This window comes from Elephas maximus, chromosome 11 (genome assembly GCF_024166365.1).
Source record: "Elephas maximus indicus isolate mEleMax1 chromosome 11, mEleMax1 primary haplotype, whole genome shotgun sequence".
NCBI lineage: Eukaryota > Metazoa > Chordata > Mammalia > Proboscidea > Elephantidae > Elephas > Elephas maximus.
In genome coordinates this window covers 46,059,531-46,131,619 of record NC_064829.1, presented here as the reverse complement: position 1 = coordinate 46,131,619, position 72,089 = coordinate 46,059,531, and positions in this window count along the sequence as shown.

The following is a 72,089-nucleotide window of genomic DNA, read 5'->3' as shown; positions in this document are numbered from 1 at the left end:
AGAATGTTTGTCTGTTTTATTCACTGATATTTTCTTCGCTGATATTTCCTTAAAGTCCAGAAGGGTGCCTAGCACATAGAAAACCAAAACCAAACCCATTGCCATTGAGTCAATTCCGACTCATAAAGACCCGATAGGACAGAGTAGAGCTACCTCACAGAGTTTCCGAGGAGCGCCTGGTGTATTCAAACTGCCGACCTTTTGGTTAGCAGCTGTAGCTCTTAACCATTATGCCTCCAGGGTTTCCAGCACATAGAAAGTACCCAATAATTATATGTTAAGTGAATAAAAAAAGTGACTCAAGAGGAAAAGAGCAAGCACCTCTCTCAATTTTGATCTGCTTGCACTGGGGCTAGGAAAGGTATGTTATGTACAATTGCATCGATGTAAGTATTTGTGTACACATGTACATGACCCCACACACATAGTCAACCAGCATCAGCAAATTAGAGAAGCCTACAGCTTCAAGGTTCTAAACCCTTTCCCCCTTCTCTGTGGCATTCTCCCATCTTCCTTTCTCTTCCTCCTTCTATTCTGTGCCCTTCACTGTTTCTTCTACCCTCTTGAAAATGTAATAGACACCTTCTGAGTTCCTCCACCCTAATGGAAGCTTATAACAATCCAATCATGTAGGTTGTGAGAGACTGACTGATGAGACCTAAATATTAACCCTCTGAGAGTCAAAATAAACAAAGCAAAGGGGAATTTTCAAATTCGTAGGAACGTTGGGCATTAATAGATACAATGCTTTTGGTAGAAAAATAACATTCCCAAAGCCAAAATCAAACCTGTTGCAATCCAGTGCCCCTAAAATTATACCACATACAAAAATTTTTTTTTTTTTTTATACATCCAACTATTTCGTATATGCATATATAGATGCTTTACCTAGGCTAAAATGCCAGTATAACTACAGTAAGCAAAAACAATATATAAATATCAATTTATGTATGAGGTAAAGAAACAAACAGAAATTTAAAAATAAAATAATGTTAGATAATTAGCAGTATTTTTGGCAGAGTTTTATACTTAAAACACTAAGATTCTCTGTATTACAATTTTATTTCCATAACATCTCCATAATGCAGACTTGTTTTTGTTGTTGTTAGTTGCTGTCAAATAGGCTCCAATCAATGTACAACAGAACAAAATGTTGCTTGGTCCTGTAGCATCTTTTATGACCAAGTCCATTGTTGTGACCACTGGGTATTTTGAGTGCCTTCCAACCTAGGGGGCTCATCTTCCCCCACTATATTGAACAATAGTCTGTTGTGATCCCTAGGGTTGCTAATTTTCAGAAGTAGGTCTCCAGACCTTTCTTCCTAGTCTGTCTTAGTCTGGAAGGTCTGCTAAAACCTGTCCATCATGTGTGACCCTGCTGGTATTTGAAATACCAATGGCATAGCTTCTGTTATCATAGCAACGTGCAAACCACCATCGGATGACAAACCGATAGACTGGTGCTGGACAGGGCAGAGAGGTGGAGTATAATTTATTATTCCTACGTATGCCAGGCTTACAACCTAGGTCCATGGCCAGGTTCTGGGGAGTCTTTCACTTAAAATTAAAAAAATTGATAATTGGTTTCTAGTCTAGGGTAATGAAGGGAGAAATCCTAAGGCTAATACTTAAAAGATGTTATCTTCAAAATTTTTTCTCCTCAGATGTCTTTGATTCATCTAATCAGTGTCCATTAATGAGGAGACATATATAAAGGACAGTTTATCTTTTTTTTTTTTTTTTACTAAAAAATCTCATCCATATGTTTTTTGAAAGTCTGTGATACTTCTGACCACTTTGTTTCAGAATCCGTAGGGTTCTTTATACGCACATATCTCTTCTTCTTAGAACAACTAAGAAATCAAAATCCACAAGTACCTTTATGCATATTGTATTCTTTGTCCAATGACCTTGAATAACAGAAAGCCAAGATTAGTGAAAACATTTTTAAAACCTGACTTAACAATAGATCATGATAATGCCTTTGCTTTAGTCTTATTTAAGGTCTAGATTGCTGGAGATGAAAGGTTCCCCAGAGTTCACCTAGGCCAATATCCTCATTTTACAGATGAGGAACCTGCACCTGGGAGAAATGAAGTGAATTACTCAAGGTCATACAAAAAGTCACTCTCCTAGTTGAGCTAACATTTGTGTCTTTTGACATCAATTCACTTTCCAATATACCAAGCTGTCTAATAATTAATAAAACAGGGTAGTACTTGCCAATATTTAACCAATGAATTTTACTTTCTCCCTTAATTTCTCCAAGACTTAGTCTCAAGGTTAATAGAGCTAGGAAAAAGTGGGTGTGGTAGCCCATAAGACAGAGGCCCGTGAATCAAGATTTTTTCAAAGATGATTTTCTTAACTTCTTTTGCAAAAGAAGTCTTGAAAGCACAGCTTTATGAAAGACTAAAGAATTATCTAAATTCATTTTTTTCCTTCTTTAACACACCAAGAAGAAGGCCTGGACTACTAGGTTATAGAGATCCCTAGGAGGAATGATGCTAGATGGGGTGAGGAGAATGCTCAGGACAGATGGTCTTCTGTTCCAGGTCACCTGGAGGGCAACTAAACCATACCCATTGCCATGGAGTTGATTCCAGAGTAGAATTGCCCTATAGGGTTTCCAAGAAGCAGCTGGTGAATTTGAACTGCCGACCTTTTGGTTAGCAGCCAAGCTCTTAATCGCTGTGCCACTAAGGCTCCAGAGCACAGCCAACCTTGGTAAAGGCATCATGGCCTGGTGTTTATGCAGAGAAGTGATTTAGATGATTGGCACAATGGAAGATCCCAAAGAATATTTAGATAAGATTTAGAAATTCTTGCACACTGATCCCAGAGTCAGCCTAGGGTTTAGGAAGCATGCCAACAGACATCACCAGCAGAGGCAAAGAGGTTATACAGCTGGTAGCCAAGGCCAGAGTGTGCTTCACAGCCAAGCCTCAGAAGTCCAAAATGCCAGAATAACAAAGGGGGTTTGATCAGAAAGAGAAAATTTGATTAAAGTAGTCCAGTGACAGGCTAACCTGTGAGAATAGGCTGTGAGCTGCATTAGCCACAAACTTGAAGAGTATGTGGAGAACGGGACACATCTCAGTAGCGGCCAGTTCAGAAAGCAGCCAGATAAGCCATTCCATAGAACAGACTTGCTTCTCTTAGGATCCTTTTTCTTCTACATTCCCTTTCTCTTTAACAAAATTCCCATTGGTACACAGACATGTATCTTCCATCTTCCTAGGCCACAGGCCCTCCTCCCGCTGTTAGTTTCTGTGTTCCTCTTTATTAGTGAAAACCTTGAAAGAGTTTCTGTGAAAATTGGCGTTGTACCTGACTTCATGACCCTCACAGTAGTTGTTTTTTTTTTTTTTTTTGGCAAGGGGTGGGGAGTGGAGGGGAGTAGGAGGTAGAAGTTTAGCACATAGACAAATTAGTAACTCTGTACAAATTACATTGGGTGTAGAAAGGAGCTCTGGTGGTGCAATGTTTAAGTCCTTGGCTGCTAACAGAAAGGTTGGTGGTTTAAACCCGCCCATTGAATCCATGGAAGAAAGATCTGGAGATCTGTTCCCATAAAGATTACAGCATAGAAAACCCTATGGGGAAGTTCTACTCTGTCACGTGGGACTCAGTAGCACCTAACAACAACCACACTGTGTGTAAGTAAGATAGATAGAAAGATAGATGGATAGATAGATAGTATCTCAGTCATCTAGTGTTGCTGTAATAGAAATACCACAAGTGGACGGCTTCAACAAACAGAAGTTTATTCACTCAGAGTCTAGTAGCCTAGAAGTTCAAATTCAGGTGTCAGCTCCAGGGGAAGGCTTTCTCTATCGGCTCTGGAGGAAGGCCCTTCTTATCAATCTTCCCCTAAACCTGGAGCTTCTCTGCACAGTAACCCTGGATACAAAGGATGCGCTCTGCTCCCCATGCTTCTTTCTTGGTGGTATAAAGTACCCCGCTCTCTGCTTCCTTCTATTTCCTTGTATCTCTTATAAGATAAAAGATGGTGCAGGCCACACCCCAGATAAACTCCCTTTACATTGGACAGGGATGTGGCCTGAGCAAGGGTATTACATTCCACCCTAATTCTCCTTAACCACAGGCAGAGATTATGATTTATAACACATAGGAAAATCACAAAATGGAGGATAGCCAAACATGACCTAACCAAAAAAAAAAAAAAAAAACCTAGCTGATACATATTTTGGGGGGACACAGTTAAATCCATGACAGATAGATGATGATAGAGAGATAGATAGATGATAGACAGACAGACAGATAGGTAGATACCAAAAAAAACAAAAAACCTATAGCCATCAAATTGATGCCAACTCACAGTGACCCTACAGGACAGAGTAGAACTGTCCCATAGGGTTTCCAAGGAGCAGCTGGTGGATTTGACCTTCCAACCTTTTGATTAGCAGCAGAGTTCTTAACCACTGTGCCACCAGTACTACAGGTAGATAGATGGATGGGTGGATGGATGGATGGATGGATGGATGGATGGATGGATGGATGGATGGATGGATGGATGGGTGGGTGGGTGGGTGGGTGGGTGGGTGGGTGGGTGGATGGATGGATGGATGGATGGATGGATGGATGGATGGATGATAGATAAGAAATACAAACTCCGCAACATTTTTTAAAAATTTTAATGTGAAAGCAATAGACAGGTTTAGAAATGTAAAGTATCTGGAAGCATGTCATAATGCACGTTTTTTAAACAAACCCCCACTTCCTTCTCCTTACCTCCTCTCCTCCAAAAAGTTGCACAGGTTCTAGTCACAGGAAATAAGTCAACAAGAAGAACTAGCAATTGGAGAGGTTTTTTTGTGAAGAAACAGAGATGGACATTAAGCACTGAAACAAGCTAGTCAGGAATTTAAGTCTAAGCAACTGTACTGAAATTCAAATTTTGTAACTTTAGTGTAAATAAAACAAAAAACATTAATTTTGATACAACAACTGGTGACAGAAAATGCAGTCCAAGTGAACTGTAATATGGGAAAGTGGGGGAACAACGAGAAGAAGAGCAAAGGTGCCAACTAATATATCTTGCCTAAATAAGAGCAATAGATAGCTTTTCATTTCTGATTATGCTAATGAGATAAATAAATATAAACCCTTTTTTCTTTTTTCCTTAAAAAGAGAAGGGAACTTGAGGGATTAGAAAATAAATTAAAAAAACATAGACTTATGATGTAATTGGGATAGAAATACACTTTTTTAAAATTATATAACAAAATTTTATTTCATTTTAATTAATGCAGCAAAAAAATACACATTATTTGGATTAGATGCTCTTTGAAAAAATATGTATAGGTAACAACCTGCTATGGATCTTTTGTTGTGTTACTTTTATATATTTATCTGTACTTCTCATTTCATGCCTTCAAAAGTAAATGTGAAATTTTCATTTGTACTCCTTGTTTGAAACATACCCCAACTCTTCCACAGACTCATTCTCCCATGACTGGTAATGGCATTCAAATTAAACAGATTCATAGAGTCCTCACACTTCAACGGGGCTCTTGAAGACACAGATTGTTGGGACATGCCTCCAGAGTTCCTAGCAAGATTCTAGGCACTGCTGATGTTGCTGGTCTGGGGATTACTCTTTGAGAACCAGTATTCTGGAAAACACAGTTGCAAGTTTCTCTTTCCAGGTATAGACTAGGTCTGGAGTCTTGACTCTGCAGGTACGTCTCTTATCCCACCAGCTGGAAAAAAAAAAAAAAAAAGTGTTGGTGGTGATGTGGCATGAAGAATAGAAAGACTTTTATATCCTTGGCCTTATCTTTGCCGCCGTTCCTTTCATGGGGAAAAAATAAAATGGAAAAGAAGATAGGCCTGGTTTTCTCGGAGAGGTACAACAAGCTATGTTCTCCCATCAGAAAGTAATCTTAGAGTTTTTCTCAGGGCACCTGGGAAGAAAATTAAGATACACCCAGCCCTTCTCTTCCTGTATCCCTTAGTGTGGATGGTTGGATGTTTCTGCATAATGAAATTTAATTACAATGGTTCTCTTAGCAATGGCTCTAAACACATACACTTGGGTCAAATCCAGAATGATTTGTTTACCAATCCCAGATTATGCTAAAAGATACAATTTTATGGGGGAATTTAAACAGGATTTTGTAAGATTTCATTGCAGGCCCTTACATTGTAAATTAAATATTGCTGGTAATACGGAGGATAAAGACACAACCTGGCTTTAAGTCTTGGTAGTAAGACTACCTGAATCAGAGTCCTTTGTTAAAAATGTAGATTCTGACCTACAGAATGAGCTCCTTGGGAGTGAGACCTGGGGAATTGTTTGCTAACCAGCCTCCCCTATATTGTGGAGTGGAACACAGTTTGGAGCATGAGTATTAAAAATTCCGCTCTCCTTGCCCTGTATCCCTCCCATAACTACGTCCAAAAGTGAGAAAGTCGGTTACTGGGAGCTGAAGTTCTATGAAATTCTCTGACATCTGAGCCAGATATGAAATTATTATTTCTTATTATGGTATAATTTACATGCAGTTAACTGCAAAAAAAAAAATTAAGCATAGCTGGAAGAATTTCATAGCCCCGTAACTACCACCCAGATTAAGATATAGAACACAGCCAGCACCCCAGAAAGGTCCTTCATGCCCCTTCTGCATCAATACCCACTCTCAGGTTGCCACAGCTCTACTTTATCTTGGTACTGAAGTTTTGCTGGTTCTTGAGGATTAAATAAGTTAAACAGTATGTTGTCTTCTGTATCTGGGTGCTTTTGGTCAACATATGTATATTTTTTAATTAATCCATGTTATGTATATTGGTAATTTGTTCATTCTTGCTACTGGATAATATCCCTTTGTATTGATATACCATATTTTGTCTATCCTATTCCCTCATGGTGGACATTTGGGTTGTTTGTGTTTTGAGACTATTATGAAGAATGCTGCTGTGAACATTTTTATACGAATTTTTTTGCGCACACATATACACAATTCTCTAGGATAAATACCTAGTAGAGAAGTGCCAGATCATTGAATAAGTGTGTGTTTAACTCTGTTAGACATTGACCAAATGTTTTCCAAAGGGGTTGTGCCTGTTTGCATTCCAGCCAGCTGTGTAGGAGGGCTCCTGTTGGCTGCATCCTTACCTGTCCACACTTGGTATTGTCACTCACATGATTTTATACTATTGTTATAGCCCAGATTCCTGCAGTAGAGTTTTGTATGAACAAAGGTATATTATGCTCATCATGAGTAATGTTCAAGGTGAGCCTGAGCTTTTCAGATAAACATAAGCCATAGTGTGTCCATATACCTGCTGTCTTCCTCTTAAAGAAGTTAACTCACATGGGAAACTCAGAAAGTAGAGTGTTGTTATTTATTTATTTACTTTTTAATTCCCTCAGACAAATCACTTATGTAGATTTTAAAAGGTAACATTGACCAAACACCTATGAAAGTTGAGGGAAGTCTCCTACAGGAAAGCAGATTCTGTGGTTGTGTCAGTCCTCCCGGGAGTGTGGAGGGAGCAAAGCTTTCCCCTCCAGCTCAGGTGCCCAGAGTTTCCATGGCACCCCTCGGTGGCCTGGATTCCACATAGTCTATCTTTTTCAGTCAGTGGCCATGCGTTTGACACATACACCTTTAGGGCTTGCATTCCAATACCCTTTCTTTGTAAATCTCATCCCAGGCTCTGCTTGTGACATCATCATTGAAGGACATCTATGTAGAGATCCCTGGGATGCTATTCATAACCTCCTTGGCAGTCACATTGTGACAGTAGTAATCCCCATTCTGGGAGCTTTAGCGGATGGCACTGAGTGGCTTAGAACTTGAGGAGATAGAATTAAATAATGAGGTTTATTTTTTTTTCAGCAAATACAGACCAATGATGGACTATTTATATATAAAATATGACTATATAAATTCTAACTATTTGCCTTCTCTAACATAAATTTAAACAGAATTAGAACATGCATAATACATGAATGGATAAATATATGATCTGGTTAAGAAGAAACACATAATAGAAATACGAGGCGATCAAACACCCAATAAAATGATAAAATCTCATCCTAACAGCAGTTTTATCAACGTGTGCTGAAGCCTGTCACATCTCACCATGCTGTCAGGTCCACCTTTCTCTGAGAGGATTCTGTCAGCATTGATGCCATTTAGACCTTAATATCTAATTAATAGTGTTTTATTTTCTTCACAGCCCATTTTTCTTTGACATTCTTCAGCAGCTTTTCGCAGATGCTTCCCTGGTCCGCTCACCATAGAATAGTGGACCACGCCCTCTTCACCTACATACATATGTATGTACAAAAAATATCGGGCATGGTGTATAGTCAGTATATTTAGCCCACATAGTTAAAACATATATTTACCACACCATTTTTTTTTTTTTTTTTGCAGTCTAATCTCCCTCAAAATGTATAATTACAGCTACTTTTTTATTCAGCTTCTCTCAGGTAATGTTCTGTAGGTTAAGTAACTTATTTACATTGCTTGAAAATGGGTGCGGATAAGGGAAGTCTGGATGGATAGGGGAAAAGATAAGCATTCTTCGAGCTCCAGAACCAAATTTCTTTCCACACTTTTAGGGTTTCCCAGAAATCACAACCAATCAGAATCCTGGATTACCTGTGCCTGGACAACGAGAACTTAATGTAGAAGCAAGTGGGTCTGAGGGATACAAGAGGTGGACATTAATGTTTACTGGTTGTACCTGGTTGGTACAAAGGGTTAATGTGTTCTGCTGCTAACCAAAAGGTTGGAGCGTCAAGTCCACCAAGAGGTGCATCTAAAGAAAGGTATGACCATCTACTTCTAAAAAACATCCACTGAAAACCTGATGGAGCACAGCTCTACTGTGACACACTGGAGTTGCCATGAGTCAGAATCTACTCCACATCAACCAGTTTTTTTTTTTTTTTTTTAAACCTTTCAGTGCTTCCATACACCAGGTATTGTAGCACCACCTGATAAGTGTTCATCAAAAAAAATAAAATAACCAACTGGGGTCTAGGTGACTTCAACTCATGGTGACCCCATGCCAGTGTAGAACTGTGCTCTAAAGGGTTTTCAATGGCTGATTTTCTGGAAGTAGATCTCCAGGCCTTTCTTCAATGCCTCTGGGTGAACTCAAAGCTCCAACCTTTTCTCGATCACTTTACTGTTTGTGTCACCCGGGGACTCCAAAGTGCTCACAGCTGCCCCCTTTTCTTGATAATTGCTCTCTGTTGAATGGATGCTACCTCATCTGGGAGGAACAGCCCCCTCCACCCAGGCCGTAGTCAGCCAGCAATGATAGACCGATGCAGGGGTACATTAAAACAGCCCTCGTGGCCTCCAGGTTTCCCTACGGGCCAGGCTGAAGCCAATCTCCAGCCAAGAGAACATCTCTGCTTAGATTCCATCTACTCCCCCAACTTTGCCCAGTAACCCCCTTCTCCATAGGGCCCACTATCAATAAATCTCTTTCACAAGAATTCTCAACTGGGCATTGCTTCTTGTGAACCAAACTTAAGACCTACCTTTACTGAAGAAAACCCAAGGTGGGAAATTGAATGTTGACTATACTGGTCTTTCCTAGCCCAGATGGTCTTATGACACACCAAACATATAAAAATAAAGTCAACATTTTGTTAAATATGAGAGAAATGGCGATTAGATACCCATTCCTATGTCATGTGCTTTGAAGATAATATGTCCAGAGATACCTTTTTGTCCTTGAGAAATATGGTGTCTAGTTGAACAGCTAAAACATATGTCAAGATATTATTAAGATTAATGAATATAGTTGAAATAAACATTTGCTATCTACATTTTTTTGCGATCTACATATACATTCTCCAAAGATTCTAGAAAATAGGTTTTCTAGATTATAGAGAATTACGGGTTAAACACAGAGTCCTGGTAGCACAATTGTTAAGTGCTCATCTGCTAACCTAAAAGTTAGTGCTTCAAATCCATACAGCGACTCCGTAGGAGAAAGATCTGGCTATTTGCTTTTGTAAAGACTACAGTCAAGAAAAGCCTATGGGGCAGATCTACTCTGTCAGGTGGGTTTGCAGATTTGCATGCTTTCTCAGGCAGAGGATATTGAATATTATTTCAACTGTTCTTGATGACTCAAAGTTATTGTTATTGGCAGCCATTACTACTAGAATGTATTTTAACACAGTGATGCATCTGATTCAGCTTAGACGTGTTTGGCTCTGCACCAGATGAATAACAATGGCTTGGTTTTAAGTTCTTACAACTGATTTTGATCCTGTTGCCATCTCTTTCCATACTTTACAATTTTACCTACCTTTACTTGAGTGTACCTATTCCTAGCAGTCCCTCCCTGACCTTAAATTTGTTACTATTAGTATTTTATGCCATGGATATTAAATAATTATTATTATTATTAAATGTTTACTATGTTACCAAGCATTTTCTAAGTGCCTTATTTGTATTAACTCATTTAATCTCTGCAATAGCTGAACACATGCAAATGTTTTGTAAATTAACAGTAAATTGGTCCTGTGAAAGAACATAAATGGCTCTCTTTTGTACCAAGTGCACAAGCTTTAGTGCATGGACTTAATGACATTTATTTTATTTGCTTAGAAGCTTATTTATTTTTTGTCCTTCTAGGTTTTCATCTATACCATCCTTGGATAAGTAAGAGAAGTAAGATATTCAGAGACAGTTGAGTTCTAACTACGCTAATAAACATGAGAAAGTATGTGGCCAAGACTACGAATGTAAGGAAGTTGGAACAGAAATCATATTTGAGTGAGGTGTAGGAGTTTTGTTCTGTGCAATGAGAGAATAAAAGGCATTCCATGTAAGTAAAATCATTCGTCTGATGCTACATACAGAACAGGAAATTTGAAAAGTAAATCATTTAATAATTTCCAACAAAAATTTCCAAACAATTCCCATTAATTCTAAAAGGATGCCCTCTAGCATGGGTTATAATCATACTAAAGTGAACCGCTTCTGGCTTTTCACTAACTCCTACAGCTTTACTAGGAATTTATTAAATTCAACAAAAAGTCATGTTTCTTGCTAGCAAGTGGCCATCTAAGATGCATCAACCCACTTGGAGCAAAAGAGAATGAAGAACACCAAAGACATAAGGTAAAGATGAGCCCAAGAGACAGAAAGGGCCCTATAAACAGTGACTACATCAGCCTGAGACCAGAAGAACTAGATGGTACCCAGCTGCCATGGATGACTGCCCTGACAGGGAACATGACAGAGAATTCCTGATGGAGCAGGAGAATAGTGGGGTGCAGACCTCAAATTCTCATAAAAAGAGCAGACTTAACAGTCAGACTGAGACTAGAGGGACCCTGGAGGTCATGGTCCCCTGATTCTTTGTTAGCTCAAGACTGGAAACATTCTTGAAGGCAACTCTTCAGATAGGGATTGGACTGGACTATAAAACAGAAATGATACTGGTGAGGAGTGAGCTTTTTGGCTCAAGTAGATACGTGAGACTATGTGGGCAACTCCTGCCTGGAGGGGAGATGAGAAGGCAGAGGGGGACAGGAGCTGGTTGAATGGACACAGGGAATACAGGGTAGAGAGGAGGAGTGTGCTGTCTCTTTACGGGGAGAGCAACTAGGAGTACATAGCAAGGTATGTATAAGTTTTTGTATGAGAGGCTGCCTTGATTTGAAAACTTTCACTTAAAGAACAATAAAAAAAAGAAGTCGTGTTTCTGTGAATGATATATAGAAGAGTGGATGTATTTAGATGTATTCTTTAATATACATCCCAGCATTTTCTTGGGTTCCCGCTGCAACCCTTTGTGACGGCCTGACCCTCTCATATTTGCACATCTTAGGAAACAGGGAGTAGGCCAACCCACAGCCATTCACCTTTTCTCAGCTTTTATTAGTGTCCCAGCAAAAATAATATAGCACCATTTGTCTTAACCAATAAAATATATCCAAGTTTCTTCTCTGGTTGGGCTCCTACATCTTCCTCCAGGGGCTGTTGGATTACTGTCTTCTTGGCCTCCCATTAATTTCAGCCGTTCTTTTCAAACGTGTATAACACTCCCGAAAGTATTGTTGGTTTATAAATTACACTTGTTGTTTCGGGGCAATAAATAGAATGATGAATGTATGCTTTGTTCAATCACCTTTCTATTCATGAAAGGCAAAACCAAATATTCTAAAAACATTTATCTACATCAAGAATAAGCTATAAACCTTTCAAAAATGCTCCAAGTAATCTGGAAAGGAGTCACTAATTACTGTCATAATAAAAAGGATTCAACAGCTCTAAATGCTCATGGAACCATAGAATGTTCGAGAGGGAAAATCAAGTCCTGCACCCTCCTTTTATAGACGGGAAATTAAAGCTTTTGAGAGGGAAGTGATTTATACAAGCCATGTCAACAGTCAGGGACACAAATCAATTCTACATTCCACATCTCCTGACTTCACTTTAATTGCAGCTTCATGAGGTCATATAGGTGCTAGGGTAATAGCTATGACAGTAGTATAGGCCACGCTACTGCCTCCTGTTTCAGACTGCTGTTCATTCTCTGTGTGGGTGTCTACTTGTAAGAATGGATCTAAATCTGGAAGGACAAGAAGCCGACTTTTCTCAGAGCTAACACACCGTTTAAAGGTTCCAATTTTGTGAAGATGGCCTGCAAATTCCTTCATCTAATAAAACATGCAGGTTCATCCAATGTTTGACTAGGTGTTTGTGGCTCCTATCATATATGGGCTTAAAGTAGAGGAGGAGAAGGAATAAGAGACAGCTTTTTGTGCAACGTTAGGAAAGGAAAGGTCACTTTCCTCCCCAAAGCTGAAATTCCAAAATACTGGATTTAACCCACTGCCGTTGAGTCGATTCCAACTCATAGCGGCCCGATAGTGCTTTAGATCCCTGTTTATTTATCTATCTATCCATTCACCATTCATGTATCTATCATCTATATATCTATCCACACAAATACTAAAAACTCATTGTATTATGAAAAAGTAAATTATCTTTTTCAGAAAGAGTAATCCTCCGACTTTCCCACATTATAGGTTTCCCTCTTTCTGACCAGTAAGAGGACTCTGTGTCCTTCTTAGCGGATCACACCAGAAGTCACAGGAATGCTGATTTGTCTCGTTTCTGGTGATGTTAACTTTGATTACTTACCCCGGAGGTCTCTGCCAGGTTTCTCCACTGTAAAGTTACTATATTTTCCTCTTGCAATTGCTGGGTATTTTGTGGGAAAATACTTTCAGACTATGTAAATATCCTGTTCCTCAAAAACCTTTTGCCCACTAATGCAAAACTTTTTGTTCTCTTTTGTCCTCTAATGATTTTAGGAGCCTAGGTGTCCCAACTAGTTTGTGACTAGCTGCTAATGGAAAGATTGGCAGTTTGAAATCACCCAGGCTCCCTGCAGAAGAAAGGCCTGGTGACCTGCTTCCATAAAGATTACAGCTAAGAAAAGCCCTATGGAGCAACTCAATGGCAGCTAACAAAAAAAAAAAAAAAAAAAAAGTGATTTTTTTTAACCTGAATTAATAATGAAGGTTGGCAAAGGGTAAATTTATAATTCCATCATTCCTTTTATATATAATACTTTTTAGTGAACTGAAAGGAGGAGTTTTTCCTTCTCAACAAATTGCTTATTTATTCATTCATTTATTTATATCAGTCTAGACTCGCAACTCCTATTTTCTTAAATGGATAACCATCCATTATTATCCTGAATTATTTTGACGTTCTAATTGTAACTTATCACTGATTTAGCCAGAATAAGCTTGGTGAAACTGATTGCTGTGTTATTTTGACAAGTGTGCCCCTCCCCATGTCTTACATTTCTGCAGCAAAAAGAGGGTGTCATTGCTTAGGGATCACTGAGCTTCTGCTAAGGTGATGGAAAAATTTGGAAGCAGGTAGTGGTGATGGTTGCACAGCATAATGAATGTCATTAATGTCACAGCACTATACATGTGAAAAATGTTGAAATGGCAAATATTTTGTTATATATTCAGTATATACGTGTGTGTGTAGAATGCACACATACTCTTAAACACTGGGCAGGGTACACAGTGATTCTGATCAACTGGGTGGGGGGAAGGATTTAGCATGAGAACTTTGGGTATCTTGGTTCCCACAAAAGCAGACAGCAAAAGAGGACCCAAGGCAAATTTGCCATCCTTCATAGTTTCCTGAAGATGGGTTTTAGCTAGCGTAACTCCGTGTACTGACTGAGGCTCCATAAAGGCCCTTTGATGCTGATAATAACGAAAAATGATTTAACTTTTCCATGTACCTTTAAAGGTGAAAACACATTAATAAGTTGAAAAGTTTCATGAATAAAACTGTCTTTGAAATTACCTACCTTATTTGTGTGAATACACTCAGTGAATTTACGATGATTAATGGTAATACAATGAACACCAAAGCGCATAATAATGATTTGCTACTTATTATAAAGCATTGCCAATATTTTGTACACCCAAGCAGCACAACACGCCAGAAATCCAATGAAACCTTTTTAAACCAGCCACGGGGAAAGGGAAGAGCAGATCAAGCCACACACACTATCTCTGGGGACAGAGGCCTCTCTTCCATCATAAATTGATTGCTCTGGCACCCATGAAAGGCAACAGGGGCAGTTAGAGGACTGCATAAAGAGATATGACTGTCACAAAGGAAGTAGAGACAGAAGACTGTCTCAAAGGAATGTAGTGTTTCTGAACCCCTGAGGACACAATGACAAAACTTCCTTCAAAATTAATAACCTTAAATCCTGGTTAGTGGAAAACAATTAAAACAAAAGAAAAACACTGTGTGTTAAAAAAAAGACAACCCACACCTGCAGCATAATTTGAAGACACAGAATATCCTGACTTCGAAATAACTGCAAATAATTAAAAAAGCAAACAAACAAACAAAACACCAAATCTCAGTAAACCCTGGCATTTGCTTCCCACAGCCGGGCTTTCTGGCACGCAAGGGCAGACCAAGAAAAACAATGGAGAAAGGAGGATGGGAGAGCTAGTTCTGAGATTAATGCCCATGTAAAACCACTGTCAGAAAGCTTAGGTCTACCCTAAGTAGAGAAATGCTAAAAACAAAACAAAACAACAACAACAAAAGAAGTGTCCTGGTAGATCAGAGTACAGTCTATAGGCAAGGACTTAAAAATAGGTAAGGTTTAAAGTTGCAGCCGTCAAAGTGCAAAATTTCTGGGAGATCATAAAAACCAAAAAGGAAGGAAGAGGTGCCCTTTGGAATTTGGCTGGTGATGGCTAAAATGTGCAAAAGGGAGAGATTTAGGGTTCTGCAAGAATAAGAAAACCTAAAAATCAAAGGACATAAAAATCTTCCCCCAGAATACACGTAGAAAATCTATTAAGATTATGGACTTTGAGAGGCGGAGCCAAGATGGCGGACTAGGCAGACGCTACCTCGGATCCCTCTTACAACAAAGACACGGAAAAACAAGTGAATCGATCACATACATAACAATCTACGAACCCTGAACAACAAACACAGATTTAGAGACGGAGAACGAACTAATACGGGGAAGCAGCGATTGTTTCCAGAGCCTGGAGCCAGCATACCAGTCAGGTACGGCACGAGCACAGAGACCTGCTCCACCCCCCTGAACTAACCCCGGGAGGGGTACTAGCCGGTTCCACGGGCGGCGTGGGACGCAGCCGTTAGGAGAAGTCCCCGGGAGGCAGTGACTGATCTTGGAGCAGAAAGAGCAGCACCCGAGCCGGGGAACCGTCCCACAGGGATTTGGACTGCACGCAGGTACGCCATAAACACGGAGAGTTGCTCCACCCCCTGAACTAACCCCGGAAGGTGACCATCCGGGTCGCGCGGGCGGCGTGGGACGCAGCCGGTAGGAGAAGTCCCCGGGAGGCAGCGACTGGTATTGGAGCGGGGAGAACAGCGTTCCAGCCGGGACACTCGGTCGCGGCACAAGCACGGGGAGCTACTCCACCCATCTGAACTAACCCCGGGAGGGGGCCCACCTGGTTCACGGGGGCGGCACGGCCACGCGGCTGGAGGGACGAGAAGTCCCCGGGAGGCAGCGACTGATTTTGGAGTCGAGAGTGCACCGTCCCAGTAGGGGAGCCTTGACGCTGGGCGTGGGGCTGGAAGCGGAGGATCTGACCGTGACTCCAGCGGGCCAGACCCCCCGGGGGCAATCTCCACACAGACAGCACACATAGGCGACGCGCCCGCGGGAATCTCAGATATAATAGTCTTTCCAAGCAAGACAAGCAACTCTGGCTATATTCTGAGGTGCTACTCTCCTATCTCTCTGTTCCCTCCCCCACCCTCCCCAGGCGGCTTCATTAACATCTGAATAGCCTGAGCCAGAGGGAGAACTCTGATAGGGATCTGACTGCAGTTTTTTTTTAGCGGATTTTCTGGAAAAACTAGTTTCCCAGTGATGGCTCGGAGACAACAATCCATATCAAACCACTTAAAGAAGCAGACCGTGACAGCTTCTCCAACTCCCCAAACAAAAGAATCAAAATCTTTCCCAAATGAAGATACAATCCTGGAATTATCAGATACAGAATATAAAAAACTAATTTACAGAATGCTTAATGATATCACAAATGAAATTAGGATATCTGCAGAAAAAGCCAAGGAACACACTGATAAAACTGTTGAAGAACTCAAAAAGATTATTCAAGAACATACTGGAAAAATTAATAAGTTGCAAGAATCCATAGAGAGACAACATGTAGAAATCCAAAAGATTAACAATAAAATAACAGAATTAGACAACACACTAGGAAGTCAGAGGAGCAGACTCGAGCAATTAGAATGCAGACTGGGACATCTGGAGGACCAGGGAATCAACACCAACATAGCTGAAAAAAAATCAGATAAAAGAATTAAAAAAAATGAAGAAACCCTAAGAATTATGTGGGACTCTATCAAGAAGGATAACCTGCGGGTGATTGGAGTCCCAGAACAGGGAGGGGGGACAGAAAACACAGAGAAAATAGTTGAAGAACTTCTGACAGAAAACTTCCCTGACATCATGAAAGACGAAAGGATATCTATCCAAGATGCTCATCGAACCCCATTTAAGATTGATCCAAAAAGAAAAACACCAAGACATATTATCATCAAACTCACCAAAACCAAAGATAAACAGAAAATTTTAAAAGCAGCCAGGGAGAAAAGAAAGGTTTCCTTCAAGGGAGAATCAATAAGAATATGTTCTGACTACTCAGCAGAAACCATGCAGGCAAGAAGGGAATGGGACGACATATACAGAACACTGAAGGAGAAGAACTGCCAACCAAGGATCATATATCCAGCAAAACTCTCTCTGAAATATGAAGGCGAAATTAAGATATTTACAGACAAACACAAGTTTAGAGAATTTGCAAAAACCAAACCAAAGCTACAAGAAATACTAAAGGATATTGTTTGGTCAGAGAACCAATAATATCAGATATCAGCACAACACAAGGTCACAAAACAGAACGTCCTGATATCAACTCAAATAGGGAAATCACAAAAACAAACAAATTAAGATTAATTAAAAAAAAATACACATAACAGGGAATCATGGAAGTCAATAGGTAAAAGATCACAATAATCAAAAAGAGGGACTAAATACAGGAGGCATTGAACTGCCATATGGAGAGTGATACAAGGCGATATAGAACAATACAAGTTAGGTTTTTACTTAGAAAAATAGGGGTATATAATGAGGTAACCACAAAAAGGTATAACAACTCTATAACTCAAGACAAAAACCAAGAAAAACGTAACGACTCAACTAACATAAAGTCAAACACTATGAAAGTGAGGATCTCACAATTTACTAAGAAAAACGCCTCAGCACAAAAAAGTATGTGGAAAAATGAAATTGTCAACAACACACATAAAAAGGCATCAAAATGACAGCACTAAAAACTTATTTATCTATAATTACCCTGAATGTAAATGGACTAAATGCACCAATAAAGAGACAGAGAGTCACAGACTGGATAAAGAAACACGATCCATCTATATGCTGCCTACAAGAGACACACCTTAGACTTAGAGACACAAACAAACTAAAACTCAAAGGATGGAAAAAAGTATATCAAGCAAACAATAAGCAAAAAAGAAGAGGAGTAGCAATATTAATTTCTGACAAAATAGACTTTAGACTTAAATCCACCACAAAGGATAAAGAAGGACACTATATAATGATAAAAGGGACAATTGATCAGGAAGACATAACCGTATTAAATATTTACGCACCCAATGACAGGGCTGCAAGATATATAAATCAAATTTTAACAGAACTGAAAAGCGAGATAGATACCTCCACAATTATAGTAGGAGACTTCAACACACCCCTTTCGGAGAAGGACAGGACATCCAGTAAGAAGCTCAACAGAGACACGGAAGATCTAATTACAACAATCAACCAACTTGACCTCATTGACTTATACAGAACTCTCCACCCAACTGCTGCAAAATATACTTTTTTTTCTAGCGCACATGGAACATTCTCTAGAATAGACCACATATTAGGTCATAAAACAAACCTTTGCAGAGTCCAAAACATCGAAATATTACAAAGCATCTTCTCAGACCACAAGGCAATAAAACTAGAGATCAATAACAGAAGAACGAGGGAAAAGAAATCAAATACTTGGAAAATGAACAATACCCTCCTGAAAAAAGACTGGGTTATAGAAGACATCAAGGAGGGAATAAGGAAATTCATAGACAGCAACGAGAATGAAAATACTTCCTATCAAAACCTCTGGGACACAGCAAAAGCAGTGCTCAGAGGTCAATTTATATCAATAAATGCACACATACAAAAAGAAGAAAGAGCCAAAATCAGAGAACTGTCCCTACAACTTGAACAAATAGAAAGTGAGCAACAAAAGAAGCCATCAGGCACCAGAAGAAAACAAATAATAAAAATTAGAGCTGAACTAAATGAATTAGAGAACAGAAAAACAATTGAAAGAATTAACAAAGCCAAAAGCTGGTTCTTTGAAAAAATTAACAAAATTGATAAACCATTGGCTAGACTGACTAAAGAAATACAGGAAAGGAAACAAATAACCCGAATAAGAAATGAGAAGGACCACATCACAACAGAACCAAATGAAATTAAAAGAATCATTTCAGATTATTATGAAAAATTGTACTCTAACAAATTTGAAAACCTAGAAGAAATGGATGAATTCCTTGAAAAACACTACCTACCTAAACTAACACATTCAGAAGCAGAACAACTAAATAGACCCATAACAAAAAAAGAGATTGAAACGGTAATCAAAAAACTCCCAACAAAAAAAAGTCCTGGCCCGGACGGCTTCACTGCAGAGTTCTACCAAATTTTCAGAGAAGAGTTAACACCACTACTACTAAAGGTATTCCAAAGCATAGAAAAAGACGGAATACTACCCAACTCATTCTATGAAGCCACCATCTCCCTGATACCAAAACCAGGTAAAGACATTACAAAAAAAGAAAATTATAGACCTATATCCCTCATGAACATTGATGCAAAAATCCTCAACAAAATTCTAGCCAATAGAATCCAACAACACATCAAAAAAATAATTCACCCTGATCAAGTGGGATTTATACCAGGTATGCAAGGCTGGTTTAATATCAGAAAAACCATTAATGTAATCCATCACATAAATAAAACAAAAGACAAAAACCACATGATCTTATCAATTGATGCAGAAAAGGCATTTGACAAAGTCCAACACCCATTTATGATAAAAACTCTTACCAAAATAGGAATTGAAGGAAAATTCCTCAACATAATAAAGGGCATCTATGCAAAGCCAACAGCCAATATCACTCTAAATGGAGAGAACCTGAAAGCATTTCCCTTGAGAACGGGAACCAGACAAGGATGCCCTTTATCACCGCTCTTATTCAACATCGTGTTGGAAGTCTTAGCCAGGGCAATCAGGCTAGACAAAGAAATAAAAGGTATCCGGATTGGCAAGGAAGAAGTAAAGTTATCACTATTTGCAGATGACATGATTATATACACAGAAAACCCTAAGGAATCCTCCAGAAAACTACTGAAACTAATAGAAGAGTTTGGCAGAGTCTCAGGTTATAAAATAAACATACAAAAATCACTTGGATTCCTCTACATCAACAAAAAGAACACCGAAGAGGAAATAACCAAATCAATACCATTCACGGTAGCCCCCAAGAAGATAAGATACTTAGGAATAAATCTTACCAAGGATGTAAAAGACCTATACAAAGAAAACTACAAAGCTCTACTACAAGAAATTCAAAAGGACATACTTAAGTGGAAAAACATACCTTGCTCATGGATAGGAAGACTTAACATAGTAAAAATGTCTATTCTACCAAAAGCCATCTATACATTTAACGCACTTCCGATCCAAATTCCAATGTCATATTTTAAGGGGATAGAGAAACAAATCACCAATTTCATATGGAAGGGAAAAAAGCCCCGGATAAGCAAAGCACTACTGAAAAAGAAGAAGAAAGTGGGAGGCCTCACCTTACCTGACTTCAGAACCTATTATACAGCCACAGTAGTCAAAACAGCCTGGTATTGGTACAACAACAGACACATAGACCAATGGAACAGAATTGAGAACCCAGACATAGATCCATCCACGTATGAGCAGCTGATATTTGACAAAGGACCAGTGTCAATTAACTGGGGAAAAGACAGCCTTTTTAACAAATGGTGCTGGCATAACTGGATATCCATTTGCAAAAAAATGAAACAGGACCCATACCTCACACCATGCACAAAAACTAACTCCAAGTGGATCAAAGACCTAAACATAAAGACTAAAACGATAAAGATCATGGAAGAAAAAATTGGGACAACCCTAGGAGCCCTAATACAAGGTATAAACAGAATACAAAACATTATCAAAAATGATGAAGAGAAACCCGATAACTGGGAGCTCCTAAAAATCAAACACCTATGCTCATCTAAAGACTTCACCAAAAGAGTAAAAAGACCACCTACAGATTGGGAAAGAATTTTCAGCTATGACATCTCCGACCAGCGCCTGATCTCTAAAATCTACATGATTCTGTCAAAACTCAACCACAAAAAGACAAACAACCCAATCAAGAAGTGGGCAAAGGATATGAACACACATTTCTCTAAAGAAGATATTCAGGCAGCCAACAGATACATGAGAAAATGCTCTCGATCATTAGCCATTAGAGAAATGCAAATTAAAACTACGATGAGATTCCATCTCACACCAGCAAGGCTGGCATTAATCCAAAAAACACAAAATAATAAATGTTGGAGAGGCTGCGGAGAGATTGGAACTCTCATACACTGCTGGTGGGAATGTAAAATGGTACAACCACTTTGGAAATCTATCTGGCGTTATCTTAAACAGTTAGAAATAGAACTACCATACAACCCAGAAATCCCACTCCTCGGAATATACCCTAGAGATACAAGAGCCTTCATACAAACAGATATATGCACACCCATGTTTATTGCAGCTCTGTTTACAATAGCAAAAAGTTGGAAGCAACCAAGGTGTCCATCAACGGATGAATGGGTAAATAAATTGTGGTATATTCACACAATGGAATACTACGCATCGATAAAGAACAGTGACGAATCTCTGAAACATTTCATAACATGGAGGAACCTGGAAGGCATTATGCTGAGCGAAATGAGTCAGAGGCAAAAGGACAAATACTGTATAAGACCACTATTATAAGATCTTGAGAAATAGTAAACCTGAGAAGAACACATACTTTTGTGGTTACGAGGGGGGGAGGGAGGGAGGGTGGGAGAGGGTTTTTTTATTGATTAATCAGTAGATAAGAACTGCTTTAGGTGAAGGGAAAGACAACACTCAATACATGGAAGGTCAGCTCAATTGGACTGGACCAAAAGCAAAGAAGTTTCCGGGATAAAATGAATGCTTCAAAGCTCAGCAGAGCAAGCGCGGGGGTCTGGGGAACATGGTTTGCGGGGACTTCTAAGTCAATTGGCAAAATAATTCTATTATGAAATCATTCTGCATCCCACTTTGAAATGTGGCGTCTGGGGTCTTAAATGCTAACAAGCAGCCATCTAAGATGCAGCAATTGGTCTCAACCCACCTGGAGCAAAGGAAAATGAAGAACACCAAGCCCACATGACAACTAAGAGCCCAAGAGACAGAAAGGGCCACATGAACCAGAGACCTACATCATCCTGAGACCAGAAGAACTAGTTGGTGCCCGGCCACAATCGATGACTGCCCTGACAGGGAGCTCAGCAGAGGACCCCTGAGGGAGCAGGAGAGCAGTGGGATGCAGACCCCAAATTCTCATAAGAAGACCAAACTTAATGGTCTGACTGAGACTGGAGGAATCCCGGCGGTCATGCTCTCCAGACCTTCTGTTGACACAGGACAGGAACCATCCCTGAAGACAACTCATCAGACATGAAAGGGACTGGTCAGCGGGTGGGAGAGAGACGCTGATGAAGAGTGAGCTAATTATATCAGGTGTACACTTGAGATTGTGTTGGCAACTCTTGTCTGGAGGGGGGATGGGAGGATAGAGAGAGAGGGAAGCCGGCAAAATTGTCAAGAAAGGAGAGACTGAAAGGGCTGACTCAAGACGGGGAGAGTAAGTGGGAGTAGGGAGTGAGATGTATGTAAACTTATATGTGACAGACTGATTGGATTTGTAAACGTTCACTTGAAGCTTAATAAAAGTTATTATAAAAAAAAAAAAAAGTGAAAAAAAAAAAAAAAAAAAAAAAGATTATGGACTTTGATTCAGTAGGAAAAAAGGGCACTATTTCTTGGTAGGAATCCTCTAAAGTACTCTGATACCCAAAATGAATGGGGAGGAGGAGGGAATGAATAAATCCATGCAGAGTTATTACCAAAAAAAAAAAAAAAAATCAGACAGTGAGATCTAACATACCTCAACTGATGAAAACGTCCCCTGAACAGACAACCGTAATACACCACTTCAAACTGAATTAAATGTTCTGAAACATTTGAGAACAGGAAAAACCACTATGAGTCAGAAATTTATATGGAAGACCAGAAATTTGAAGGAAAAAAAAGAATGAAGAAGGAGGGAAGAAAGAAGATGAAAAAGAAGCAGCAGAAAAAGTAGGAGGAGGAGAAATGAAAAGATAGTTTGAACTTAGAAAATAAATGAAAGAAAAAAAAACGGAAAGAAATATTAACTTAATAAATGTCCAAAGGATAATAGAATCAAATTAATATTTAATATGGATTATTGAAGAAAGCCAGGGAAACACCCAGAAGAATGAAACAGAGGTAAGAAACAAGTAAAGTTCAGAAGAAATATGGTAAAAACAAAAGACAGGCAGAGAAGGAATAACATTCACATATCTGTAGTCCCTGAAAAATAATAAATAAAACAAAACAACATCACATAACTAATATTTAAATGTATAAATCATGAATATCTTCCACAAATAAAGGAAGGTCTGACTCTATATACTGAAAGGGCCCAAATGTATGTGGAAAAATTAACCCTGAAGAATAAACTATGGGACGTGAATGCTGTGGAGCAAAGTCCCTTGGTGATGCAAATGGTTAACATACCCACTGCTAATTGAAAGGTTTGATGTTTGAGCTCACCCAGAGGCACCTCAGAAGAAAGGCCTGGTGATCTATTTCTGAAAACTCAGCCACTGAAAACCCTGTGGAAACACAAGCCTCCTCTGGTACACAGGGTTCATCATGAGTCAGAGTCAACTGCGTGCAACTTTTTGTTTTTCATATGCTATACATCTGTTAAAAAATGAAGTCAATCTCTATGACTTGATTTGGAGTTACATCCAAGCTATATTTTCAAGTTAAAAAAAAAAAAAAGCAAAGTGGAAAAGAGTATCTATGGCCTGCTATATTTCATGTAAAAAAAAAAAAAATGGATGTAATATGCATGTATTTCATCCTTTCTGCAAAAAACAAAAAAAAAAAAAAATGAAATATAGGAAAGACAAGCCAGAAATTAAAGAGATTGATTACCTATAAAGCAGGGAACTGGGTTGCATAAAAAAGCAATGGGAATGGCATAGAAGAGAGGAGGGGACAGTGGTATACTTCTCTGAGAATATCATTCTGACTTTTAGAACAGTGTTAATGTTTCACATAGTCATAAAGATAAATAATTAATCATCAACCAGGATTTTGGAGAATTTAAAATGGAATGCAAACTCTAACAAATTAACTTTATTACAAATAACAGGACCACACTGAAGAGGGTGGAGGAAGAAATGAACTAACCTAAATAACTCTGGAAACAGTATTTTGCTATATACAGCAAGGCCTAAAAGTACTATTTATTACTCATTGTCATTGAGTCAATTCTGACTCATGGAGACCCCAAGTGTGCAGAGTAGAGAACTGCACACGATAAGGTTTTCAAGATGTAGCTTTTCAGAAGTAGATAATTGAGGCTTCCTTTCGAGGCACCTCTGGGTAGATTTGAACTGCCAACCTCTTGGTTAGTAGTCAAGTGTTTAACTGTTTGTGCCACCCATTAAAAAAAAAAAAAAACCTTGTTGCTGTCAAGTTAATTCTGACTCATAGCAACCCTATAGAACAGAGTGGAACTACCCCATAGAGTTTCCAAGGAGAATCTGGTGGACTCGAACTGCTGACCTTTTGGGTTAGCAGCCATAGTACTTAACCACTATACCACTCTACCACCAGGGTTTCCAACCAGGCACTCCAAAAGAACTGTACACAAATATTATTCTGTGGCAATGCTTTAGCAGCCTTTTCTAGCTATAAAATTTGTTACTTTCTGTGTGTTTTCCTTGTTTGGGTTTACTTTCTTGTCTTTTTTGTGTATAATTGTCATGAATTTCAATTACCAAAACCGTCTAAATTACAGACACTAGAATGTATGCACTCGTTGGTCATCATATTGCAGTCTTGCTCTACCATGGATAAAAAAAAAAGTGACAGAAAAATGAAGAATAATGTTGGCCCAATTTGTGGTGTTGGCTTGGAACCCAAGATTAAGAAGAGGGAACAAAAGCAAGCACAATCTGCATGATTTTCGTGCATTTAGAGTTGAATGAATTCATTAAAAAAAAAAATTTGCTGACATCCTACCACATATGTTGCAACACAGTAGCCATTTACTTCTAAGAAACAAACTGACAGTTTTCTCTTACAGAGCTTACGTGTTTTCCATGAAACAAACAATGATTCAATGATTGCCAATGCATGTAAACATTCTGAAGGTGGTATATGCTGTTAAAAATATTCCGTTGCATCATGAAAGAGTAATAGTTGGATCTGAACTTATCTGGGGTCCATGTAAGGTTTCCTTTGGAAAGTAACATTTGTACAGAAATCTACATAGCCAGTAGAAATGTGGCAAATGATATGACTTGCCTATTCAAAATCCATTCTCTGCTTCATAACTAATACAACTCTGATTGTGTTTAGAGAATTAATGTCCCCAGGTGACTACGACATTTCCCTGAGTCTCTTGCAGCTAGATGTGGCTACGTGGAACAGGTTTGCCTGGGAAGTTATAGGTAGAAGTCAACTGCACATCTCAGGTAAGTTTTACTTTCTAGAAATATATGCAGCTCTTTCCTCATTTTAGCTTTCTCATTTCTTCTTGAAATGTAGACGTGAGTTTGTGGTGAACCATGAGACAAATATGCAGTTGAAAAACATTTTTAGGATGGCAGAGTAAGAATGAAAGCGGAACCCAGATCCTGGATGATAAGGAGCCACTGGACTATCCCTGGATTTCTAGCTCTAGGCCGTCTCTTAAGCAATAAAAGAAAAAAAAATCATTATGTAATTGTAACTTTATTTTTGTTGAAGGCAATTTACTGCAGTCCTATCTGATACAAACCTTACTAATTGGAAACATGGTGATATTGTATGAATGGAGGAGGTAGGGCTATAGTCAGTATGGAAGCAGATATCACAAGCTTGAAAAATGATAATTCTTCTTACACTGAAAATATCAGATCAACCTCTACCCACATTGCCTGAGTAATCAAACATGCTGAATGAGGCTGTATGTTAGGAAAATGATAGAAGTATTTCAGAATTATAACATGTGATAATATGTTCTTGTTCATTTTAAAACATCCTCAAAGAATGGATGAAATTATATTAGACCTAGTAAGTTTGAGGATAGAAGGAAAGATAGATGTTCTCTGCCTCTGACCAGAAGTCAAAATTAACTGAGAGTCCCAAGATTCAGAGACTTGGAAGCAGAAAGGCATTGTTCCTTCCCTACCTCCCACCAGGGGAGGGGGACATGTTCTAATTCTTATTCTAATGTAACAAACTACCCCAAAATTTAGGGGCTTAGAAGAAATACTTATCATTGTTAAACCTCCTGCATCTTTGAGTCAGGAGTTTGAACAGGGAATAGCTGGATCATGGTACCTCTGCCCCGTATGTGGGCCTCAGCTCAAACTTCAGGGGTTAGGACAGGCTCTCCATATGGTTAGCCTGGGCTTTCTCATGTTATTGAGGTATAAGGGTGGTCATTTTTCTTACATGGAAACAGAAACTGCAGGACCTCCTAAAGGCTGAGCCCAGAGCTATCATAGCATCCCATTATATTCTTTTGATCAAAACAGTTGAATACCAGCCCATATTTAAAGGGAGGGGGCAGTGTCTCCAATTTTGAGCAACGACAATGTCGTAGAAAGTGTGGACATTTTTCATTGGCACAGTTTGTCCTCTAACCACAAATAATATGCATTCCTCCCACATGAAAAATACGCTCATCCTCTCCCAAGATCCCTCTCCTCAAATTTTCATCCCATTATGGCATTGGTCTCAAGCTGAAGTTCCAGACCCCATCATATATAAATTAGGGCCAGGTGCAGATGAGTTGCCAAAGTGTGGTTTTTTGGTTGCATCTCCTCCACCATGGTTTAAATTAATCTCAAGTAAAGACACAATTATCTGTCCCTCACCCCCTACACACATGATAATTGCAATAGATGCTTCTATTCAAGAATAGGCAGGGGCAGAAAATACATACCAAGTCTGAAATCCAGCTGGGTACATAGCCACAATTCCTTGATAAGGCCTCAGTCCTATTTCCTGGAGTGAGTTTCCATGGCTTTTGGATCTACCCTTTGGTTTCTTGCTACTACCCTCTGTGGCATCCTTTCTTTTATATATGATATGACTCATATTTACAGCTGAGTTGCCTTCTTAGCAGCTGTTTCCCTATAGAACATGCAAAAGCTTCTTTTTATTTTTTTACTGTTTAAGTCTTTTTCAAGGGGCCCTGATGTGCAGTGGTTAAGGACTCAACTGCTAACCAAAATGTTGGTGGTTCAAACCCACCAGCCACTCTGCGGGAGAAAGATGTGGCAGTCTGCTTTCATAAAGATTTACAGATTTGGAAACCCAATGGGACAGTTCTATTCTGATACAATTCCTTTAAAAAATATGTGGCTTCTTATATATCAAATTATAAATTCACTCTGTTAAGCACAAGCAAAACCTCTTTCTCTACCTTGAAATTTGATCTCCGTTAGAGACATCTAAAAAAAAACCAAACCCACCACCATCAAGTCAATTTGGACTCATAGTGACTCTACAAGACAGAGTAGAACTGTCTCTGTAAATCTTTATGAAAGCAGACTGTGCATCTTTCTTTTGAGGAGCAGCTGGCGGATTAGAACCACTGACCTCTAGTTTAGCAGCTGAGTGCTTAACCACTGCACCATCAGGGCTCCTGAGGGAGAGATTGTTAGAAGCTGTATTGCAGAGCTCTGGATTTCATTTTTTCACTTAGTACATTTCTTACTTTGAAAGCCTTTCTTGTTTGTGGAGGGATTGGAAGGAGCTCCGGTGGTGCAGTGGTTAAGCGTTTGGCTGCTAACCAAGAGGTGGACAGTTTAAATTCAGCAGCTATTCCATGGGAGAAAGATGTGTCAGTCTGCTTTTGTAAAGGTTTACAGCCTTGGAAATCCTCTGGAGCAGTTCTGCTCTGCCCTGTAGGATCACTACGAGTAGGAGTCAACTCTACAGCAGTGGGCTTTTAATGGAAGGAACTGGGGATGAAATCCAGTCTTATTTTCAGATCTAGCGTTGCCATCAACCTCCAGTAAATTTTAATTAGAAGTATTTCCTTTAAATTCTGCCTGTGAATTAAACATTTGCTTCTTTAATTCACCTCTTTGTTCTTAAATTTTACGATAGGCAGGTTAAAGAATTCAAATGGAACTTTCTGTATCCTACCTGGAAATACCCCCAGCAGATCTACAAGCTTTTATATACTCTATTTTCGACATTACCACGGGCAAGAGTTTCACCAACTGTTCTGCAGCGCATGGCTAGGCTGCCACTTTGTCCAGCATCACGTAAGTTTTTTCTCTGTTCTTCAAGCTCTCTGCAATGCTTTCTTCAAGGCCCTTCCAATGTTTATCACCAGTATCCTTGATCCGTGTGCTGCTTTCACTTTGTCTCCTTTTCACTTTGTAGACCTTTTCAGCTTCTACCTGCTACCTGGTCACAAAATCAATGCCACACAGTTCAGAGGTTTTGTTACAGCAGTACCCTACCTGCAACACTGCATTGTGTTAGTTTTCTATTGCTGCACAACAAGCTACCCAGGAAAATCTAGCGGCTTACAACAATAAATTTTATTATATATTAAAATTTTTGAGTCAAAAATTTATATAGAACTCAGTCATACGATTCATTGGTTATGTTCTACTTGGCCTCAACTAACATCTATGGGTGGTATTCAGTTGGCAGCTAGGCTGATCGTAATGCTTAGTCTAAGGTGACTTGTTTCCGCCAGTAGAATTCTCACACTCCATTGGTCAGAGCAGTCACAGGCCAGCCCAGATTCAGGAAGAGGGGAAGTAAACCCCATCTCTTGATGGGAGGAGTACCAACGAATTTGTGGCAATCTTTAATCTTCCACAGGCATTCTCCACAACGCTCACCCCGGATGAATCCGTTAATGTTAATGGCCAAGGAAAGCTCACCCAGAGGGCAGAACCAGGGGCCACGGAGGAAAATAGACAAAACGGAGATGCTGTAAGAGAACAGACTTTCTAACCACGGTACTCACTGCACCACCAAGAGAATCCACACAATTCCTGACAAATCCTAACAAAATGGGCTATGTGTGCTCCCTCCCCGCCCCCCGCCCCGCCCACCCCATGATGCTACTGAGGTGACTCTGACTCATGGCGAACCCAGAGTAGAACTGGGGTCAGAGTAGAACTGTGTTTCATAGGGTTTTTAATGGCTGATTTTTCAGAATTAGGTCACCAGGCCTGTCTTCCAAGGCCTCTTTGGTTGGGCTCTAACCTCTAGCCTCTGGTTAGCAGCCAAGGGCATTAAGCATCTGCACCACCCAGGGACAAGTGTTTCCTATTCTTCTCATTTTCAATTAAGAATTTTGTTTCTTCTTTCCTTTCTCCCTCCCTTCTTCCCTCCTTTCCTCCGTTTCTTCCTTCCCCCCCCAGCTTCCTTCCTCCTTCCTTCTGTTTTTTCTCTTTGTTATATTTTAAAACAAGAACTATTTAGAGTTAATGTGTTTGATCCACAAAAGAGAAGATTCATAATGTAAATGTAAGTTTTTTATTTGATGAAATTTAAATACTGCAAGTTGCAAGAAGGGTCCAAAGAATATGTTTATAATTTTCAACCTTTCTCTCTCTTTCTCCTTATATGTGCACACACACACTTATATACACATAGCATTAAGTAATGTATAGCTTACCTTTTTTGAAGTTTTTAGAGATAGTATCTCCAAATGTATAATTTTTATGACTCACTTTGTAGTCTCAACTGGATACTTTTGCAGCTGAGCAAAGTCAATGTACATAGATATAACTCACTTTTTTCATCGCTGTGCAGCATCCAATGTAAAACTTTACCACAAGTTATTTACTTTCTGTTGATGAATATTTGAGTCAGTTCCTCTTTTCTTCTCTTACAAATATTGGGGAATATATATATATATATATTTTTACTCACGTAAAATATGGTCTTTAGGCCATTTATCTATGGATAAAATCGATGGGGTAAAGATGTGTGCAACACCAATTTTACTAGATAATGCACAATTGTAAACCAAAATTGTTTTATTGCTCCTCCACGTTTTAGCCAATACTTGGTGCTGTCAAACTTTTTAATCTTCACAAATTATGTTGATATAAAATGACATCTCCTTTTGATTAAATATACATTTCCCCGGGTACTAATGGCGTTGACCATGTTTCAATAAGTTGTCCATTTGTATTTCCTCTTCTACAAAAACCTATTCAAGCGTCCCACTTAATTTCCATTGTCTTATGTTTCTTTCCTATTGTTTTATAAGACTTATTTATATATTCTAAATTTGATTCATTTATCAATCATATGTGTTGCAAATCTCTTTCTATTTTGTCTTCCTTTTTTAAATATCTCTACAGTGTTTGTTACTGATTGAACATTTTTTAATTTAATTTAGACAAATTTATCAATGACGTTCTTTATATTCAGTACTCTGTTTTTTGTCCACTACCATTTATCCTACCCTACCTCTTTTTTACCTCATAGAGATATTAGTCTATGTTTTCTTCTGAATAATTTAAATTTCACATTTCCTGCTTAAGGATTTAGTCCATCTAGAATTAATTTGAATATAATCTGTGATACGTTGTTACAGTTAGGCACCATCAGGTCAGTTCCAACTCATAGTGACCCTATGCACAACAGAACGAAATGCTGCCCCTTCCTATGCCATCCTTACAATCCTTGTTATGCTTGAGCTCATTGTTGCAGCCACTGTGTCAATTCACCTCGTTAAGGGTCCTCCTCTTTTCTGCTGACCCTGTACTTTGCCAAGTGTGATGTCCTTCTCCAAGGACTGATCCCTCCTGACAACATGTCCACAGTATGCAAGACACAGTCTCACCATCCTTACGTCTAAGGAGCATTCTGGTTGTACTTTTTCTGAGACAAATTTGTTCATTCTTTTCGCAGTCCATGGTATATTCAATATTCTTCGCAGACACCACAGTTCAAAGACATTAATTCTTCTTCGGTCTTCCTTATACATTGTCCAGCTTTCACATGCATATGATGCAATTGAAAGTACCATGGCTTAGGTCAGGCGCACCTTAGTCTTCAAGGTGATATGTTTGCTTTTCAACACTTTAAAGAGGTCCTTTGCAGCAGATTTACCCAATGTAATACGTCACACGATTTCTTGACTGCTGCTTGATTGTGGATCCAAGTAAAATGAAATCCTTGACAACTTTGATCTTTTCTCCATTTATCATGATGTTGCTCATTGGTCCAGTTGTGAGGATTTTTGTTTTCTTTATGTTGAGGTGCAATCCATACTGAAGGCTGTGGTCTTTGACCTTCATTAGTAAGTGCTTCAAGTCCTCTAATATTTTCCCCATAGAATCCTTCACTATTGCAACTCAAGGCTTGAATTTTTCTTCAGTTCTTTCAGCTTCAGAAACACCAAGCATGTTCTTCCCTTTTGGTTTTCTATCTCCAGCTTTTTGCACATGTCATTATAATACTTTACTTTGTCTTCTTGAGCCGTGCTTTGAAATCTTCTGTTCAGTTCTTTTACTTCACCATTTCTTCCTTTGCTTTAGCTGCTCAACATTCATGAACAAGTTTCAGAGTCTCCTCTGACATCCATCATAGTCTTTTCTTTCTTTCCTACCTTTTCAATGACCTCTTACTTTCTTCACATATGATGTCTTTGAAATCATTCCACAGCTCACCTGGTCTTTGGTCACTAGTGTTCAATGCGTCAAATCTATTCTTGAGATGGTCTCTAAATTCAGGTGGGATATACTCAAGGTCATATTTTGGCTTTCATGGGCTTGCTCTGACTTTCTTCAGTTTCAGCTTGAACTTGTACATGAGCAATTGATGGTCTGTTCCACAGTCAGCCCCTGGCCTTGTTCTGACTGATGATATTGAGCTTTTCCATCGTCTCTTTCCACAGATGTAGTTAATTTGATTCCTGTGTGTTCCATCTGGCAAGGTTCATGTGTATAGTCACCGTTTATGTTGGTGAAAGAAAGTATCTGCAATGAAGAAGTTGTTGGTCTTGCAAAATTCTGTCATTCGATCTCTGGCATTGTTTCTGTCACCAAGGCGATATTTTCCAACTACCGATCCTTCTTTGTTTCCAATTTTTGCATGCCAATCACCAGTAATTATCAATGCATCCTGATTGCATGTTCGATCAATTTCAGACTGCAGAAACTGATAAAAATCTTCAATTCCTTCATCTTTGGCCTTAGTAGGTGGTGCTTAAATTTGAATAATAGTCATATTAACTGGTCTTCCTTGTAGGTATGTGGATATTAACCTGTCACTGACAGCATTATACTTAGGATGGATCTTAAAATTTTCTTTTTGATGATGACTACGACACCACTCCTCTTCAAGTTGTCATTCCTGGCATAGTAGACTATATGATTGTTCAATTCAAAACTGGCAATACCAGTCCATTTCAGCTCACTAATGCCTTGGATATTGATATTTATGCGTTGCTTTTCATTTCTGATGATTTCCAATTTTCCTAGGTTCATACTGCCTACATTTCATATTCCAATTATGAATGGATGTTTGCAGCTGTTTCTTCTCATTTTGAGTCATGCCACAACAGCAAATGAAGGTCCCGAAAGCTTTGCTCCATTCATGTCATTAAGGTCAACTCTGCTTTGAGTAGGGAGCTCTTCCCCAGTCATCTTTTGAGTGCCTTCCAACCTGGGGGCTCATCTTCTGGCACTGTATCAGACAATGTTCCACTGCTATTCATAAGGTTTTCACTGGCTAATGCTTTTCAGAGGTAGACTGCCAGGTCCTTCTTCCTAGTCTGTTTTAGTCTGGAAGCTCAGCTGAAACCTGTCCTCCACAGGTGACCCTACTGGTATCTGAATACTGGTGGTATAGCTTCCAGCATCACAGCAATATACAAGACCCCACAGTACACAAACTAACAGACACGTGGGAGAATCTGTGATATAGGTATTATATTAAATAAGATTATATATTATCTACAATGTATATCCAAACCACTGCTGTCGAGTCAATTCCAACTCATAGAAACCCTGGTGGCGTAGTGGTTAAGTGCTACGGCTGCTATCCAAGAGGTCGGCAGTTTGAATCCACCAGGCGTTCCTTGGAAACTCTTTAGGGCAGTTGTACTCTGTCCTATAGGGTCGCTATGAGTCGGAATCGACTCGACGGCAGTGGGTTTGGTAGCGGGTTAGGTAGCGGGTTACAATGTATGTCATATCCATTATTCCTTACATAAATATTTCACGTGGAAGACTAATCATTCTAGACCTTTTATTAAACAACATATTATTGAATCCAATACTACAAAGTTCTGGTTAGTTTAATTATATACTATCTCCAATATCTAGAAAGTATAGTTTCTTCAACTTGTTCTTCAAGAAAGTCTTAATATGTTTGCCATTTGTTTTTCTATACAATTTTGGAATTAGCTTGTGAATTGTGCTGCAATTTTTATTAGGGTTTTGATTGGAATTTCATTGATGCATAGATCAATAAAAACAGAATGGTCACATTTTTGTAATGACATATATAATCATATAACTCTCCTTTGATTTTCACCTTCTTTTACAATTTTCTTTAGAAGTCTTCCTCATCTCTTTTTACTTTTATTCTCAAACACTTCATATTTTTGATGCTATTGTAAAGGGAAATATTTTCTGAATTATGCTGGTACATAGAAGTGCAATTGATTGTGTATATTGATCTTACAGCTCACGGCCACATTGCTAAACTATCTTATTATTACTAATAATTTATCTGTAAATGCTTTTTGGTTTTCCTTGTAAACAATCATAACATCTGAAAATAATTTGTTTTGTTTATATCTTTGCAATTCTTATGCATTTAAAGTTCTCTTTTCTTATCTTACTTTGCTGAGCTAGGACCTCTATCATGGTGTAAACTGCAAGGGGTCATAAAGGGCATCGTTGTCTCATTCTTGATTTTTAAGGAAAATGTTTTAAGACATCTGTTCATGTAATAGGGCATTTTCTCTACTTTTGTTATCCTTGTTGCTTCTCTTATCAGGTTAAGGAAGTTTCATTCTGTTTCTTATTTAATTGGACTTATTATTATATTGATATCACATTTTGTCAAATACTTTTTCTGTATCTATTGAAATAATCTTAGGGCAATTTTCCCTTTAATCTGTTTATGTTATAATTTACCTTAATAGATGGTTTACTCTTAAACATCCATTTCTGTGAGAAACCCAATTTGATAAACTGTTGAATTTATAAAAATTGAATATACTGTAGATTGCCAAAAGAATGAACACATCAATCTTAGAATAAATACAACCAGAATGCTCTTCAGAAGAGAAGATGGTACAGCTTCTGCTTGCTTACTTGGACACTTCATTAGGAAAGACCAATTGCTAGAAAAGGTCATCATGTTTGGTAAAGTAGAGGGTCAGTCAAAGTGAGGGAAATCCTCAATGAGATGGACTGATGCAACAGACTTAACAAGAGACTTAAACACACACCAATCACAAAGGTGGCGTAGGACCATGCAATGTTTCTTGTTATGCATAAGGTCGCCATGAGTCAGAGTGTACTTGACAGCAGCTAACAACAATGTTTAAATGGAGTCTCTGGGTGGTACAAATGGTTAACACACTTGGCTGCTAGCTAAAAAGTTGGAGGTTTGCGTCCACCCTGAGGCACCTCAGAAGAAAAACCTGATGATCTGCTCTTGAAAAAAAAAAAGTCATTGAAAACTCTGTGGAGCACATTTCTACTGTGACACCCATGAGGTTTCCATGAGTTGGAATCAACTCAAGGGCAACTGCAAGAAAAAAACAAAATTAAGTTAGGAATTTTGCCTCTAGTTTATAAATGTATTTGCTAGTAATTTCCCTTCTTTTTAGTACTATGGAAATGTTGGGGGTGTTGGAATTATCTACTTTGTATGTGCTTGTAGTTAATGCTGCCAGTGCCCACCATTAGTATTCACTTGTCTACAGTATTCAAATGCTTTTTCTCTGAAAACAACTGTAACTTTGTCTGAAGGCTTTCCTTTTTTGGCCTCAGAGGCCACTAAGCCTACTTCTAAGGAAGGGCAGCAATGCTAGGAATAAATACTCCTGGATACAACCCTCAGCCAATAACAGATGGGTTTTGATGTATACTTATCCCAGCTGCCTTTCTCCTAGGTCGGAGGCATTGACTACATAATTACTCAGCGGGTCTCAGTGGGATCAAACCTCAACTGTCCTCAGGTGCAAACTGCTCAACACAACATCTTCTATTGGATTCCTTCCTTTTCTGCCTCCGTATACTACATCCGTCTCAGTGTTTCCTGGAATCCCTTCCCAAATAAATGGTGCCCACTCAAATCCTTGTCTCAGGGTCTGTTTTGGGAGGAATCCTAAGACAAAAACTATCCTTTGTAAAGCCATCTGGATGTCATATTTGCCTTTTGGGAAGGATTTTTAAACTTTTCAAATGTTTAATGGTTTTTAGTAATGTTTATGTATTCTATTTTTTACCAAAAGCAGTTCGATAATTTATATTTTCAACATTTTTAATTGCGTATAACTGTTCAAAAATATTGAAATAAAGTTGCTTATAATATCCACCAACTACCTTTTAATCTCAGCTATATCTCATTCGTAAGGCCCTTTTTTTCAAACATATCGTTCACTCATTTGTGCTGTTGCCCAGTGGCATCACTAGGGGATCCTCGTGTTTTCTTGTTTTTGTTTTGTTTTTATATTTTCTCTTGCTTCTCTAATCTAAACATAGCAAATTGAAAAGTAACTAAACAAAAAACAATGTATATCAAGTTCTTCCTCTGCTCAAATTCCTCCAATGGTTTTCCATCTCCTTCACAGTCAAGAAGAAAATCTTCCTTAGACTTGATGTTGTTGTTGTTGTTAGGTGCATGGGCTGGCTCCGACACGTAGCGACCCTAGGAACAACAGAAGGAAATACTGCCTGGTCCTGCACCACCCTCACAATTAATATGTTTGAGCCCATTGTTGCAGTCACTGTGTCAATCCATCCAGTCAAGGGTCTTTCTCTTTTTTCACTTTACTAGAGCCCTGGTGGTACACTGGTTAAGTGTTTGGCTGCTAACCAAAAGGTCAGCAGTTTGAATCCACCAGCTGCTCCTTGGAAACCCTATGGGACAGTTCTACCCTGCCTTGTAGGGTTGCTGTGAGTTGGAATTGACTTGATGGCAATGGGTTTTTTTTTTTTTTTGGTTTTCTACTTTAGGAAGGAGATGTCCTTCTCCAGAGGCTGATTCCTCCTGATAACATGTCCAAAGTATACAAGATGTAGTCTCACCATCCTTGCTTCTGAGGAGCATTCTGTCTATACTTCTTTCAAGCCAAATTTGTTCTTTCTTCTGGAATTTCATGGTATATTCAATATTCTTCGCCAACATCGTAATTCGGAGATGTCAATTCTTCTTCAGTCTTCCTTACTCATTGTTCAGCTTTCAAGTGCATATGAGGCAATCAAAAACACAATGGCTTCATTCAGGAGCACCTTAGTCTTCAAGGTGACATCTTTGCCTTTTAACACTTTAAAGGGGTCTTTTTCAGCAGATTTGCCCAATGCAATATGTCTTTTCATTTCTTGACTGCTGCTTCAGTGGGTGTTGATGGTGGATCCAAGTAAAATGAAATCGTTCACAACCTCAATCTTTTCTTTGTTTATCATGATGTTTCTTATTGGCCCAGTTGCAGGGATTTTTGTTTTCTTTATGTTGAGGTGGAATCCATATTGAAGGCTAAAGTCTTTGATCTTCATCAGTAAGTGCTTCAAGTCCTCTTCACTTTGAGCAAGCAAGGTTGTGTCATCTACATATCACAGGTTGTTAGAGTCTTTCTCCAATCCTGATGCCTGTTCTTTTTCATATAGTCCAGCTTCTCAGATTATTTGCTCAGCATACAGATTAAATAGGTATGGTGAAAGAATACAACCCTGACACACACCTTTCCTGACTTTAAACGATGGAGCATCCCCTTATTCTATTTGTATGACTGCCTCTTGATCTAAGCACAGGTTCCTCACGACCACAATAAGTGTTCGGGAATTACCTGTACTTTGCAATGTTATCCATAATTAGTCATGATCCACAAGGTCGAATGTATTTGCGTAGTCAATAAAACACAGATAAACATCTTTCTGGTATTCTCTGCTTTCAGCCAGGATCCATCTGACATCAGCAATGATATCTCTGGTTCCATTTCCTCTTCTGAATTTGGCTTGAATTTCTGGAAGTTCCCTACGGATGTACTACTGCAGCCTCTTTTGAATGATCTTCAGCAAAATTTTACTTGCGTGTGCTACTAATGGATATGCTATTAATGATACTGTTTGATAATTTCTGCATTTTGTTGGATCACCTTTCTTTGGAATGGGTACAAATATGGATCTCTTCTAGTCGGTTGGCCAGGTAGCTTTCTTTCAAATTTCTTGGCATAGATGAGACAGCACTTCCAGTGCTGCATCCATTTGTTGAAACATCTCAATTGGTATTTTATCAATTCCTGAAGCATTGTTTTTCGCCAATGCCTTTAGTGCAGCTTGGATTTCTTCCTTCAGCACCATTGGTTCCTGACAATATGCTACCTCCTGAAATGGTCAAACCACATCCAATACTTTCTGGTATGGTGACTCTGTATTCCTCCCATCTTCTTTTTATGCTTCCTGTGGCATTTACTATTTTCCCCGTAGAATCCTTCAATATTGCAACCTGAGGCTTGAATTTTTTCTTCAGTTCTTTCAGCTTGAGAAATGCTGAACTTGTTCTTCCATTTTGGTTTCCTGACTCCGGGTCTTTGCACATGTCATTACAATACTTCACTTTATCTTGTAGATTTGCTCTTTTAAATCTTCTGTTTAGCTCTTTTACTTCATCACTTCTTCCATTTGCTTCAGCTAATTGATATTCAAAAGCAAGTTTCAGAGTCTCTTCTGACATCCGTTTTGGTCTTTTCTTTCTTTCCTGTCTTCTTAGTGACCTTTTGCTTTACTCATGTGTGATGGCCCTGAAGTCATTCCGCAACTCATCTGGTCTTTGGCATTAGTGTTCAACATGTCAAATCTATTCTTGAGATGGTCTCTAAATTCAGACAAGATATACTCAAGGTCACACTTTGGCTCTTGTGATTTGTTCTAATTTTCTTCAGCCTCAACTTGAACTTGCATATGAGCAATTGATGGTTAGTTTCACAGCTGCCTCAGGCCTCATTCTGACTGGTGTTATTGAGCTTTTCCATTGTCTCTTTCCACAGATGTAGTTAACTAGATTCCTAAGTATTCCATCTGGCGAGGTCCACAAGTATAGTCATCATTTATGTTGTGGAAAAAAGGTATTTGCAATGAGGAAGTCATTGGCCTTTCAAAATTCTACCAGGAGCTCTCTGGTGTTGTTTCTATCACCAAGCCATATTTTCCAACTACCAATCCTTCTTCTTTGTTTCCAACTTGTGCATTCCAATCACCAGTAATTATCAATGCATCCTGATTGAATGTTGATCAATTTCAGACTACAGAATTTGGTAAAAATCTTCCATTTCTTCATCTTTGGCCTCAGTGGTTGATGTGTAAATTTGAATAATAGTAGTATTAACTGATCTTCCTTGTAGGATTTTATCCTATCACTGACAGAATTATATTTCAGGATAGATCTTGAAATGTTTTTTAATGGTGAAAAAATAACATTCCTCTTCGAGTTGTCATACCCAGAATAGTAGAATATATTATTGTCTGATTCAAAATGGCCAATATTGGTCCATTTCAGCCTGCTAATGCCTAGGATATTGATGTTTTTGTGTTCTATTTCATTTTTGATGATTTCCAGTTTTGCTAGATTTATATTTTCTACATTCCACATTCTGATTACTAATGGATACTTGCAGCTGTTTCTTCTCATTTCAAGTTGTGTGCCACATGGGTAAATGAAGGTCCTAAAAGCTTGACTCCACCTGTGTCAGTAAGATCAACTCTACTCTGAGGATGTAGATCTTTTGAGTGCCTTCCAACCTGAGGGGCTCATCTTCTGGTACTATATCAGACAATGTTATGAAGCTATTCATAAGGTTTTCACTAGCTAATTCTTTTTAGAAGTAGATTCCTGGGTCTTTCTTCCTAGTCTGTCTTAGCCTGGAAGCTCAGCTGAAACTTGTCCCCCATGGGTGACCCTGATGGTATTTGAACACCAATAGCATTTGTTTTTGTTGTTAGGTGCCGTTGAGTAAGTTCCAACTCATAGCAATCCTATGTACAACAGAACGAAACACTCCTGGTCCTGCACCATCCTCACAGTTGTTGCTATGCTTAAACCCATTGCTGCTGCAGTGGTATAGCTTCCAGCATCACAGCAAAATGCAAGCCCCACAGAATGACAAACTGACAGGTGAATTATGTTGTTAGTAGACTTGATAGGCCCTACTAATCTGATCCATTCACTTTTACCTCTTTGGCCTCAGCTCCTAACACCATATGGTCATTTTTTCCATATGATTCCAGCCAATTTTCTTGCTGTCTCCTAAGCACACCATACATGCTCCTGCTCCAAGGATTTACCGTGTTGTTTTCTCTATCTGGACCACACAATTTGGCTTCTAATCCCCTTCAACCTTTTCTCAATAGTTATCTTCTCACAGGGACTTTCTTGACCACTCTGTCTTAACTGCTGACCACCCACGCAACTTTCACACAGTCTGTCTCTTTCCTGTTCTGTGTTTCTCCCCAGCATTTATCTATAATAATATACTGTGTTTTTACTCGCTCATCTTGTTAATTTCTTGGCTCCAACTGTAGAATGCAAACTCTATCATAGCAGAGATTTTTGTTTTACTCACTACTATTTCTTCAGTACCCACAGCAGGGCCTAGCACAGGGTGGGCACTCAGTCGATATTCGTTGAATGAATAAATGACCTATCATGCTCATGAGTCAACTCAATTCTTATTCTATTGATTAATGAACCACTCTGTTTCTTACACCTAGCAAGATGCATATAAGCCATAAAATTAGTGTAAATGTGGTGAAATCGAGAGGGAGACTGCTAACTATGTGGTCTTAGATTTGTCAATTAGTTCCCTGGGACATCAAGGTCTTTCTCCACAAAACTATCATGCTGCATTAAGCAAGATTCTTCAAAAATACATCTCCACATCAAATGCCCTCAGATAGTGGAGGGTTGTGAGGTTTGGGTGTGCAGGTTTCTAACACTTCTTCCCATAGTTCTACCTACTGTTTTTGCTTTTATACACCAGTCTTCCAAAAAACAGTTCGTATTTTATTTGCTTAAGCTAATTTTTTTTTTTTTAAATCCTGAATGGAAAACCTATTCAGATCACTAAAAACAAATTCTGTCATTCTCTCTCAATTTGGAGACACAGTATTTGTATAGTCATTAAGAGTACAACTCGGGTCACAAGGTTCTGGGATCAAAGCTTGGACTCACTCCTGTTATAATGATATAATTAGGTCCATTCGTGCTTCAGTTTCTTCCCATGAAAAAGAGGGATTAAAACAGGATCTACACACAACATGGTGTTCTTTGTTTTGTTTTTTACCTTTTTTTGAGAATCACAGTAATCTATGTAAACACTTATCCTCATGTCTGGTACGCACTACATATCTAATATCTGATCACTATTACCTCTGTTACCTATCTCAGGACTTCTAGTAAACTTACCTATGAAATCTAAGTGTGGTTCTTCAAATAGTCCACTGATCTATGTATTATAAACAGGCAAAGATGTTTATTTTGGGGAGCCCCCGAAATACAATCAGAGATGAGTTTTAGCAAAGGATAAAATCAGTTAAAAACTTCTCCCTTGCCTTAATATAGAGGGATTTACTTCAAGGAAATGGCTCATGTAATTGTGGGGGCTGGCAAGTACTAAATCCATAGGCCAGATAGTAGGCTGGAGACCTCTGCTGGCTAACAGGATTGCAAGGACTAGCGAATCCGACATCTGCAGATCAGGAGGCAGGCTGAAGACTTCTCTAGGCTTCCGTCCCTGGAACTGGAGGACAGACGAGAAAAGAGTGCAACAACACTGAGAGAGAGAAAGCTGTGCCAGAACATTTATTTATTTGCTGGAGGCAGCCCACACCCTCAAGGAAACTTCCTTTTCAATTGATTGACTGATCCCATCAGATCACATAATGGTAAGTAATTACATTTTATTATACTATGGAAGAGCACCTAGTTCAGTGTCTGCCTAACCATTGAGAATCATAGCCTAGCCAAGCTGACACAGAGCATTAACTGTTGCACTCCAGTTGGAGCAACAAGGTAAAAGGACTATCCTGAAGGAAGCTTGCTGCTTAAACTGAGATGTGGCTGGTACTTTTTCCAGAATGAGAGTGCAAGATAGAATTCCTGGCATACTCTAGTTCAGCCCTCTCATTTTAACAAAGGAGGCAACTGAGGCTCAGAGAGAACCCAGTCACAAGGTCACATGGATACTTAGTGCCAGGGAAGAGACTAAGGACCTAAGCCTCCAGCTGAAGACATTAAATTACGTAAAATGCCTTGCATTTAGGGGATACTCCATGAATGGTGGGTCAATTTCTCTTTCCTTCAGTCATAAGCTCTTTCACTTCTGTTTTCTGCCTCCTGAGCTTAAAAAAATAAAGAGAGCACTGTAGTAGGAGTCTAAAGGCATTGGCTAGAAAGATGGCTTTCTTACAGACTGTTATGATTTTAGGCAAATTGCTGAATTTGGGCCTAGGTTTCCTCATTTACAAATTTAGATATTTGTTGTGTATCATAGCAAGATCTTTAATAGGTCTAACATTCTTAATTTGAAGCATTTTCATTTTCAAATTGACTAAGATCTGTGTGCATAATGAAAAGGGGGAGCAACACAAAGCAAAACAGTGTTGTGATATTATAATAGCATCTTGTCCCTTAGCAGCTTTGGAATAAGTGTGTTCTTGTTAAATTAGGTGGTACCATCTTAGCAAGGCAAACAGAAATGTAATGTTTGCTAATTGAACTATAAAAATAATAATTACCTCTGATGTAGAGGAATGCAAAGTCACTCAGCAGTGAGCTCTGATTGTATAAATGGAAGCAGTTATCATCAGAGCCTAAACCAGATTAGAAGGGAGCCACTTCAATTACATCTGGATGATGCAGATTGTACGCCACAAATGGAGTGCTTTCTGAACATGCACAGATAACCCCCCCACCCCGCACCCACATCCTGAAAGAGACTGAGGGGGAAAGCACAACTGACCTGCTGTGAGTGACCTATGTCTGGGAAGAAGGTTGGGATCTCTTTAACCAGCACCTCAACCTGTGGCAAAGAGAGCATAGGATGAAATATTGCTCTGGAGATGCCCTTCCCCCATTCACAGAGCCACCTGCACCATTTGATTTACTGGACTCTAGAAAGTTTTCAAGGAGCCCTTGTAGCACAATGGTTAAGAGTTCAGCTGCTAACCAAAAGGTTAGTGATTTGAACCGATCAGTGGCTCTATGGAAGAAAGACCTGCTCCCGTAAATATTACAGCCTAGAAAACCCTATGGGCTGGCAGTTGTATTCTGTCACATGGGGTCACTATGTGCAAAAATTAACTCAACAGCACCTAACAAGAGCAACAACAGGAAGTTTTTCTGCTCCTAAAAATTGCACCAGCTTTTACCCTAGGTACAGAATGCCTGGGTACTGCAAATAATTTATGTTCTCAGCTGCTAACCAAAAGATCGAAGATTCACGTCTACCCAGCAGTGCTTCAGAAGAAAGACCTGATGATCTACTTCCAAAAAGCAGTCACTGAAACCCTATGAGTCACAATTCTACTCTGACATAGTTGGGGTCACCACGAGTTGGAATCGACTCGACAGCAAGTTTAACCTTGATGAAGACATAAAATCCATGCTCTGAGATTCAGGGTGAGAAGGGTGGGGCACATGCAATACCCACAGCCCACCCAGCAGGACCTGGAGAAAGGCAAATGAATGGAAGTGAGGAGCATGTTATGGATTAAATTATGTCTGCCGAAAAGATGTGTTGGCTCAGCTATGATTCTTAGTGTTTTGGCAGTCGTATAACATAGTGATCACTTCCCCGTTGAGACTTGATATGAGATCACCCCCATAAAGGAACCTGCTGTGAGGAGCCAGTCAGATGAAAGGGAGTTTCCTTGGGCCTGTGGCCCGTAGCCAAATATAAGAAGATGTTCTGGCTTTTGCCTGTTCTGGATCCTGCAGCTGGCTCCTGTTTGTCTGGCCTCCCAGTCCTTGGGACTTGAGCTACAGCTTACCTGTTGTCTTGCCTGCCAATCTTGGGATCCGTTGATCTTCACAGCCTGTGAGCAGGAGCCCTGCTCTCCAACCTGCCAATCTTTGGTTTGCCAGCCCCTGCAGCTATGTGAGTCAGGAGAAGCCTCCATCCTGACCCATGGATTTGGGACTTTCCAGCCTCTACAACTGCATGGGTCATTTCCTTGATATAAATTCCTCTCTCTTTATATATATATTATATGCTTTAGTGGTTTTATTGTTCTAGAGAACCCAGCCTAAGACAATATCTTAACTCCTGTATCTGTAAATATGACCATGTTTGGAAATAAGGTTTTCTTTTGTTATGCTAATGAGGGAATGCCTGTGTATGGTGGGTCTTAAACCTAATCACTTTTGAGTTATAAAAACAGCAGAATAGGCACAGAAACACATGCGCAGAGGAGGGAGACAAATGGCAAGTGAGGACCTGTCTACAAGCAAAGGAATGCCAGGAATTTCAGAAGACACTAGAAATTAGAATAGAGGCCCATGGCAAGAACCAACATAGCCAAGACCCTGGTTTGGGCTTTTAGCCTCCAAAACTGTGAGAAAATAAGTTTCTCTTTTTTAAAGCCACTCATACGTGATATTTCTGTTGTGTGGCAGCGCTAAGTAACTAAGACAGCATGTCTCCAGACAATGACACAATCCCAGGTCTGCAAACTCATCTGGGGAGAATGGGCATGGCACAGTCCCTGCTGTGCCAGCAGTGCACATGGGACATCAGGGATCACACCTTCTGCCCCACTGCTAGCAAAATTGAGAATCTCAGGATGGGAGAGTGAATTGAACTATGAAGAAACAGGTCAGCTATAACTGGGAGCATTAAATACCTAAGAGCTATTTGTACAGGCATACCTTGGAGATATTGCAGGTTCAGTTCCAAATCACAGCAATAAAATGAATTTCACAGTAAAGGAAGTGACATGAATATTTTTGGTTTCCCAGTAGATATTAAAGTTATGTTTACACTATGCTGTAGTCTACTAGGAAACCCTGGTGGCGTAGTGGTTAAGTCCTACGGCTGCTAACCAGAAGGTCTGCAGATTGAATCTGCAAGGTGCTCCTTGGAAACTCTATGGGGTAATTCTATTCTGTCCTATAGGGTCACTATGAGTCAGAATCGACTCGATGGCGGTGGGTTTTTTGGGTGGGTAGTCTATTAAGTGCGCAATAACATTATGTCTGAAAAACATTGTACATAACCTCAATTAAAAAATACCTTATGGCTAAAAAATGCTAACCATCATCTCAGCCTTCAGTTGTTGTTGTTATGTGCCGTTGAGTCGGTTCCAAGTCATAGTGACTCTATGAACAACAGAAGGAAATACTGCCCAATCCTCAGCCATCCTTACAATAGTTGTTATGCTTGAGCTCATTGTTGCAGCCACTGTGTCAATCCACCTCGTTGAGGGTCTTCCTCTTTTCCACTGACCCTGTACTCTGCCAAGCATGATGTCCTTCTCCAGGGACTCATCCCTCCAGACAACATGTCCAAAGTATGTAAGACGCAGTCTCGCCATCCTCGCTTCTGAGGAGCATTCTGGTTGTACTTCTTCTAAGACTGATTTGTTTATTCTTTTGGCAGTCCAGGGTATATTCAATGTTCTTTGCCAACACCACAATTCAAAGGCATCAACTCTTTTTCGGTCTTCCTTATTCATTGTCCAGCTTTCACATGCATATGATGTGATTGAAAATGCCATGGCTTGGGTCAGGCACGCCTTAGTCTTGAAGGTGACATCTTTGCTTTTCAACGCTTTCAAGAGGTCCTTTGAAGCAGATTTACCCAATGCAATGCATCTTTTGATTTCTTGACTGCTGCTTCCATGGCTCTTGGTCGTGGATCCAAATAAAATGAAATCCTTGACAACAGCAATCTCTTCTCTGTTTATCATGATGTTGCTCATTGGTCCAGGTGTGAGAATTTTTGCTTTCTTTATGTTGAGGTGCAATCCATACTGAAGGCTGGGGTCCAAGTCCACAAGAGCCAGCCTTCAGAGAGTCATAATATTTTTGCTGGTGGAGGGTCATGCACAATGTTGACAGCTGCTGGCTGATCAGGGTGGTGGTTACTGAAGGTCGGGGTGGCTGTGGCAATTTTTTAAAATAAGACAACAGTAAAGTTTGCTGCATTAGTTGGCTCTTTCTTTCACAAAAGATTTATCTGTTAATCCAGAACTAAAACCATTCCCAAAGCCCACTCTTCAGACGAAGGTTAGACTGGAGTGTAAAACATAAAATAATATTCATGAAGAGTGTGCTTCTTAGTTCAAGCAGGTACACGAGACCTAACGGGAAGCTCCTGTCCAGAGGCAGGATGAGAAGGCAGGAAGGAATAGGAGCTGGTTAGAGAGACACGGGAAACCTAGGGTGGAAAAGGGGAGTGTGCTGTCACATTAGAGGGATTGCAACTAATGTTGCATAATAATACAAGTACAAAATTTTGTATGAGAAATTAACTTGAGCTGTAAACTTCTACCAAAAGCACAATAAATAAAGATTTCTCTGTAGCATATGCTACTGTTTGATAACATTTTACCCACAATAGAGAACTTCTTTCAAAATTGGAGCCAATCCTCTCAAACCCTGCCGCTGCTTTATCAGTTAAGTTTATATAGTATCACAAATCCTTTGTAGTCATTTCAACAATGTTCATAGCATCTTCACCAGGAGTAGAATCCATCCCAAGAAACCACTTTCTTTGCTCATCCATAAGAAGCAGCTCCTCATCTGTTAAAGTTTTATCATGACATTGCAGCAATTCAGTCACATCTTCAGGCTCCACTTATAATTCTAGTTCTCTTGCTATTTCTACCACATCTGTAGTTACTTCCTCCACTGGAGCCTTGAACCCATCAAAGTCATCCATGACGGTTGGAATCAACTGGTTCCAAACTCCTGTTAATGTTGGTATTTTGACCTCCTCCCATTAATCACAAATGTTCTTAATGGCATCTAAAATGGTGAAGCCTTTTCAAAATGTTTTCAATTTATTTTGCCCAGATCCAACAGAAGAATCACTATCTATGGCAGCTATAGGCTTATGAAATGTAATATTATTTAAGAAATACAAAGTGTATTTCTTAAATAACAGCACTTGAAAGTCAAAGTTACTCCTTGATCCATGGACTGAAGAGTGGATATTGTGTTAGCAGACATGAAAACAACATTAATATCTCCTTGTACATTTCCATCAGAGCTCTTGAATGATCAGGTACATTGTCAATGAGCAGTAATATTTTGAAAGAAATCTTTTTTTCTCAGCAGTAGGACTCAACAGTGGGCTTAAAATATTTAGTAAACTATGTTGTAAATAGATGTGCTGTCATTCAGGCTTTGTTGTTCCATTTGAAAAGCACAGTCAGGGTGCCAAAATAAATAAACAAATAAACACACACACACATTCGTTATTGGGTCGATTCCAACTCATAGCAACCCTGTAGGACAGAGCAGAACTGCCACATAGGGTTTCCAAGGAACGACTGATAGATTCAAACTGCTGACCTTCTGGTTAGCAGCTGTAGCTCTTAACCACTGCACCAGCAGGCAGAGTAGATTTAGTATAATTCTTAAGGGCCCTAGGATTTTCAGAATGGTAAGTGAACACTGGCTTCAATGTGAAATGACCAGCTGCATTAGTCCCTAACAAGAGAGTCAGCCTGTCCTTTGAGGCTTTGAAGCTGGTCATTGACTTCTCCTCTCTAATTATGAAAGTCCTAGATGGCATCTTCTCCAATATAAGGCTGTTTCCTCTACACTGAAAATCCGTTGTTTAGTGTAGCCACTTTCGTCGATGATCTTAGCTAGGTCATCTGGATAACTTGCTGCAGTTTCTACATCAGCTCTTGCCGCTTCACTTTGCGCTTGTATGTTATGAAGACAGCTTCTTCCCTTAAACATCATGAACCGACCTATGCTAGCGTCAGACTTTTCTTCTGCAGCTTCCTCACCTCTGTCAGCCTTCATAGAATTGAAGAGAGTTAGGGCCGTACTCCGCCTTAGGCTTCGGCTTAAAGGAATGCTGTGACTGGTTTGATCTTCTATCCAGACCACTAAAACTTTCTCCATATCAGCAGTAAGGCTGTTTCACTTTCTTATCATTTGTGTGTTCACTGGAGTAGCGTTTTTAATTTCCTTCAAGAACTTTTACTTTGCATTCCCAACTTAGCTAACTGTTTTGCGCAAGAGGCCTAGGTTTTGGGCCATCTTGGCTTCTTACATGCCTTTCTCACTAAGCTTAATCACTTCTAGCTTTTGATTTAAAGTGACCCTTCCTTTCACTTGAACACTTAGAGGACATTGTGGGTTTATTAATTGGCCTAATTTCAACATTGTTGTGTCTCAGGAAATAGGAAGGCCTAAGGACTCGGTGGCAGTGTTTTGTTTTGTTTTGTTTTTTTTAAGGAGAGGGAGGAGCCCTGTTGGCACAGTGGTTAAGCCCTATTGCACCTAACCAAAAAGGTGAGGAGTTCTACTCTGTCCTACAGGGTTGCTGCTAGTCAGAATCGATTCAACAGCAATGGGTTTGGAAGGAGAGTGAGAGAGACGGGGAAACAGCAGGTTGGTAGAGTAGTCAGAACACATAACATTTATCAGTTAAGTTTGCTGTCTTATCTGAGGCATGGTCAGTTGCACACCCCCCAAATTACAATAGTAACATCAAAGATCACTGATCACAGATCACCGTAACAGATACGATAATAATGAAAAAGTTTGAAATATTGCGAGAATTACCAAAATGTGATGCAGAGACATGAAGTGAGCATACACTCTTGAAAAAAAAATGCACCAATAGACTTGTACAATGTAGGGTTGCCACCAACCTTCAATTTATAAAAAACATAATATCTGCAAAGTGCAATAACATGAAGTGTAATAAAATGATGTATGCCTGTATTGTCGCCTCTCTATTACTCCTATTTCATGTTAATTATCTCTGTTTCCTAAAAACCCATGAGCTCCTCCAGGAAATCTATGTTGCTTGTTTGTTTGTTTTTCTTCTGACTCCTCCTCAAGCCTGATAGTGATGAGGACCATCAATTTTTCTCAGGATATGATTGTTGATTAACAGATTGATTGCAGAATTTGATTGGTTGACTGATTTAGATTAATTTGTCCAAACCCAGCTTACCACAAATACAGAAACTTTGGAGAGAAATCATTTTATCATTTATCCTAAGATAAGTGTGAATTTTGTTAGGGTTTCTTGTCAGAATTATTTTCAATGAGTACTTTTATTCCACAACAAATTTTCTTTGGAGACCCCCTTCCTCCTGCTTACAGCTCTCACTTGGCTTCTAATTTCAGCACAAGCTGTGTCTCTATAAGATTTCATTTCCCTTCTCTCTCTAGCCCCCTCCCCAGCCAGATTATACTCATTTTTTTTTTCCAAAATGCAAAATATAGAAACAAGCATCTGTTTGGACAAAATCAGTTTTCGCTTGTGAAAAGTGGATGCTTTGTAAAATCACAGGCAACAAGAAAAATGTCACAGAATGGAACCAACTGTTGGAGGGATAATAAAACCCTCGTTTCCCAGTTGGCCAGGCAAAGGGAGAGATATGATAAAGATTAAACAGGCAGGACCTGTTCCGACTTTAGTCTGGTGTTGGAGTTCCAGGATCCTTGTGTTGGTTTAGGCCCTAAATCCCCTGAGGCTTGACTGTTCACAGTGAAAAGCAGACTAAGAGACTCCTGTCTCCACTTTCTGCTATGAAGAGACATGCAGGACCAACCAAGTGAAAAAAGGGACGTCTGTTTCCTTGTTTTCATGTAGTGTTATTCCAAAGATCACTTTCTCTTTAATAAGAAATGTTTGTCAGACCCTCACTTCCAAATATTAATGTTGTGAGAAGTGCCCAAGTCAGTTAAATATGTCTGTAATCCGTAAAAAAGATGTCCTATGAATACTTGACTCTTTAATTCCTGGGCCTTTGCATCTTTATCATTCAAATGCATGACCCTTTTGGACAATTAATTTGCCTTGGAGGTCATAGAATTAATCTTTGACATGAAAGTAAATTATTCTATCTGTTGTTATTTGAAAGTATATGAGGTAAAATTCCTGATGCTATGCAAGTGAGTTCAACAAACTTTGATTGGGTATCCACTTCATATGTGCCAAGTATCAGACAAGATGAAAAGGACACTGACCTTGTTAAGGACCTTGTAGTGTGGAGGGAGAGGCAGGAAAATTTCATGTAATGCAACACATGGTTATAAAGAGTGATGTACAAAGGACAGTTGGAACAAGGGTAGCGACTCTGCAGGTTTTGAAGACTTTCCAAAGAGCACTATGCCAGGACCTAGGCACTTTCTTCCTTCCCAGATGAAGCATGTACTCTGAATCAATGTGAGGGACACCTTCTTCCCAACTACCCTGTCCTAATCATTGACAGTTATTTTACCTTGTTGTTTAGGTAGTGTTTACATGTCTGTCTCACATAAAAAAAAAAAAAAAAAAAAAAACATACTTGACTAAAATCTCCTGAGAAAGATAATTTGTTCTGTGTTGCTGTTAGGGGCCGTCAGTTCTAACTCTTTGCCCCTGCTGGTGATGTCTGCTGGCATGCTCTCTAAACCCTAGGCTGATTCTGGGATCGGTGTGCAAGAAGTTCTGAATCCTATCTAAATACTCCTTGGGATCTTCCACTGCGCTAATCATCTAAATCACCCCTCTGCATAAACACCAGGCCATGATGCATTTACTAAGGTTGGCTGTGCTCTGGAGCCTTCGTGGCAGGGTTAAGAGCTTGGCTGCTAACCAAAAGGTTAGCAGTTCAAATCTACCAGCCATTCCTTGGAAACTCTGTAGGGCAATTCTACTCTCTCCTAAAGGGTCACTATGAGTCAGAATTGACTTGATGGTAACAGGTTTGGTTTGGTTTTTCTAGCCAAACACCCTCCACATAGTAGGGTTTCTATTCATGTTGTATGAATAGTAACATTTTCAAAAGTTTTGCTACCTCTACTCAAGTTGATAATTATTCTACAAACTCTTTGAATTCACTCAGTTAGACTCTATGTCTTAGAAGAACGGTTCTGAAATGCCTCAGACTATTTTCAGAATTTGGGTTTGTCACGACTTTCCCATTTAATTTCTACATATTTTTCATCAACTAATTAGTGTCTCTTAAAGAGTATTGAATTTTCCAATCTCTGCATTTTTCTCACTTTTCTTTCTTGGAATGATAGACTGATCTCTACTTTCCATCTCATTCCTACGAAACCATCACTTCCACTGATAATTCATCTGTAATACTATTTGCATGGTTTTGCCATCCTCTGAACTCAATTATTATTTGTTGCCTATATATTAATTTTCTTTTTTCCATCTATTCCATTGAAGTTTAAATTTTTTTTCAAACATTACTCCAAACATCCTGGGGGCAACTGTACTTCTTTTAATACCCTCGATATTTAGCCATATATTCTGTACATACTAAAAAGTATTTAATAAATATTAATGAAGATTAATTAATTAATTATCAAGCTAAATAATGTTTTGAGGACAAGCATCCTTTCCAGAATCTCAGAAATCTTACTTTATGATTTCTTTTCTAACATTGTTTTGTATCTCACATTGGTCTCTGGTTCTGACTCTACCACTGTCTCACTATGGACTCTTCAACAATCACTGAAACCTTTAGTTTTCAGAGTCTTTTTCTGAAAATAGTAAGAGTTATCTCACTGAGTTTATATGAAGAAAGCCAGCTTGAAAAAAAAGAAAATGATCTGTAGTAAATGCTAACCTATTTACTACTTCAGATTTTCTCTTTCAAATTTCCAAAGCCAGCACAGTGGGAAAATGAGTGGAGGTTCATTTGATACAGATACAAACAGACAAGGGAGCTAAGAAAATGTGCCACCCAAAGGGAGGGAGTAATGACAAGAAGAAGACAATTTTATCCCATGAAACAGTAAGTGGATGCAATATTTTCCTTCTTGGCAGCTGTATCTTGATGCAACTGAGTAATGCTGAAGGCTACTTAACTTACAGCAATTCATCCTCCAAAAGAGACATGATCTTCCAGAGCATACCTTATTTCCCAGTTCTTATGACCTGAATTTGGACGTGAGTGATCCCCTGGAAGTCAAGTCCCTTCTCATTATCACAAGGCTGTCGTGGTAATATTCTAGATACCTGAAATGAGAATTCTTATTGCTGTGGAAGTGGATGAGTGCCTGGGCCCAGAAAATAGCTGAGTTCAGCCAAGGAAATGAAGTTGGCACCCTACAACTGGGAATCAGAACTTTTTTCTGTGCCCGTGGTTGACTGTGGACACTAGTGTCCCATGCCAAGACAACATTTAAATACCAAGGGATGAGTTAAATCACTGCACAGGCATGATGCCTGGCACCTACACTATCTCCAGATGGCTTGATATGCAGGAATAGCCTTTGGGATCAAGCTCAAGGTAGCAAAGTTCAAATTCATGATCTGTCCCTCAGAGCTTCTCTGTAGTACAACTCCCTTCTGCTGCTTGGAGGCACAGCTCACAGGGTGTTAGGGCACCGCTGAACACCAGAAATCGTCCTCCTCACCAATACTGCATATGTTTACTGAGCTCCTACCATCTGCAGGGCACTGTGCTAAACATTTGGAATATGGATGAGTATGGCATGATCACAGCCTTCACGTGCTTTCAGTCTAAAGGACATACACAGGAAAACATAAACATCTATATGGGTTTGCAGAGTAGTGCCAAGTAATTTATGCAGAGAGAAGGTGATACAGAATTTCAAAGCAAGGAGCTACATCTTGAATTCTACAGTGAAATACCCAAAAGGCAAATAAATACCATACATTTAACACAAGAAGCCATCTTCCAGAGCAAATCTGTCCAAGAGAACATTCTGCAATGATGAAAATACTATTTTCTGCACTGTCCAATATGGTAACATCTAGCCACATGTGGCTATGAGCACTTGAAATGTGGTTAGTGCAACTGAGAAACTAGATTTTTAACTTTATTTAATTTTAATTAAATTTAAATAGCCACATGAGGCAAGTGGTGATAATACTATATAGTGTAGTTCTTGAGTATGTAACACTCATTTAGCAGATGAAAACAAGGCACAGAAATGTTGCACTGGCTAAGTTCAAGGGGTAACTTCATGAGAGGCTGTTCTAACTCCTGAGTTTGCCATGAATTAGAATCAACTCAACAGCAACATGTTTGTTGTTGTTTTTGTTTGGTTTGGTTCTAACTCCTAGTCCAGGGAGGACCTGGACCTCACACTGACCTTCATTGGGAAGAAACGCACCACTCTTGTAACACTGGATGAATTCAGTCAATCTCGATGAACTTCATGCTGTCTTCATAAAAACTGAGACCACGTTTAAGGGTCACTGAACTATGAGCTCCATGAGACCAGGAGCTTCATATCTCTTGTTCCCTGTTGTAGCCCAGTTCTTAGTAGAGTAAATGGTACATAGTAAATAAATAACAAATATATAGGTAAATTAATTTGTAAATAGAGCACTCTATGTATTATTTATAAATGTCTGGACTGAGTGAACTGAGCTGACAATGGTGATGAAAATTTTGTTATCCAGATGAGGAATGCTCTTCCCGTACAGAATGGGTGTGAGCCAGGATGATTCTAGCACGGAACCTAGCATGTTGCAAGAGCTCAATCCATATTTATTGAATAAACTTGCTATGTTTCTATGTTTATTTCTCTACTTGCCTGTCCCAGTTAACTGTGTGTAACAGGGGTTTTATCTACCTTCTTTTTTTTTTCCTCATTCCTTGGAATGCCTATTACTGGAACCAGCATATAGAAGTTTCTCCAAACTTTGTTAATTGAATGATACGGAAATTCCTGAAAGTATTTTTGAGGAGTCCTTATTCTGCCAGGGAGAACAAAGTGAAAGGGACTAGAACATGTTTACCTTCTTTTCATGCCTTAATTCTATCTGGGGTTAGGCAGAAGTAGCTCTACAATATAAAAAATATCTACCTCTTACAGCGAGGGCTTTTGAGGTAAGCAGTAGGAAGCCCCTATTTCTATTTCTGTAAATTGTAAAATGCTGTTTCTGCCTCACCTACCCTCCTGTCTTTCTATCATTGCTCTATTGATTTAACAACCTCTCACATATGTCTTCTACATAGATAAATCGAAAGATATTTCTCTGAAAACCAAGAAGAAGAAAAAGAAAAGCTTTCTGTACCCCAATGTTTGTAGGATGAAAACCCAGTGATACACCTGATCTTTCCCAGTGGGATGGGTGTAGGAATTAACCCACACACTGGCACATAAACTTCTTGTTTCTGCCAAATGTGTCAGCTGAGATGGGGCTGCTAATTTATTTATAGGGACATATGTCAATGTCACTCTGAGAAAATGGTTCCAGGACACAGTCAGAAAAAAAAAATCTGACAGCTGTCAGGGCTGATCTTATGTGTAGGTGGAATAGCCACCTGCTTACCCACTTCCTGGAAGATTTGGGAATCCAGGGAGCCCTCCCTCATCACAAATCTTACTCAGAGAATCTCCCTGATGGCATGCCCTCCCATGGCTTCCATCTGAGTAAAGCCAGTTTTCCCAGGAAGGGGAGATCTGCCCTCATAGTATTTTCCCAAGTAAGTGAAATCAGAAAGCAAGTTTTGACTGGACAGGTATGACAGTAAGAGGTAGTACTTAATACAAGGTCATGGGCAGGAGGAAGGGATAAATATAATGAGGCTGAATGCTGTAAGATTCTGCCGTCTTCAGGAAGTTCTGTAGACTCAACAATGAAGTGCATGCAACGTCAAAAGTACATCTATTCAGATCTTAAGTTGAAGTCTCAGATGCATCAGCCAATATAAAAGTTAGTCCCTTTGCAGCAGTAGCCACAGTGAAACATTTTCCACATCTCTGTTTTAGCCACCATAAGGGGCATAGTTCACCTGCGGATATCTGAGATCCTTCTAACTTTGTTTAACACCTAGGATCCAGAGCTGCTCACACTTAGCAGGCAACAAAAGAAGTGCCTGCCCTAAGATCATCACTCACCTTTATGTCTCCTGTTCAATAAAACCATTGTCCCTGCCTCTGTGATCACTGAGTCTCTGGACCCTGACTGTTTGGGCTTTTGATATCCACCTGCCTAGCTGACTTCCCTGGAACATGACCTCTGGCCTTCCAACTTCCTGTACCTGCCAGCCCACACTCATGTAACCAAATCCCCCAGCACTGTCTCCTTAGGGTCTGCCTAAGCCTGTTGCTGTCCACTCCTCAGCATGACACCCAGGGTCCTGCCTCGCACAACAAGGGAATATCAAGGCTTTAGTACAAAGCTGAGGCAACTGTTTGGATTGCTATCTTTGCCAAGAGTCTGGTGGCAGTGGTCCTTGTAGGAAAGGAGGAAAAAAGCAAGCTGATAGAAGAAATGGCAGAAGGGGCAGGATCCAGTCTTGGCTGCTGTCAGCTTCATGACCTTGGGTGATAGTCTTAACCTATCTGAGTTTCAGTTTCCCCATCTATAATTGGGAGACACTAATATCTACCTTGATGGCTCTTGGGAGAATTAAATGTTTGAAAGTGCCCAGGACAAGGCTTGGCACATAGTAGGTAATCAATAAACTGGAGATTCTTTTCTTCCTTCCTTAAAATAGCTGAGCATGAGCCCAAGGTGAAGGTTGAGATTAGCCGATATCTATTTACCTCTTGTGCTAGGACCCCATTTTTATACCCCAACTCTATAGGCATTGCCCTTCTCGCTCAGAAGTTACCCTTGCACAATCTGGGCAGAGGATCTGCGCAGTTCTCTGAAGCTTGATTACTCAAACATTGGATCCCTAGTTTTTTGTTTTTTTTTTCTTTTCCTGAATTCAGGAGTTATCAAAAGAGTCTCTGTTGGTGAGCATTCAGTAGTTCACAATTGAAAATGCAGCGTTAGAGCACAAGAGAGGTATCATTAAAGGAAGACATCAGCCATGGAAAAGACAAGATATGGGGGGATGTAAGGTGTTAAAGGTCATGGCGGAGATAAGAAAAAATATGGGAAAGCAATGTTAAAAGCCAGGGATAGGTGGAAGGAGAGAAAAAGGAAAAAGGAGGAAAAACATTGGGAAGGAAAGGAGAATGGAAAGAATGTGGAAAAATACCAGCAGCTTTGCAGAGTCTGATCTGCATAGGACAGCTTTTAATGTGATGATAACTTTCACTGAAACTGGAGGACCACATAAAGTGGAAAAGAGACTCTGTAGCCTGCCACCCAAACATGGTTTCAAAGGTGACCAATCTCAGCACTCCTGGTGCTTCCCTCATAACCTTCCTGTTTTTGTCTTAGCAGATACATTTTTTCTTTTTATTCAGAAGCCTCTGTCCTTGGGAAGGTGCTCAGACCAACCACAGCTACTGTTTCCTATAAGTGAAGTAGTCAGTGGTTTAAAAATTCTACTTTCCCATCTGCCATTTTGAAATTTCTATGAATTCAAAATCCCCTGGAAAAAGAAGCACAGTAATGTATAGCAGTACTACAGAAGTTTGAACTTGACTGTTCCTGCATTCCACTCAGGATTGTCTGGGTGACGTACATGGTAAAGTACGTGACTACTAGCCGAAAGGTTGGGGGTTTTAAACCCACCCAGAGGTACCTCAGAAGACAAGTCTGGTTATCTGCTTCCAAAAGACCACAGCCTTGAAAACTCTATGGAGTAGTTCTACTCTGCACACGTAGGCTCAATGGCAACTAACAACAACTTTACACCCCAGGTGAAAGGGTCAGAGGGCATGAAAGAAATTAGCAGTGGATTGAAAGACCCATTCTGTGTGAATTTGGACAAATTAGATGACCTCATCAAGCTTCATTTTTCTCATTAGCAAGGTGCTGTAAGCATTGTATAAACTGAGAAGTATAAAATTATACAACATAGTGCCAGGCAGATGATAAAAGCTCTGCGTATGTTCACTTATACATGTTGGATTATTTTATGATACACATGCATCTTAAAAAAAAAAAAAAATTTTTTTTTTTTTTTTTTTTTTTTTTTTTTTTAAATATGGGATTTGTTGGGACTGACTTATGAACTGATTCCTATTTAGTCCAACTTTCTCAGAGAACAATCAACATCTGTGGGTGATGATGGTGGTGGTGGCGGTGGAGATGGGGGAGACAAAGAAAAAATCTAAGGGAACTATATGAGATTCTTCAGTGAAGCACGCATATTATAAATTCCAGAATGAGTTACAACAGTTTTAAAGAAAGTGCTGGAGGCAATACTAGAGCTCTCTTTTGAGAAATGTTGCGTTATCAATGTTCTTCATGGCATAGAGGACAGAATTGTTTGCAAATACATGGACATCAATGTCCAAGTACAAAAGGAATTGAGGAAAAGACAGATTCAGGATGTGAAGTGCATTACATATCTTCAAAACCAGTATATGCTACTTATGTTTTCCTTTCTGTGTATACGCAACAAAGCTTACCATAAAAAATCTATGTCCAAATAAGTCTAAAAGAAGTATTTCAACTAATACAAAATGGAAATAAAGTATGTATCAGAGTGTAATTAGCAGTAATATTTTGTTTGTCTTTCTTTCTTGAAATAATGGTTCCTCTTATATCTTACAATGGATGCCTTCCAAGATGATCTGATACATGGAGTCCTCTACTGACAATTCATTCAGACTTCCTCTTCCAACTGCTGCTTTGAGCACCCTCTCAAGTCATGATTCTGCCTGCAAACATGACGATGATTCCTTTTGTGGCTTGGGGTGAGACTCACTCTCCACCACTCCTTTTCCTCACACAGATATCTAGTTAATCAGACAAGACCTCTGTCCCAGAGTAGAAGAATTTGGATAGATTATAAGCAAAACTTATTTTATAATTGCTTCCTCAAATAAGTTAGATTTATAGTTATTGTTGCTATATGAAGAAAAGGTTTATAAACCAAGACAAAACCTACTGCCATGGAGTCGACTCCCACTCATAGAGACCCTATACCAAAAACCCACTGCCGTAGAATCAATTCCAACTCATAGCGACCCTATAGACAATATTAATTTGGGACCAGGTGTCTTGGATTTGTCACCTATTAAATGAGTTTCTTTTTTTTTTAGTTTGTGAGCATACTGAAAAGACAATAAATATGAATATATTTTGTAAACATTATTAAAAAAATTACATTCAAAATTTATTTACCACTCTTATTATTCTGCTCTGGTTTTTTTAATTTGCGTCTGAAGACTTTTTGCTAAATGTTCTAACCCCAAAATGAGACCAGTAGACTTTAAAGAGTGTTAAATCAAATAAAAACCTGGTGAAGAATGCCTGGCCAAGGTGCCTTTGCTAAACTGAAAAGTTATGAGGAAAGTATAATGAAATTATATGGAGAACACAGCCCCTTACCCTAAGCCCTTGAGCTTCCATGTTTGAGTGACCACAATCTCATCTAGATGGGAAACAACTGCGTTTGAATTTGCAAGGACTAAGGAGAAAGGAAACACAAAACCTCAGTCATGGGCTGCCAAGGTTTTGAAATATTATTAGACCTGGGATATAAATCTGAAGGCAAAAATGAATTAATCAATTCAATCTTTATGTGCAAATCACTCTGCTAAAACCAACAAAAAATATCTTGATCTTTATACAGCAAGACAAATGATTGAGAGCTAATATGATTAGAAGTAGGCATACTAAAAACAGTGCCTTAAGTTTATGTAGCACTTTATAATTTACAAAGGAATTTCATGCCCATTCTTATTCTACCCTCACAGCAGTTTGCGGAGGGGGTATTATGATAGGTGAGAAGGATTAATCATTACCCCAAAGTCACACAGGCCAGTTAGGTGACAGAAGATAAGGATCATGGATAATTCACTAGTGCATCCCAGGACCTACATAACAGGGTGGTACTATATTTTATATGGTAAAGGAGTCACATGACACAGAACATGTGGTGTAACAGGCCGGAGGTATAAAAGAACTTCCTAGGCTAGTTGATAGGGGAATGCCTCATCGAAACCATTAAGCTCACTTAGGGCCACAGAGTGTGAGAAAATTTAAACATCATTTTTTTTATGGAGTGGCATACGGATATTCTAGTCAGAAGGAACTGAGAAAACATTGCAAAAGAAGCAGAAAATTTTGTGGAATATTCTAGAAGATTCACATGTTAGCTCCCATGGCTTGACTTCCTGGGAACATGCATGGCTATTATAGTTTTCAGATGGAGTCATATGACTTGACCAAGGAGCAGCTGGTCACAAAGGGCAAGGATGAGTTGGTGACATTGCCAGTATGGACATAATATTGGATATTTTAGTACAGCTGTACTGCCTCATGGGTAGAAGAGAAATTAATAAGTGGAATGTAGAAACCAGTTAATCTGTAGAAAAAAGAAATAATGAAACTGGGGACCCTGAACATGCCAAACTAGAGCTGAGCTGCGGGGCTTGGCACCAGCCTGTCCTTGCTGTACACGTATAGCCATCAGCTGCCACAGCTAATAAGCAAGCAGAGGGAACGACGGGCCTTATCTAATGAAAATGGCAGCTATCAGTCTGTGACTCAAAAGTTCTGGCTCCAATTTCTCTCGCAGTTGATGGTTTGATCCTTGCTGAATTGGTAGGATTGTAACAAGGAGGCTGTATGTAAGAGCTGCCAAGTGTTCCTTTTAAATCTTCTCCAACTTTTTATTTTCATGCTTTTTCTGGTTCCAAAGAGTGTGTGTTCTTTACTTTCCCTCCTAGCAGATGTGTGTCATTCTGTGCTGGATACCTGTCACCAATAGTAGCATCAATTTATAATAAGAAAATCTCCAAAACGTCTCCTCGGGTCAATATTTAATTCAAGAATGTAGTGATTTTGGCCAATCATCACAGTCATCTTTTAATTTTATTAGTCACCCAAATGCAAAATTATAATGAGTCGTGATCTTTTATGGTCGCAGGGTACTCCATGTCACTTCTGGATTTGACCTGATTGATACTTAAGCATATTTGGCCTCAGATAGTTCCTTTTCATGACATGTTCCTTTCTATCACACGGCTTAAAGAGCAAGAATGGAGTCACTTTATTATTCTGACTTAGATGGGAACAGCACAGAGTTTAACTTCAACTTACAAATTAACACATGCTCTGAAATGTACCAACTACACCTCTGACTTCCCGTCCTCCTCAAACAGGGTCAGAACTCCCCCATTTTATCATTTCTTGTTCTCACAGTTGGAAAACATTTTTATATATTTGACGGATTTTTTTTTATATCTTAACAGTTCCTCTTGATGTGTAATAGTGGGAGATAGAACAGGGATTTTCACCTTATTTTAGAGACAAGAAAACTGAGGTGTAGCAAGGCAACAGAGTTGGAAAAGATGCTTAGAGACCCTGTCAATGGCCCAAATCCCTCTGCCTGGCTCTGACTCCAGTCGTCTGGGCGTCACCAGCATTCCTTCTATGATTCTCGTCTATAATCATATGATTTAAAATCAAATGGTCATGGAAAGCTGTATGAGAAAGAAGCACCCGAGATAACAGATAAAAACCACTGAGGCCAGAGCAATGATGTAAGTGTCCCAAAACCTCATGGCTAGCAAACAAGGAAGTAAGGATGAGAGCTTGGGGCTTTTCAATCCTTTCTATTCACTGTAATACTGTCATCAGAAGGAGGTAACAAAAGAGGGAAGGATGCCTTAACCCCTGCTCCACCTTTGAGAAACACCCAGTAGTGCCTCCTAATTAGACAACAAGTGGCAAAATGGTCAGCTCATCCACTCTGGATTCCTGAACAACAGCTTCTGCTTGAAACAAGTGGTAGAAACGTGGAGTACTTACAAAGAAATCAAATCAAATCAGTGCAGCATTTGACTCCTTGAGGAAATGTTCCTTGAGACAGCAGCCAGCATGCCTGTCATGTAGGGATGTGTGGCGTGCAGGCAGCCATCCATTCAGGCCACTGGCTACCAACAGCTGACTCTAGAAGTAGTATTTGAATCTACCCTGAGGGGGGCCAGAGCCCACAGACAGCTGGACCATCTGTTCTGATAATACCACATTACTCTCTACTCTCAGTAATGAAGGCTCCTGAGTAATCTTTCATCAGAGTGACTTCACAGCATTAAAAATGTATTTCAATACATAGCTTGTTTAAATATTTAACCCTCTTCGGCTTTGAGAGATTGATTTGAAGCTGCGGTGTTTATATGGGGAGGAAACATTGATTTTCATATGCGTGCATGCATTAATTCAGGGAGACTTGGGCACACACCAAAGGTTTTGATAAATGGGTCTTTAAATCTCGGTCTTTAATGGGGAATATTGGTTTGCCGCCCAGATCCCATCCCTCTGCCAGAATTTAAATATTTTCAATTCTCAGTTCCCGATGGTGAGGGGGTAAAGTCAGTACATGAACAGATTTTAGAGAATTATTTGGGGAAAAGTTTGTTTACATACACAGACACACACAGAGATTGTTCATTTTGCTGGCCTGCAATGGGAGCCATTTGTGCAAAGAGCTGTCCAAATTTTATTAGATCTGTCAACAGCTCACCTTTTTCTGATATTTTGTCAATAAACTCTAAAGACTGCAGTCTATATTCAGCACATACAGGGCCAGGAATAGAAAACCCTCTTACCAATTTCTGTATATGGTGATATCATCTAAACTCATTCCAATACCCAAGCTTATCTTTTATTCCCCCTCTGTCTTTATTGAGACTGCTATGCTGTTAATTCCAGTTAACTCCTACTGTCTTTACTCGGTTTGGAAGACCAGCCCAGCTGTGCAGGCAGAACCGTAAGATTTGTGGTAAGGTGTCTTTAGCTCTCAGCTCCAAGATGATGGATAAATAATCATTAACATCATGCATAGATCCCTTCACCCATATAACTCATTACCCGATGTTACTACCGTCATCAGCTCTCTGGATATTAACAATAATCCTATGAGATCTCCAGGTAAGATATTAATTTCACCACTGAATAAATGAGGAAATGAATCTTAGGGAGTTTAAGCGACTTTACCAAGAGCAAACACTGACCTGGTGAATGGGTAAATTGGAGTTATAACTCTTGGTTGTGCAATTTTTCACTACTTTGGGCAGAGACCACAGTTTTCTGAGATACATATCCAAGAATTAATTAGTACAATTAACATCTATTGATTGTATATTAAATATCACACATATCAAATGTTCTGGCACTGAGAATGGAATGATAAATAGGTTAGAGCTTTGCTTTCAGAGAACCTAGAGAAGGCAAAGGACTTCGGAGCAGAGAGTTAGAAAGCATTAATGTAAACATAAGGTGCCCTGGTGGCACAATGGTTAAGCCTTCTGCTGCTAAGTTCAGTGTTTCGAACCCAACAGTGTCTCCACAGGAGAAAATGCATTCCGATCTGCTCCTGTAAAGCTTATAGACCAGGAAACCCTGTGGGGCAATTCTATTCTGTCACAGAGGGTCTCTCTGAGTCAGAATCAACTCAAGGTACACGACAAACACAGTGTAAGAGTGATAGAGATACAATGGATTTAATGACAAGAGATACTCTGCAGAGATAATGCAAACAGTGACTTAAATGTTTACACAGCCCAACTGCAGCCTTTCTCTACCTGTTCTGGAAGAAAATCGAGTCCCAATGCCCAAAGACATCCATTGACTATAATGTATTAACTTCTCTCTCGTGCACCCAAGCTAGGACTAGTTATGTACCATCCTTGTAAGAATTGAGAAAAGAGTTCCTTCTCATTTTCTGTGCTTTGTAGTTGACTCTAGAAGCTAATAAGTGAGCTGGACCATGGAAAGCTTTCTAGAAGAGGGGAACATTGAGTTGTCTCTAAGTATTTTTCTTGTGGCTGTTGACACAATGTACAGCTTAAAAATCGAATAACACTTACCGACAGTCCCATGCCCCAACACATCCCCTTTACAAACATTCTTTTGCTGTTTCATCTGGTAATTATCACCATGTTTGTAAGTGTTATGCATATAGTGCTGAATTTTGAATTGACTTTAGATATTACTTCTTGTATAACACCTGCTTCTCATCTTCCACATACATTCAAAATGGTGCAGTGGTTTAGAGGTCAGCTGCTAACCCAAAGGTCAACAGTTCGAACCCACCAGCCACTCCTTGGAAACCCTATGGGTCAGTTCTACTCTGTCCTATACGGTCACTATAGGTGGCAGTCGACTCGACGGCAACAAGTTTAAGTCATTCCTTTAGCTAAAATGATAGTCATTATTAATGTTACTATAATTATATAAATATTAAGTGCTCAGCTGCTGCCCAAAAGCCACCCAGCTGTTCAGTGGGACAATGAGAAGATGATCTGCTCCCATAGAAATTACAACCAAGAATACCATATGGAGCAGTTCTACTCTGTCACTTGGGGTCTCCATGAGTCAGAATCAACTCCACAGCACCCAACAACAACAATAAAGCCAAATAATATATTTTGATTGCATTTATAGCATTTTGATTTTCCTTCAGTTTCTCTTAGGCTCTCCTTTTCTCTCTTGCTCTATAAAAAAAAAAAAAAAAAAAAAAAACCCATTGCCATGGAGTCAATCCAAACTCATAGCGACCCAATAGGAGAAAGTAGATCTGCCCCATAGGGTTTCCAAGGAGTGGTTGATGGATTCGAACTGCCGACCTTTTGGTTAGCAGCCATAGCTCTTAACCACTGAGCCATCAGGGCTCTTGCTGTATGCAGTAAACATGAATAATATAATTTTCCTCAGTGCTCTATCATATTAGATACTCTGTTATCTCTTTTTGCCTCTTAGAGACTTCTCTATCCCCTCATTACAATCTGGACTTGGAGCTGTAAAAGATTTTGTTTGTGTTGTTATATTTTATTTTCCCATATCCAAGGAATTCTCTTAAATTCTCTTAAATGCTTTTCTGGTGTGACCGTATTTTTCCTGGATATGATGTTTTAATATCCCCTGAGTGAAGACCTGAACTTTTCTGGAGAACATCATCAAATTGCTTCCCACAAAAGGGTTAAAAGGTAGGTAAATTTTCTGAGCCTTGCTTATCTTTATTTTGTCCTCAGGTTCAACTGATAGTTTGGCTTGTTATTGAAATATAGATCAAAAATACTGTTTACTCAGGTTTTTGAAGGCATTAATTCCTAGCATTAATTCTTGCTGTTTGGAAAATAGAAGCAACTCAAGTTCTTTGTGCATATTCTATCATCTTTCCTTGTTCTGAAACATCATGATCTGCCATAGGGTGAATCTTCATTTATTTTTCTGTGCACTAGGTGAACATTCTTTCTTCATTGTAGAGTTACTTGGTCTTAAAAACAAAAACAAAACAAAAAGACCTACTATTTCTTTGATATTGACATTTCTTATGCTTGCTCTGGATTCTGTACCTAGAACTCTATTTGTTAATTATTTAGATCCTGGGTTTACTGTATAGCCTTTTGCCTTTTCTCTTATAGTTTTACTGTCCATTATACTTTGTTACACTTCAAGGAAAATTTATTTTACTTTATCTTCCAACTTTACTTATTTTTTTTAAAGCATTCCTTACTTTTTTCAAGACATTTTTCTTGTTCTTTAACTATTAGATTTTAATAGTTTTTTTTTTTTTTTTTGGATTATTTATGGATTTTGTTCCTGGATATACTGGAGATAATAATGAGGGGAATATTTATTTAATTTTCTTTCATTTTGTACAAAACAAAGCGTTTGTAGAAAGTTGTTTTGGTTTTTTTTTCCCTCCTTTGATTTCTTCTTATGTATCTGGTAATCCTAATTTTCCACATCCATATTTAAGTGTCGGGCATACTTAAAAAATAAAATAAAATGGAAATTAGGGTCTTCCAGTAGAAATGATGGCATAAATCCATTTCTAATAAATTTCCTTTTGTCTAAACACATGGAATGATTGATAAAATATAAAAAGAGAAAATAAATATATAGCTGAGTTAAAAAACAACATAAATTTGTCTATGAACCAGCAACCTTATAAACAAATACGGTTAAGATGCTTAAAAAGAAAATAGGAGGGCTTACATCTACTAAAACGCAAATGCACAAACAAGATACTACGAAAGAGATTCAAGTATTAATAAAAATAAAAAGAACAGGTAGATAAAAAAGAACTATTTAGAAATCTTAGAAATAAAAAAAAATAGAAATTAAAAAACTACAATAAGTAGGGCTAATGCTCTGAGTTGAGTGTGGGTACAGGAAGTGGCTGGTCTTGTGTGTGAAAGGGAAGAAAACTTGTCCATGTGAGATGGGGGACTTGAGTCCAAAGAGAGTGTCTTGGACAAAAAAAAAAAAAAAAACTTTTTTTTTTTTTTTCTTGGATAGGTCTCTCTTAATCATGAAAAAAAAAATCTGAAAGAAATTCTGTCAAATATGGCTAAGCTTACAGCTTAGAGAAAGTCACTGTCCTGGGGTATTATAAGGTCAAAACTTCATGATCTGGAATTGAACAAATCTGTTAGCTATGTCTCTGCGTGGGTAGGTGACTGTAGTGATTTCTCTCCTGGACAAGAGTACTAGATTACCATTTTAAGACTTAGTTCTTGACTGGAACTCTAATGATGGGTAGATGCAGCCACAGAACCTCTAAACTGAGGAAGATAAATGAAGATGGAGGAAAAGAGAGTGAGAGGGAGAGGGAGAACGTGAGTTAGAGCGAGAACAAGAGAGATTAAAGGTAAACCTACAAATAGACATAGAGAAACATTAAATAAATCTAAAACACAAAATCAACAGAAGAACTCCAGATGAAATTATTTTATAAAACATTTTGGAAAACCCTTATAAACAAATATAATTAAGATGCTCAAACAGAAAATAGAAGTAATTATATCTGTCAGACACACACACAAGAGATACTATGAAACAGGATCAAGCAGACATAAAAAACAAAACAAAACAAACAAACAAAAAAAAACCCTGGTAAATGTAAAAAGGAATTATTTAGAAATCTTGGAAATAAAATTGAAATTAAAATGTTATAAATGAGATAAACTCTAGATTGAATAAATTCAATGAAAGAGTTAAAGAATAAGAAGATAGTACTGAAAAGTTCACCTAGAAAAAGCAATTGAGAGAAATGGGAGACAGAACAAAAAAGGAAAGTGAAGGAAATAGGAGAAGAGCTATATTAGAAAAAATAATGGCTAAAAGTTTTCCAAAACTTAAAAATAAAAAAATCAATTCTCATATCCAATTTTGATCCAAGTACTGAGAATTCCATATTGTAGAAATTTTTTATAACAGCGACTAAATAGAAAATCTTAAAAAGTATCAAAGAAAAAGATATAATAGCTAAAGAGAATTGATAGTTAACCCAAAAGCAAAATCTCAGCAGCAAAAATAATGTCTGGAAAACAATGGAGAACATTTTTCAATGTGCTCAGTGAAAATAACTTTCACCATAGAATTATATACTATTTTGTATTATAATATGCAATAAAGTTAAACATTTCAGACAAATAAACCTAAAAGCATTTTACGAGAGACCACTATTAAAGTAAATTTTAAAGGATACACTTCAGCAATAAGAAAATTTAACCCAAAAGGAAGAGGGATGTAAAAGAAACAAAGAAGACCACTGTTTTAATAAAACATACTGATAGATTTAATTAGTCCTTGACTGTAAAAATATGATTATGGCTAGTTATCATCAATAAACACAAGTTAGAAGATATTTGCATGTTGACTGTATGACCCCTGGTAGTCTTCATTTTGGGGTAATTATGTAGAGATCTAGCTTTGCCCAAGGAAATGCCCAAACCCAAATGTCAGTTTGTAGAGGTGTTTTTTTTGATTTACAGAGACACTGGGATATGAGCCATGAAGAGACTCAGAAAACTCACCTGAGCTTCAGAAAACTCATAAGCTGTCATATTAACTTAAGAAAATTCCTCTTTGCTTGGCTTACCATGACTTTTGGAACTGAGTACCAACATGATTCATAACATACAGCCCAGAAAGTATACTAAGGAATCATATAATTTAGGCAAGTTTATCTTCAAATGACTCTGCACCTTCTCCTCTTGGGGCTTGCCCAATTTTCTCTTGTGCTAATTTCTCCAAGAAGGATGCTGTCTCTTAGTTACCTAATGCAGTTATAATAGAAATATCAAAAGTGGATGGCTTTAATAGAAATTTATTTTCTCACAGTTTAGTAGGAGGCTAGAAGTCCAAATTTAGTGCGCCTGCTCTAGAGGAAGGCTTCCTCTTTCTGCTGGCTCTGGAGAAATGTCCTTGTCTCTTTTGAGCTTCTGTTCCTGGACTGTCTTCATGTGGCTTGTCATCTCTCTTCCCATATCTTTGCTTCTCTCATTCTTATTTAATATCTTTTACATCTCAAAAGAGAGTGACTCAAGTCAGAGCCTACACCAATCCTGTCTCATTAGCATAGCTAAAACAACCCATTCCCAAATGGACTTATAACCACAGACATGGAGGTTAGGATTTACAACATATTTATGTGGGGGATGCAGTTCAATCCATGACATTCTACTCCTTGGCACCACAAATTTTTATCCTTGCCACATGTAAAACACATTTATAGCATCACATCGCCCAAAAAGTCTTAAATCATCTCCAAGTCCAAAATCACATATTTTGAATCATCTAAATCAAATATGGGTGAGACTCTAGGTGTATTCTATTCCGGGGGTAATTCCTCTTCATCTACGAACCTGTGAAATCTACAATACAAATTATCAGCTTCCAAAGTGCAATGGTAGAAAAGGCACAAAGTAGGCATTTCTGTTACAAGTGGGAGAAATTGGAGGGAAAGAAGAGATAACGGGTACCCAGCAACTCGAAAACCCAGCAGAACAATTTAAATTAGCTCTCAAGCCTTGAAAATAATCTTCTGCTCTTTGGGACCATCTGACCAATGGGCCTGCCCTCCAGACTCTAGGTGTTGTCAGTGCCTTCTGGATTCTGAGTGGAGGTCACTCAGCCCTGGGCTTCACCTTTGCCTTCCAGGCTCACTGGGATGACAACCCTGCTCCCTTAACTTTGGCCAACCCCATCGTCCATCTGAGTGGCGACCCCACACCCTCAGCCAAGGCAGGCCCCATTCTTCTGCCCCTAGGACATAGCAATCCTGTTCCCTCAGCTTTGGGCAGCAGCCCCATCTTCCTGGCACACCTTAACAGAAACCCCACACTCTGGAACCCAATTGACAAAGATCTGACTCTTTGAAACCTAGAAGGCTGTGGCCGTACCCTTTAAGATCAAGGAGACCGTTGCGCCATCCTTTGAAACTGAGAAGGCCCTGTTTCTCCTGCTCATTCCAACAGTTCTGCTGATGTCATAGGTGCTCCAGGGATGGTCCTTTTCATTTCTTGGAGGACAACAGATGTAGCTCCTTCGGCCTGTTTCCTGCTTGTAGAATTCCAAGAGGCAGGCAGGAGTCTTTCCTTTAGTTCTTTCTCTGTCCCCTTCAGTCTAATCTAATGGATTTCCTGCTGTGGCAATTGGTTAGATCCATCAGTCACACGATTAATCTCTTTAACAAAAGATTGTGTAGCCACATCCTTGGTGAACATTATACGACATGTGTCCTTAGTTTACACAACAGAATATTCTAAATCTTTAAGTTCTGTTTTCATTTTGCACCATTTGTTTTTAAGCCCATCTCTCTCGTCTTGAATTTTACTATCGGTGGCAAGGAGAAACCATGTGGCCCCTTTACGATCTTGCTTATAAATCTTATCAGCCAGATATCCAAGTTCATCACTTACAAATTCTACTTTTCACCAAACATTTAAACATAATTCAGACAAGTTCTTTGTCACTGCATGAAAATTATTGTCCAGTCACATGTTCATCATTTTCTTTTCCAGCCTCACCAGAAGCACGTTTAATATCTGCATTCCTAGCAACAGTCTGTTACTGGCCACTGTATGTATTCTCAAATACGATAAAGACAGACTTGCTCTGTCTCTCCTTACTTCCTTCTGGGCCCTCACCAGAATTGCCTTTAAAATCAATAATTCTACCAACAGTCTCTTCAAGGTACTCTAGGCTTTTACTATTAGGCACCTTGAAACTCTTCCAGCCTCTACTCATTACCCAATTCCAAAGCCAAACTTCCACATTCTAGGTATCTGTTAGAGCAGCACCCACTCTTCCAGTACCAATTTCTATCTTATTATCTAGTGCTGTTAGAAATACCACAAGTGAATGGTTTTGACAAACAAATTTATTTCCTTACAGTTTATGAGGGTAGAAGTCTGAATTCAGGGTGCCAGCTCTAGGGGAAGATTTTCTCTCTCTGTCAGCTCTGGAGGAAAGTCTTTGTCTCTTTTGAGTTTCTGATTCTGGACAGTCTTCATGTGGCTTTTCATCTCTCTTCCTGCTTCACACTTGCTTGTTTAATCTCAAAAGAGATTGACTCAAAACACACCCTACACTAATCCTGTCTCATTAACAAACCAAAAACAACTCATTTCCAAATGGGATTATAACCACGGGCATAGAGGTTAAGATTTACAATACATATTTTTGGAGGACACAGTTCAATCCATAACAGATACTAAGGCATATAATGTTGTTTCCTCCCCTCTCTTTCTCATACACGTTTTCAGACGCCTGCCCTATTGTGGAATCAATTCAGATATCCTTTCCCAAAGTGAGATCTACAAGAAGATGCTGTATGGTGGTGGGGCAGAACAGCTCTGGCTCTCCCCCAAAGTTTGGGAAGCACTGCGTACTATATATCCCATTCTTGAGGATTCATAATTCGTACAAGCATAGCAAAGACTAAAAAATAACTATGTTTTTAAAATCCATGTAAATTTACTTAATCCCTCTGTTTCTAAAATTATTGGACATAGGATTCCATATTTTAAAATGCATGATGTTTGATACGCAACCCCAATAACACATACATTTAATAAAAAGATAACACCTTAGTAAACCAATAAAATAGTATGATGCAGTTTTAAAAATCCAAATTGAGAATGATAAAACTAAAATTTTAATCATAATTCTTGCATAAAACAAATATATGATGCTTTGTTACTTCTTTTTAAAAAAGCGAGATTATAATCCTTTGTCTTTTACAGCATAAAGATTAATTTTTATAAATAAAACATATTTCCATGATGTATGACAAACTAGAGTGATGATTTAGTGGAGGGTAAAGATGTCCTTTTCCTGTTCTCTGCATATAATACATGCAGGTGAATGCCCTTCTGGCTTCCAGGTAGGTTGGGCCTTCTGCACAGATGTGGCTAGGCTAAGCATGAGCAGACTGAGATTTCAGAAAGGTATCATGGACAACAGCAATTTTGTTTGTCAGCAACATTCATAAATAACAAGCATTAACTGTGCTTATGCTGAAGGGCAACATTCAAGATGGCTGCTCTTATGGAAGCTCTAAAGTCAATTTGAAACTGATAAACATCTAACTAGATCCAGGCCTTTCTTCCACAAAAAGAAAGGATACCTAGTATATTTGCAACCCCCTTAGGAAAGGATAAAATTCCATTTGTCATTAAGAGTCAGTAACAAAGGTGATAGTGCTTGGGCCTAGGACTTGACATTTGAATGAGTACAGCCTAGATTCTATACATGGATTGGCTGTTGAGGCAAAGCAGTTTATCACTGCAAGCAGAGGAAGGGCCATGGCAGGACACTTGCTAAATGGTTGAAGATCAATTGTAATCATTAAACTGAGCAAGCTAAATCTGACAACCTAGAAGGATATGTGTCTGTCTTTAGCTACACTTTAAATAATGGACACTGACCAGGTTGAAGTAAATGGAAATTCTACCAGAGGGTTAAGTATAATAATGGTGTAAGATTCTGATGAACAAGAACGGCAGTCATAGGAGGAGAGATTCAATCTCTTAAATTTTGATTCACAGAAAATCTTCAGTGGTCAGTATTTGGGCATACCATGCAGATCAGAGCTGCAAAAAAGGTATTAGGTACTTAAGCAGAATGATCAGATACTGGGAATACTTGGCAAAAAGAGAGTATAGGGTGGATCCAATGAACAATGTAGCAATTAAGCTTGTTTAAAGTAGTCAGATGTCATTCTAAGATCTTGGCGTCTATCTTCCTTCATGATCTGTTCTTTATGCATTTTGTTTTATGCTTTACAGTTTGCAGATCATTTTCCTTGATAGATAAAATGGGAGTAAAATAAAAGATGAATGAATCACTCTGCTTTTGCTGTCATTTTTAATAGTATTTTTTCCATTCAAAGCCATGTTCTTCTTCCAGCTCTGAAGAGAGTGAAAAAAAAAAAAATCACCATTTTCCTGAATCTTGTAATTTTTCGCTTTTCACCTCCCTCTGGGTTTTAGTTTTCCTGGTGAACTTCTTAAGGTCACGAGGGATTCTTTCACATGTCTGTTTGGCTCCATGTCCTTCTTTCTATCATACATTGAGCATGTCCTTTAGAACATGAGTTTATCAGGTAATTCCCCTTGTAGTCACACTGCCCCAATACCAGAGAGCTGCCAACACAGAGGGGGAGTAAAATGTGTGATTAATTAGTGCTTTTCCCCCTTCCAGGATATGAATACACATATCAAACATCAGCAAAACCTATGCACAAGCCAAAGTCTACGTGTTAGCTGCTGCAGAGAATATAGAATCGGTATGAAACTGAGAAACATAAAAGTAAATTTTATTATCATTGCTGTCTCTAGGCAGGTTTCTGGAAATAGAACTGATAAACAAATGGGAGGCACTGAGAAGGAGACAGGAGTCTGAATGCTGACAGAGTCTGACAATGTCTACATAGTAAGCCATGATGTCCATATTACATGCTGATTGGTGCCCTTGCTAGGCAGGTCAGGGGAATTAGGTCAGCTTTTTTTTTTTAAATTAAAAGTGGCCCAGATTTCTTCCTTAAAGTTATTATTCCCAAATGACATGATCATGTTCCCCCAAGGTTCTTGTCACTGTGACTCTACTAAACAAGGTTTCTTGTTGAACACAGTCATATGGAAACTTATCATTTCCTTATGCTGGTGAGTGGAGAATTTATCAGCAAGGAAATTCAAGAACTTGGCACATTTCTCCTAGATGTAGACCTCTAATGGATTTATTCACAAATTTATTTATTCATGCATCCATTCATTCCTTCAACATGTGATGTGTTTGTATGTTGTGTCTTAGTTCCTTCAATATGCTAGATTGATGATACCCTTGCCTTCATGTAGTTCATGGTCTAAGAAATAGATGAAAATTAGACAAATTCTTGTGCAATTAATTACAATTGTGATAAGGGCTTTGAGGGAAAGGTACAGAACGCTAAGAGTACATTTGATAGGAAGATATAAAGTTATCTGAGGGATTTTTTAGCTGACCTCACTGATGAATGAGTATAGTTAGCTGAGAGAAGGAGACGGGAAGCATTCCAGAAAGAAAGAGTAGTGTGATAAGGTCCGGACAAACAAGGAAGCATAGAATATTTCAGGGCTTATAGGAGGCTCATGCAGTTATAGACTAAGGATGAAGGTGGCATGAGATAAGACTCCAAAACTAGGAAGATGTCTTATCGTGCAATAATTTTCAACCTGTGTGAAAGCATTTGGAAATCACTCTAATAACAATCAGAAGTTATTTTAGGATTTTAAGAAAAAAAAAGGGCCTTGATTGAATTTATGCCCCAAAAATATGTCACTTGTTACTGTGGAGACCAGCTATGAAGCATATGCAAGAGGCCGGAAGAGAGATAATAATGCTAAGATGTACATAGGATGGTTTCAATGGGAGCTGTTTACATTTAGACTGTAGAGTTGTGGTGGTGCTGGAGAGAATAGCTTTTATTAACATGGGACTGAAAAGGAGAACTGAGAAAATGTTAGATCTGCGTAATTT